Here is a 70,240-nt window from a genome sequence, read left to right on the forward strand (position 1 = left end):
AATGTCATTAATAAACATTATCGTCATTTATCATGTGATCGTGTCTCTACTTTTATCAGTACACTGTATTTTCTGAACTCAAGGTGACGTCCTCCTCCTCCGGCAACATGATCTTGAATAATGTTTTGATCCGTTCCAGATTTATGAAGCTTCCTCCCACAGTCCAAAGACCTCACAGGTGGTTAACTGAAGATTGTAAATTCTCAACAGGTGTGAAAGTGAGTGTGAATGGTTGTTTGATGATGGATGCTCTTCAGCTCAGGTGTGTCTGATCCTCAAAGATGCAGAGATACCTGGAAAACCGATCCTATCACATGGGAATCATTTCTGCTCCACGTAAGCTCTAGATCGTCTCTTTATTTATGGATAAAACGGGTTTGACCTGTTCAACGGGGCTGAACAGGCAACTTGCAGCTAAATCAGCGCTCAGGATAACAACCCATGAAATATAAAAACTTCTCTAAAGGACAAATACAATGTGACAGGAAGTGTATGTGCTGTTCTTTGTTTAAATACACCTGATTTCTCTCTGAGTCATGAAGTAGAAATTTCACACACACCCACAGGGTGAAGAATCAGATTTGATTGTGTTGGTAATTGGAGAGCCGTTCAGTGTGACTCCATGGCACAACATGGCTGATTGTGTTTGAATAGTCGCTGATTGATTGTGGCCCCGCTGCTGCCAAACCGTGTGCGCTGTGTCCAAATAGCAGAAAATACAAAAAACCCAAAGTCCGAAAATTGATTCCAAGAAAAATGAAGTGAAACACTTACTCTGGTGACGCAGAACATTTTTAAAGGTGGATTCGATGATAAAGTATCAGGAGGCTGAGCACGATAAAGAAACAACACAATCACCAACTCCACCGGTTGTTTGAATCAATGTGTTTGTTTTTGATAAAGATTCGGAACCACACTGACTGCATTTATATCAGATCATGTCGAGATCTGTTTTCATTTCCCTCAAACTGTTTCTGTCTCTATGATGAACCCAAACTTTTTAAAAGCTTCTTCAGCACTTCGTCATAACTCTGGTCTCTTTAACAGATGTCTCTTTTAATTTTACAACCACAAAGTTCAGAGGACGCTAACGAGACACTGAATATAAAGCTCTTGATCGCCCCCCCCCCCCCTGGTGGCTGGGTGCAGTACGGATCATAAACCCTGTCCCCTCAAATTACAAGTCGCCTAGCAACAGAGCTTTAATTTGTTATTTAACATGTTTACTGTTATCTTAGCTGTTATGAGTTGAAGCCTGATTTAAATGTGTTGCATCAGATATTTTGGTCTTGTCGCCATTATCTCCTCATCCCCTTGGTGCAATGAATCCTGGGATATGTCGGCCAGACAAGGGTCCACGCCCTCGATATAGTTGCACCACTGTGACACAGTCAGTCTTCAGATGCAGCCTTCGAAAGGAGGCGACCCCTGAATTGGGACACAGCCTTTGACGATGACACAGCCAAAACCTTTTTTTAGCTTTTGAAGCTTTTACGTCGTATATATTATTTGCACAGGGTGATATTTAAAACCTCAGGGTTCTTTTAAAGCAAGAAAGTAATGACAGTTGTTCTGAACTAAGTGGAGGGCTTTTTCCCACAGGTCGAGTCCAGGCGGTGGGGGGGTGGTGACAAGTCTAGGTTGGTCTATGGACCCAGAGCGGGATTCCTGAGGAGCTGATTGGACGGGACGTGGAGCTGAGTCACATTTCGGGGTAAAAACGGGCGACAGAGAAGTGGAGTGTGTCCAGGAAGCAGTGAAACGACAGCTGAGTGCAGTGAGGGGTCATTTTTAAAAGTTTGATGGCAACAGTATGATGATTGAATCAGATGAGGTAGAGAAGAGGGAACAGCAGAAACGGATCCTCCGTTTGCATGAATATGTTAAGAGCGTGCACGTGGAAAAGAATCTTTCTGAGCTTTTTAGCTTCGAGAGAAATCCATTTTGAAGCCCGAGCATGAGACTGACTCACAAGTGACGCAGGCAGAGCAGTTGCAAGGATGAAGGTCGCAGGTTTGAATCCGGCGCCACGCTGGCCCTGTACAGATACTGACATGGCCACAGGAGCTGGGGAACTCCTCCGCTGCAGTTGGTGTTAAGTGCATGAATAAAAATCAGGTAGCTGATGAAAAAACAGCGTGCGAGCTCCATAAAGCTGCTTCCCAAAAGCATTAAGGTGAAGAAACCCAGAAAAGGCATCATTTATTCAGCTAATAGACCTGCAGGGAGAGGAGGGAAAGTCACAAACCATATGTCTCAGTCGTGGTAACAGCAACACAAACCCCTTCATTCCAATAAAGGACGTTCTCACTCATGTTTTTCTTTCTTCAGAACAAACAGGCGCGTGCATAGTTTCTGAAGAGCTCCCCTGCGGAATGAGATCGGTTTCTCTGCTGTTATGGGAAAAAACATCTCATGTCTCCGATCGTGATGATTTGTATGTTTTATTCTAAAGGGATCATTCAACATTTTTATGTGCACTTTGGGCCCAGAAACGTCAGAATCGCGGATGAAAAGCAGATGAAAGTCTGAGCAGATTTTCCAACCTCCCGCAAAACTAATCCTATTTTTACCACATTACCTGAGAACGTCTCTTCTCGCCCCGGATCTGCACTTTGCTGTAAATGTCGCTTAAGAGCAAATGCCTTTCTGCGACATTTCAGGAGGGCGATTACACCTGGTAAAACAATTTAAAGCCTTGAAGGATCATTGAGCGTCAAATGATTCTGGGCCTGGGAGTTCATATTTCCATGCTTAGTGGGGTTTTTTTGAACAGCCAGTCGTTCCAGTGCTCCACCGCAACGCTCATCCTACTTTGAACTGAAAGACGATACGGTTTGAGTGACCTTGGCGTGCCGTGGTTTTTTTTGACTCGTGGCAGAGCTGTGTCGCGTCCAAGTCGATGTCTGCTGCCATCCTCGAGTAGGAGTGGGAAAACGAGATGCCCAGGAATCCACACACACACACACACACACACTCACACACACACACACACACACACCAGCCAGGCCTTCTTCACTCCACTACCAAGACATTAAGATGACAGCGGCACCAACATCACTGCAGCGTTGAAAATGTACAGGAGGTGAAACATGAGGAACTGAGGTCTGGTGATTAGCAGGAGTCTCACAGCCCCACCTTGTGTTCAGAGGCAGGAAGTGTGATACATGCACACATGCGCACACACACACACACACACACACACACACACACACACACGCACGAATCTAAAGTAAAGAATAGTAATAATCTATACAAAAGAATAAACAGAAATATAAGGTGAAAACAGACGTCAGAATTTTTGCACATACTGATATTTTATTTATTTTAGTAAATCGCACTCGATTCAACTCAATTAACAAGTCGAGTGGCAAGTTCCCCTGGTGTGGAAGAGATAACTGAGGACGACACCACTTTGCTCCAGACTGAAAGATCTCAGTAATTATTGAGGATTAGAGGACGGAACCTGCTCGTTGAGATGATCCTCTGACCTCAACTGAACTCCAGCACCAGCAGGTGCTTCACATTTATTATCTCTCCTCAGTCACAGTGACCGCCATGAAATTTGGCTCAGAAAGTCATGTGTGTTTGTTTGTCAGCAGGAGAACACAAGAAACGACAGAACGGATTTCCACAAACCTTGGTGGAAGGATGGACCATGGACCAAGAAAGACACAGATTAGGACAAAGGAGCAGATTCAACTTTAACTCTCTTTAACTTTGTGATATTCTTCTTTATATCCATCAGACTCCCTGGGTTATAAAACATAGAGGGGAATTAATATCTATGAGTTTGAATCATTGGATTGAATGTAAGTTGATTATTGGTAGAGGTAGAGTGACCAGATGTATTTCACCACATCCACATTGCACACTTCTGTAAGGTCCAACCCACAATAGACAGTTTTAAAAGACTTATTTTATTCCACGCGTTCTTCTTCTTTGCCTACATTACCCACAATGCAACTGCCCACAAGTGTTAGTGGTGGCTAATGTAGCCTCAAGCTACACAGATGAGGAGCAGACCGCAGAGGCCTGGTAAGCAAACTTCAGACCCCGCCTCCCGGTTTGTTGTGTGTTTGTCTGACATGTAGTTTTAAAAGTGATCAGACTTTGTGCAGCTTCAGAGACTTTACACAGAACATCCAGACTGTAAACACACAGTGGAGTCTAAAAATCAATGGAGCTCCTCTTTAACATTGTCAAGCATGTGAGACCACAGCCTCTCAGAGCTGCTCACATATTGACAGACGCTGTGTTAGTGACCAAAAGTTATACTATAATTATATATATATTATATAAATATATTTACATCGACTAATCATCATAAATGTCTCATTATTATTATTTTGTTTAAAGAGAGATTTGTTGCTCCTGAGTGAAGGTTGTGCTTTTAAACACATTTTTAAAATCTGATCAATCACGTGTTATTCCTCCTCACTGTGCTCACACGATGCATACCAACTAATATCGCTATTGATAAAAACTTATATTGCAATAGTTATTGGTAGTTTTATTGCCCAGCGCTGCACCGTGTCTTGTTTTTTGTCTTGTTTTTTTTTTTTTTTTACTGCCCTTTTACTGAAGAAGATCATGTCCCTGGTTTTTAAATGTGCCATTAAACAGAAAACATTCAGTTTTAAAGCTCACAGGCTGGAAGTGAAATCCCACGCTGCTGCTAGAGCAGAGGTGGAGCTCATAGTGAAGCAGCAGTGTGACAGATGAATTGTGCTCTTGGCCTGAAACACATCACAGCGAGCTGAGTGACGTGGAACAGATTCACTTTTTAAAGGGATAGCGTGAATAGAGTGATTCTGTTCGTTGGTGTCTGTGTTTTTTTTTCCTCTTGTTCGGACCCAGATTTTTTGACTTGAGCCTGTTTTTCCAACTTCTTACGTTTTACTCCCAAGTGACTCATCTTGGCACTTATCAGAAATTACATGTTTTATTTGGCCTAACATCAGCACAAAGTCAATTGTGCATGATTCGATCATTCATGCACATTATTACAGATGGATTTCATTTTCTCTCCTTGTGCGTTTCCTCTGTCCACCCCCTCTTTCTCTCTCTCTCTCTCTCTCTCTCTCATGGCAACATCTGTGTCAAATCTAGAGAACACAATGTCACCTCACTCAAACTCAATTAACACTCATCCATCCAATCCGCAGGCAGGTCCGATAACACGGATCTGCCACGGGACCTGCGGCCGATTGCTTTTGGATCGGAGCAGAGGTGACTGGGGGGGGAGACGAGAAAACATGGAGGACCAGGTTTTGGATTGTTCCAGGGGTTAAACTTTATCCACAGGATTTCCATCACAAAAGCCTCCTCAGCAGCGAGCAGACGTGACCTTGGGGCCGGCCAGGGGGGAAAAAACGAGGAAGTGAATTCACTGAAGCGTCCCCCATTCACGTGTAGGCCTAATAGGCCGGTGTCTATCACACCAAGTGCCCGACCCTCACCCCACCTCCCCTTCCTCTTACACTGGCCAAACTCCCTTTATTATGCTGATCTAATGACTGTGGAGGGTAATCCAAAGGACCTTCATTAGAATGAGGGTGGCGTGTTACGCGCTCAGCCTGATCCGAGCTGACACCGGGTGCCATACCTGCCAACTTGGGTGAGCTTTAAAAGGCAGCGGCAGTGGGAGCAGAACCTTTTCTCTTTCTATTATTTATCAATATTTTGATCTCACAGTGGGAAACGCCTCTGTCGCCCCCTGAGATGCCAACGGTGATCGCAACACCGCAGACAAAACGAAGCAGTAGCACAGAGGAAACATGTACGGGAAATATAGCACGTCACAAGTGATGCAGCCAAGATGAGACTGCGGTTTCCATACATATTAAGACCATGCTTCTCTGTCAACCCCCCCACGAGTTATTAACATGCATTGCATCGCACATAGTGAAATGGGATTGAGTCATCTTGAGGGTATAACTTGATGAGGTGGAGGACAGAGGCCTTCTGCTGCAAAAATAATCAATGTTCCATGATAGATTTTTATTTTGGATTAATTAAAACGTCGTCATGCAAACAACGACCTCCTGTGTAGAGCTGGGGGTTTGAATGCAGGACGTCAGAGGGTTGATGTGTTGAGTTTGACCTGACGTGAAATCCAGAGCAGTTTGTGTAAGTAGTAAATTACACCTTGTTTTCACATCACAGACACAAAACACCTTTCGCATCCTTCAACCTGTTGTTGCCACGCTGTCAGACCTCGTGGCAAATCCCCAGCTTGTAAATATCACAGTTGAAATAAACATCCTTGCGCCGATAAATCTCTATGCAAACAAAACAAGAGTCGCGCGGTGCAACCGCAGAGACTTTATGTGTTTTATTGATCTCTAAAGAATCATCCCACAGGGACTCCAGACTTTGAAGCATATTGGATGATTGTGATTTACTATTTTCCTTTCTTTATCCTTATTTAAATAAATTATTTTTAACTGACATTTCGCTAAAGGGGGGCGTTAATTTCACGTTGAGCGCTGGTTTGGAGCCAGTTATTGAATAATTTATTCCTCGTAGTTTACGACTGAGCTTCCCCTCAGGCGTTCCAACAGATCTCGCTGGATTGACTCTGGAGAAGGGAGAAGAAAAGAACAGCGCTTCCTGTGAGCCATTACCTCTGAGTATGTGGTTATTAATCCAGACAATAAAGGCTTTAGCTCTCAGAATGGATGTTGTACATTTACAGTGTGGGCTGTTAGCTTCAGAGAGAGACTTACAACTGCTGTGCAGGAAAATGGTCTGGAAACAGTGAGCGCTAACAGTGGTAACTATATATCTTATTTACCGGTGGTGCAGAAAATATTATAGATCTTGTCACAGTGGTGGAAAGTAACTAAATACAATTACTCTAACAGTCAAAGTAAATATTTATCCTTCACTTCTTTGATTGAATTACTTTTTTTTACCACATACTTAGATTAAAAATGATCCATAATAAGTGAAAGTTGTTTTTATTAACATTATTGTATAAGTATTATTAGCAAAAGGAACTGAAACTGTTCATTATTCAGAAAATAATATAAATGTGAGAGTTATATTATACAATATCATACAATTATTACTTTATTATTAAAGCCGTGCAACTAACATTGTCCAGTTTTAGGAGATAGTACCACTGAGCTCATGTCCATGCCACTACAACAGCAAAATGAAATATGTCTTTGTCTGAATTGAAGTAGAGTGGAAGTCTAAAGTAAAGGGAAGTTGAACTTCATTTAAAATGTGATCACTTCCACATTTACCAAACTGAGTGATAAACAAACTGAGTCACATTCCAACTCTGTCATCAACACATCAAAGTCTGACAAATACATTTAGAAAATACTGAAATAACATTCTCCATAATATAATGTCTTCGTATTGTTTACATTGTGCTCCTATTACCAGAAATCAGCTGTCATAAGAGAAGTCACATTCCTCTGGTTTATTTTTTCTGTCTTGTAACCTTAACTACATCATCTCATCTCATCAACATTTAAAATACTTCAACTTCCTCCGGCCTCGGCGCAGAGCAGGGCCCCTGGAACCAGGCCCTAATCTGGATTGGCAGTCATATGGTTGCAGTTATCCTGCTTTAGCTGTTTTGTATTACGCATAATAAGGGCCATCAAATGCCGGTAAATGCAAGATACCACTGGTAGACCCTCCTCTGAGAACCTTTCACATGTGACAGTTTAACAATTACATGTAAATCAGAGGAGGGAGGAATGTAAAAAGTTGAAACAAATGTTTTTGGACCAGATCAGATGAAAGTTTAACGATCGCTTCGGGGGGAAATTCATGCTGTTACAGGCGCGAGGCTGAGCATCAAAGATAAACTCAAAACAACAAGTAAACACCACTTAAGTACACGAGACCAGATGAATAAATGAAGGGGGCAGATTGGAAGTAGCTGCAGAAGTGTGTGTTTTTAGCATTTCACAGTTTTCTGGCTTGAAGTCTGTTTTGGTTTTGAGTAACTCATTGATTTCCCATAGTAATGTATTTGCATAATGTGCATATTTAGTACCCAAGACCATTTGCCTCATCCAAAGTCTATACTTCTAAACATTTATTAACTGCATTTCAAACTAGTCACAAATTAGAGCACGTACCTCTGCCAAAGCCCAACATTCGCTTCAAATTCAATCAATAAATTCACACACTCACAGATATCAGTTCAGTAAATATACCAGATTTTACAAAGATCCAAGAATTACACCCTCGAAACATAAAGGGGCCAATTATACGTCTGACATCCATGATTCAATAATGTGCACGTTACATGTTTACTGCTCTATAGCTTTGAGTAAAGCCACACATCATTGGATATATGTTGAAAACCGTTCCTTGTTCAAGCACATTGTGTTCTTCAAAAACTTTCTTAACAAATTGTCGTATCTACTGTTTGTTGCCAATCAGATTTCAGCCCAGCCCCTTCTGTCTTGACCCACACTCTGTCCTCCCACCAACTTTTTTTTTGTGGAAATCTGTTCAGCAGTTTTTGCATAATCCTGCTGACGATTCATCAAACAACCAAACGGATAGAGGCCAAAACATAAACTGCTTGACAGAGGTGATTATTCAATTTTAGAAATGGGATCGCTAGAAACCTACAAAAAGATTCTTTCATAAATACGGCAACTTTTACAACACATATCCGTATCATTTAATATTCAACGTGAATATTTTTATTTTATTAAAACAAACTCGTGTTTCACTTTTAGGCCACTGTCACTATGAAGGTAGCACCTCGCAGCTGTAATTTAATAATGGGAGATGTGTCAGGTAATTCAGCAGTAAACTGAAGCATGAGGGTGTGTTTGGATTTCTGAAGAGTGTAATTAAACACACACACCCTGCACACAGTTGATTTAACTCTTTATTCAAACCTGTTAACTGGGTCCATTCTCTTTCCCTTTTTTTTATGATTTAATCATTTGGCAAAGTGTTTATCTGACCTGGTGTTGGAGTCGCAGCAGAATCTCTGCACCACTGAACGGTTTGTTCTTGGTTGAACGGATGGAAGTGTGTGTACTCAGTGAGATTACTTTTACTCTTTAGTTTGGGCCATGTCCCATCTGCTAACATGGAGGAGGCGTTGTTTGTGACCTATTACTGAAAGTAGCCACTTGGCGGCGATCCAGGTTGGTGCAGCATGCAGACGGCAGAACATCACGTTAGACGCAAAACAACAAAAACAACAAAAAGAAAATAAATATCTCGCAGACGAGAGTTTGTGGTGATAAGCGCCGACACCGGTGATCACGTGATCTCCGCATCGGAGTGAATTCGTCACTTCCTGCTCCACATCTCGCCCGAATAACGCGCAGGATTAGTTGCTGGTGTGAACGCGTGCGTCTGTGCAGAGAACTCTGGGTAAACTCTGGAGCCAGTTCTCCAGACTTTACCCAGAGGTCTTTGTCTGAAAGCGGTTTAGTCGGTGGAAAGTCCGTAGAAACCGCCGAGCGTCTCACTCGGAAGTTTTAAGTTCACACATGCACGTCTCCTGGTGAGAGTTCAGAGGACGTCTGAAAGCAGGGGATGATATTTGGGATGGGGCCCCTAGCCCATGCAAAGGGGGCTGGGGGGGGATTGGGACCCGGCATCTCCCAGCTACGCCCCTGCCAACACCGTAAGTAACAGTGTTATTGTCCGTGCGCGTTTTAATTGTAATTGGCTCATTAAGTCATTATCTCTCCGGTCTCGCGCGGGCCACTTCTCTCTCTCTCTCTCTCTTTCTCTCTCTCTCTCTCTCTCTCTCTCTCTCCCCGCGTGTGCACAGTGAGCGAGTGCGTTGTTGTCGGGGGCGCGCAGGGAGGCGGGCCCGCGCTGCCTCGGTTTTCTCTCTGTGATCCTCTGGTTAAACAGCGAGGACGCGGGAGCGAGCGACACGGCCGTGCGAGGACACTACTTTCTGTCGGTGCCGCGGGATCACGACGCGGAATCGCAGCATCGACGAACCAGCCGCCAGGGACCAGCCCCGACGACCCGCCGCGCCTCGGAGATCCGCGAAAAGTAAGTGAATGTCCCGAGGAAAGTGGCGTTTTCCTGCGGAGAGAGAGGAGGGAGGAAGAGAGGAGGAGGAGGAGGGGGGGAGGAGGAGGGGGGGAGGAGGAGGTGGTGGATGTGTGGGACGAGCCTCCCTTTGTGCCGAGGCAGGGTCACCGCTCCTCCGCCGCACAATGTGGACGCTCCAGACACCGACGAGGATCCATCCGCTCGGTCTCCCCGGTCGCCGCTGCTCCGGCCCCGGCTGCACCGTCCTCCATCAACCACCCCCCCCCTCTACCGCCGCCGCCGCCGGGACAGAAACGCCTTCTCCTCTGCGTATTTTCACTCAGTTCAGGCCTCTTCTGGTTCCCCTCCGTCTTCCCATCTTCTTAAACACCCCACAGCGGCACCCGACTTTCCGCCTCCTTCACCCCCCCACTCCCCCCCGGCCTCGTAACGTTAGCTAGCTCCCCGCGGTGTTTACCGTCGCCTCCCTCGGTTCCCCTCATTGTGTTTGTCTTGCCCACTGGCGTTGACCTCCCCGGTTCCACGGAGCCTCGCGGTGATGTCCGAGCGGAACACAACCGACTGTAACTTGTGTCTGTGGATATCTTGACATGGGGGTGAAAGGGGGTGGAGGGGGGGGGGGTCAGCTCACACGGTTCTCGAACCGGGTTCAGTCGTCGATGTCCGCATCATCACCGTGAAACGCCCCCCACGGGAAAGGCCAGCTGTCCGCTACTTCATCAACTTCTCACCCGATCCAAACCTTCACTTTATGTTCAGACAACAATCACATCTGCTCTTTGTTGTCTGCTCTGGATTCATGGTTTTAAAAAAACAACAACCTGTAACATGTTCTGGTCTTGTATTGATGGTTGTTGTTTTCTGGGGAAACAACCCTGCAGGGTCACAACTTTGACCCACAATCACATCAAATCCTTTTCTGATGTTTACAGACTGTCTTTGTAAATGCAAACCAGTAAAGCCACTCAAGTAAAGTCTCACAAACCATGACAGCTCATGGTTTGTGAGACCCACTGGTCAAAAAACCCATTAACATCTGGCTTCTGTCTGTAATGGGAATGGTTACAGGCGGCCTTCACTCCGGGGTCAAATGACTCGGCTGTAGACGCAAGTTTTTATCAGTAGTGATGGACACGAGACACCTGGGTGTCTCATTTGGCATCAAACATGAAGCACGGAGAAAGGTAAAATCCTCTACTGGAAAAAGAGTCAATAGCCTTTTATATACTTATTCATATACTTGTTTATTTTTTGTGTAAAAGATTTTATAATTCATCTGACGCATCTCAAGAGTAAAATCTTTCTTTAGCTCCTTTTCCACTGACACCAACAAACATCTGGCTTTTGTCTGCAGTCTGCATTCACTCCCGGGTTTCTGCAGCAGACCAAACAGGTTGTTATCGGTTCAGAGTCGATGGAAATGAAGAAACGTGCTAATTTGGCAAAGAGCTTCTCAGTTTTCGGTGCCGTCGAATAAATGTAATAGAAAACTTTTACTGGCAATGAGGAAGAAGCGAATCGTCTTTTGAAGCAGATTGATTTCAAACCCACTCCTACTAATTTTGTTGTAAAAGAGTTTTTTTTTTAAAAAACTTCTTTTCATCAGCACACACCCCCTCCATCCCACCCCCTTTTCTGCGGCGATGACGACTTTGATCTGACATCGTATTTACTTGCCGTTCGCTTTCCCAGGGCCCACGATGTCCAGCGAAGTGCAGAGACCGGATGACAGCCCCAGCACCAGCGGGGGAAGCTCGGATATCGAACAAAGGGAGTCGGTACCAGAGCAGGAGCGAGAGCAAGCACAGCCCAAAAAGAAGGAGACCAAGATCTCGAGTAAAACCGCTGCTAAACTTTCAACTAGTGCCAAGAGGTAAAAAAAACAAAGCCTGAATCTGGAGAGAAGCGTTTACACAGGAGTTGTTTGTTAAAGTAAAGGCCTCTCCCCTTGTGCCTTGGGGCTGTGAAGTTATATTAAAAAAGACTATAGGCCTGCAGACATTGTCATTTCAAACATTCACACTCTTCAGTGGGACAGTAAACCCACAGGCTGGAGGTAACTCACACAGCTCGGGCACTGGACTGTCATTTAAAAGAGATATTCCTCATTCCAGCCTTTTTGTTTGAACAGGTTTGCCTCATGCTCTGCAGCACTCCCTCTCTCTCTCTTCCTCCTTCGCCAACAACACCACCACCAACACTTTCCTCAAACCAGTCTTAGCACTTGTTCCCAAAAAAGACAGGCAATGACAGAATTATGCAACCAGTTGAGCGAAGGGTTGACTGAGGCTGCAGAGTCTTTTTATAACGACCACTGATGTTGTGAACATCTCCCGTTTTTTTTGTACGTCTGAGCTTCTCTTAAAAGCAGCCTCGTCGAGTCCCTTCAGCACAACGGGCTGCAACACGGAGAGGCTCAGCGGTTTTGTCTGAAGTGCCGTGTTTATGTGAATGTGAGTTTCGTGGCAGCGTTTTTTTTTGGACTCATCCGCCCTTCACAGTCTGAATCATCATTCTGCATTGTTACCTGCTGCAAATAATCAGAGCTCATGTTTTAGGTTGCTTTCAGTCAGGCAGACGTTGCAACATGAACTCTTCCTTGACACAATTTTTATTCCAAATAAGCTAAAATCCTGTTTTTTTTATTTTCACAATATCTGCCTTTCATATGGACACCACACTCAAATCATGAAACCCACTCATGCTACTAGCGGTGCACATGGTTCAGGATCAGATAAAACATTTCCTCCTCACATAGAAAAACTTGCACTTTCAGTTTTTATCCTCTGTCTATTTCCCTTTTCTAAACAAAGATTTTAACTCTGAAAATCGGTCTCTTGCAGGATTCAGAAAGAGCTTGCAGAAATCACACTAGACCCCCCTCCAAACTGCAGGTAAGGAGGAGTTATCTTTTCAAACCTTTTCTCAAATAACTCACAGGCCCGTGTGTGTGCAGATGCTGAGGCTGTCGGCAGAAATGTGGCTCCATTTCAAGGTTTCTTGTTTGTGTGTGTTTTTTGTTTGAGATGGTAATCTCAGGTGAATTAGAGCGAACGTAGCCCATTGTGGCGCAGCTGTTTCTGCATAATGCACACTGCAACCACTTGTTGAAAACGCAGCCCGTCAGATCACAGTATTCTGGTCGCACTGAAATGGTGGAAAATGAGAGGTAGTGTTACTTTAACAACCTTTTTTGATTCTCGCGTGGTTCCCCCCTCGCTCTCCTGGGGATTTACCGCAGACAATGGTTATTGTCTGCTACTGCCGCAGCCCCTTTTGAGGAAGAGATATGGTCGCGAGCGAGTGGCGTACCCCGTGTGCATCAGTCTCTCTTGGCTTTTATTAACTTAAATAACACAAACCATTGACCAAGGCTCTGTTTATTACAGCACATTAATTACTCTCTGAATCAGCACTCCGCTGCAAATTTAGAAGGAAGATTGAAGCCGATCTTGTGCACGATTGAGGACGCTTGTGGGAGATGCTGATGTTTACTGACCGTTTTGGTTTTGACCATATTCGCTCATCGGCACCTGCTTAAAATGATTAAGGAAAAACGTCTTTGTACGTCTCATCTGGTGATTTGGAATCACTACACCCTAGACAGCCTTGTTTATTGCATAAATTAATCACCCCTGCTGGGTCTCATCAGAACCCCACCATCATTAACGATAAACATTGAGCTAACCTTTTCATTCCAGCTCGCAGCCCAGTTTTGTTATTGTACTGGAGGCTAAAAGAGATGTTGTTTTCCTCGAGGACTCTAATCTATTTCAACCCCCCTCCACCACCCATACCCCCCACATACCTCCCCCCCACCAAAAAAAAAAAAAAACTAGGTTGGCTCACATGAAGGATTTAGCTGGAGGACACGAGTAAGTCATTTGAAAGTAAAATAATCGCTAGCGGAAATTTCACAGTCATCTTCTTAGTGGGGAACTAGTTGCCTGGGAAACAATTAAGCTTCTTCAAGATAATCCTTTTCAGTGTGTGTGTGTGTGTGTGTTCCTTTTTTATGCTGCAAAATGATATCAAAATCTAATAATGCGTTTTCTGTGAAGCACCCAAACAGATTAGCCGTCTGCTAACAATGAAGAAAGAGCGAGAGGGGAGGGGTGGGGGGGGGTTCAGATGCATCAGCCACCAAATTTCTCATGCAAAAACGATCACGGCACCATTTACATTCTCGCATGAACGAGCGCGCACCGCAGGGCCAGTGTCGTCATTTGTATGCCACACGCTTCTTGCTCTCGGCCAGGTTAGCCGGAAAGGTTATTCATTTCATCCCCGGCAACAAATGCAGTCACAGGCTGTTGGCCCCCCTTCAGGAGGCCAGCAGAGAGTTGTGTTAAAGAGATTCACTCCGTTATGTTCAGCAAACGCGGCGCTGAGAGGCCAGTTGATGTATGTCATCCAGACTGTCTCTTTGGCCGAGGAGCGCTCTCAGACTGCCTCGCCACTTTGTCCCGGTCGGAGAGAATTTGCCGTCCTCATCACATAGTTTAAAATCTGCAGTCTCCTTCGTATCACCTACAGTCTCCTCAGCCGAGCCTCAGGGGCTGTGGAGGGAGTTCATGCTTTCTCTCTGTAAAATGGAGAACGCTGCTCTTTGTCTTTCCATGTGGATTTGTGAGAAGAGGCAGAATTGACCCTTTAACGCCTCACAAGTGTTGTGAGCCTAATTTAGCGGAACGTCTGTGGCGGGAGGGCCCACATCCATCTAAGGTTACTGTGTCATAACCCTCAGCTCAAAGCACAGACTGTTGGTGCGATAACCCTTTTGTGTAGATTAATCTATACTGGGTTTCTGTGAAATTCAAGTAGTTTAAAGAATCAATTTTCATACAGTGTGTTTTACAGTGTTTTATACTTTTACTGCTCCGTCACTACTTGGAAAACAGAAGCAGAGTATTTGAATCTGTCTCCTGCTTTATCTCACTCTCAGCTTTGTGACAGCTCGCTTGTCACCTTGGCAGTTGTCATACATTAAACCAACAGGAACATGCTGAAGCCCAAGAGGATTTGACATGGCAATTATTCTCACTGTCATACCCTTCAAGTCATGTGCAGGCATCTCGTGCACATATTGATGCAAATGAAGCAGCTTCTGAAGGGAGCGCTGTTTTTCTGCCTGTACGTTGCACAGATATTGCAATGATCTCGCTGGGAAACAACATTTGATTGGATGCAGTAAAAAGGGGAAACATGAAAGGTTTTGGAGTATCACTAGATTCTGTATAATCATCGTCTGTCTGTGGAGCGGTGATGTGTTTCTGCATTGATGAGGATGAAAACCCCACATGGTCTTTTAATTTAAATAAGAACATTGTCTCCTTTTTTGATTTGTGCACCAACCAACAACGTTAATAAGAAGAAGCTGTAGTTTGACTTTCTGCCATTTTGGCTGCAACTTCTGAGTATTTTCACTCTCAGGGTTTGTCTGACTATTTTATAAATGAATCAGTTAATTGATAAATGAAATGAAATGTTGTGAAATGGTTTGCTGGTGGTTACTGTGTGTTGATGTACAGGTTTTATTACTGACGGTCCAAAACCTTAAGATATTGAGCTGAAAAAAATTACATCATATTTGAGAAGCCAGAACCAGCAAATGTTTAAAATTCCTAAAAGATGAAATTATAAATTTTCCATCCAATCGCTGCAGCTCTACAAAAGTTACATATATTAATTATGCACAAATCATCTGATTATTTCTTAATTAATACATTTATCTATTTGACTATAAAATGCCTAAAGCATGAGGTGATGTTTTTGTCCGTCCAAAACTGTCTGAGACCATAGGACCTGTTTGTAAACTGAAAATATAATTAGCTAGTATCACACTGACTCACATCCCATCTTTGCAATGTATTCCTCCTCTACTCGATTTATTCCTGTCATTGAAATATTCCTTTCCGCTTCTCAGTTTATATTTCAATACTCATTATATTTCCCTGCCACTGAATCAAAACCGATTGTTTTAAGCAGTTTTAGTTTTTTGTTGTGAGTCGTTATATTTCCTCGTAATGTTCGATCGGCCTACAGCAACATTTCGAGCAGTAATCCAAATAAAGACGCCTTGACGTTATTCAAATATCACCCACCGCTGATGTGCTTTGCAATCCTCAACCACTGTGCAGTTCGGTGGCTTTTCTTTTCACAGATGGACAAACAACATAACAACAACAACATAATGGTACACGTCAGGGTTTGTTGTCAACCCAAGTGAATCCAGAGCTGCCATTGTTCACTGATGTTCAGCGATCACAGCAGAATTATCTACAGCAGAAGAGGCACAGACGCCAGTTTCTCCTCCTGAGGCAGCTCAGACTGTTGTTTAAATGTAATGCAGCCGCAGCCCAGGGTGCATTTTGAGTAACAAGTTCACCCCTTTTCTCTGTCAGGTTGTCACAAGTCATTCTGGGAAATGTAAGAAACCGCTAACTGAAGTAGATGTAGATAAGGCTGAGGCAATCTGTTATCATAGAATATCTCCTGTAGTGATCTCAGCCTCACAAACTGAAAGTACTTTACCAGTGTTTGAATATGCAGACTCGTGTACTGCGGCGGTACAAGTCATTTTAGAACCTCAGTGTCGTTTGTCATATAGGAAATTCAATGTCTGTGGATTTGTTTTTCTACACATATGAAGATGTCACTGACGACTGGCATCAGCTGATCAGATGTCAAACCTCTTGAAGCACAGCTTTATTTCACGGCTGGTCTTTGGAACAAATTGCCTCCTAAGGTCTCTGAATTTTCCCAGCGTGTTGCAATGCCTCCACGCTGCCCAAAACCGAGCCGTCACTCCCTGATGATATCATGCAAGGGAAACGGTCTTTTCCCGAGACACATACACACGCATGCACACACAGCTGGTCACTCCATCACATGCTCGCTGGCTTCAAGCATTGACATGAATATGTAACTCCATCATCATCATCCAGCCTCACCAGGAACGGAGGCTCCCTTCATTCTAGCTTCTGACCTCTAATTCTCTTCTCGCTGATGGGATCATCTTCACGTCGGTGATGGCTGCATAGTTTTGTACTGAGCCTCTGGGAGATTATGTGCAAGTGACACACCCAGCATCATTTTTCACAGCGTTACCATTAAGCACGGCGGGGAGGTTTATCAATATTCATGAGGAGGCGTGGGGACGGGGCAGGAGGAAAGGAGGGATTAACTGGAGGAATACCTCCCGGGTATTTGAATTGATCACTGTACTGTACGTGGCGTCTTCAGTGGATTGTCATTGGTCAGATCTTTGGGGTGTGATGTCAATTTGAAGCGAGTGAAAACAATTTGACCCTGAACATTGAAGGAGTGAAAGGAAACGACTTAAAACCTCAGGTAGTTTATTTGCCAACATGCACTGTGCATGTACATTGTAGGTAAATCAAAACGCTCTCGCATGGACCACGAGGCAGAGAGAAATATGCTATCTGGAAAACCCGTCTTCCCTGAAGATGAATAAAGATGTCTCAGTCTCGTACTGGAGCAGAAGGATGTTACAGCATACAGATGGATGGTGCCAGACTGGGTTGTGGTGATTTGTTATGGCCACCATTCTCCTTGTGCACCTATGAAACATCTGCTGAAAATAATTTTCTTCCCCGGCAAACCAATCTGCCCTCATTATTTTTTTCTCCTCTCACAAAGTTTTGAGTGGAAAAGAAATAAAGTCGCCCCGTAGAGCGAGAGCAGCATATGCTCTCACTCTGACAGCGGCCTGAGTTTAATTTATCCTTAATGTTTTCCACTGCGGCACTTGTTTGACAGCGAACACGGCCTGCCTTGATTCATGTGTGTCATTGAATTCTCAATGTCCTCATTTGTGAGGTAGTTTTCTGGCAAACATTTGTCCACAATGTTATTAATGGGTTTGTGGGGAAGCCGAGCATGAAGCGCAGCGTGTGGACATTTTGTGTTGGGGTGCTGCCTCTTCAGAACCTGTTCCTCTGAAGCTGTTCAGCTCATTGACAAGGACTGAATGATAATGTGAACACAAACACAAGAATCTTCTGGCAAGAGAACAAATACAGTAACTCAAAAGTAAACAATTGCTCTGAGATCCCATTACCCTTGTGACTGGGATCTTAAAACCTAATGGATTTGCCTGTGGAGTCACAAATCATGCTGTTGCTCCTGCCAAGAAGATTTAAAGTGTCTTGATAATATATTTGCGGTCTGGGGTGCGAAATGTTAACACTCTTAATATTCTGTTAAATGGTAAAATGAATAATAACTAGTGAAAACGAATGCCCTTTTCCTCTCTGCTGATTTTTTTTTTTTAACCCGCAGCTTAAAACCCTTGTTCTGTTTCTCTACCTGCTAAACCTCAGGGCTAATTCGGTGTCATGGGAATAGACCAGCAGAGTATGAGGCTCCACAGCAGATCTGGCAGCTCAGCTTGTTCTGATCACTGACCTTTTGGTAATAAGTCCAATCCCTCGGCCACTTGGGCCAAATGGCTGCCCAGAGTGCTTTTGTGGAAGGAGCAGGGAGGCTGAAGAGACTGTCTCTAATTATGGCTGAATACATGTTTGGTGAAAGGCTCTGAAATTAAAAATATTAACATTGTACTTCTGACTAATTTAGTTCTTAAATTGCAAGAGGCTGCAGATTTTGTCTTGGAGGCAAATCTGTTTTTTCGCCTGCGAAGCTGATTTACATGTCAGCACAAACTCTTAACTTATTTTATTCAAGCAAAGCAAATGTTTGTAATTACCCTTCAACAGACACACACACACAGACTTTTACTTTTATGAGTTAATATTTAGGACAGTGTGTCGTAAATGCTTACTTTGTGCACTTGTGGCCTGTGTTTTATAATGAGATGGTTTAGTTTGAGGGTCATCAATAGACGTACTATTTTATTATTACTATTAGTTGTTGTGTCATCCTTCACCCTGGGTACACAGCAAGGCTTTGTGGGCTAAGTGATATTTTTACGACTCATGATGTTGTGCTGTTTCCTTTATGCAGTGCCTGTGTATTATGGTAATGATATATGCTCTGCATTATTCATTTTTTGCCACAGGCAAACATTTGCACTGCATCAGACTCTGTCTGCATGCAGCAGCAGCAGCTCAGATGCGGAGAAGAAAAATGCTTACCGCACCAAAAATCTCTGTTGTACCGCAGAAGAATCTCGTCGAATTAAAGACGAAGGCTGCGGATAATAAACAGAGCCCCTTTTTATAGCTTTGTTAACGTGACTTTAAAGCCCCCGGTGAGGACAAACATCCTGAATGAAAGGCCAGTGATTCAAACCTCTCTTTTCGAAGTATACTTCCTCAGTTCAATACCGACTGCTGTTTGGATTGATTGAGCCCAGCAGCACACGAGGTCGCCTTCCTGTGAGAATAATATTGTGTTATTCCCTTCGACTTGGAAAGCATGCAGCCACCTACTCAACCGTTTCCCCTGTCGCTGGATGAACCGTCCGGTCAGTAATTGCAGTATTCATTGTACAGATGAACAATAAAAGGCTTGATTAAAAAACAAACCATGTCATTTGAGACAATAAAGACGAGAGAACAGAGGAAGGAGGTGTCCCCTCGTCTGTTGAGCTGCACAGTAATTGGTCTTGGAGCTCTTTCACGGTCGGGGGGTAAAGAAGATTGCTTCATTAAAGTTCCTCTTCTGATAACCGCAGCAGCCACACTGATAAAAAAAAAAAAAAAAAGAGGATCTTAACTGAATGACGGTGCCATCAGGGAAAAAGCACCTGTGGGGAATGAAGTGGAATCGCGAATAATGCAGATAATGGCTTTATTTGTGCTCTGCGGTATTCACACACTCCAAAACATTCAGATTCACATTCAATTATCGGTTTACTTCACTGTTTTATTTATCAGGCCCTCGAGCAGCTTTTGGCTCAGACGGCTTTTTACCTGCTTATTGTGTGACAGGCTGCATTAGAGACATGCTGCCTCTGTGTGCACTGATACTGTTGAAGTGTTCCACCGTGAACAATGTTCAGTGATTATGATTGAATGTTTTGCTTTCTGCCGTTTATAACAAAGTGATATTTTAAATGTAACCTAATCTGCTGAGTATTAAAGGTTCAGTCTCTCTAGACTGTTTCTCACCAGCTGTGGTCAGCTTGGATTCATGCTGGTTACAATGCATTCCCCACCAGTTTGTATGGTGGTTGATAAAAGAATCCATAGGAACTTTTCATCCCCCTGCTGTCGCCACTGTCCGTTGCTCGAGCCTACTTGGAATATATTACGCTCGGTTTGTTCCTAACAGTCATATTTTCACCCAGAAATAACTCGATACATGACTCATAACTTGCCAAATCTTTAAAAGTGAATGAAGGCTTCCTTTAGTTTTCTGAGGAAAAAGGTAGAAGAACATCACACATCATTTTTCTTTGTACTTTCCTTTAAAAGGCCTGAAATGTCTCTTTATAATCAACACCAGGAGAACCTCTCACGTGGCTGTGGGTTGCACGTGTTAGTTTTATATAACTCAACTACAAATAATGACTTGAAAAATTGAACATCGCCTGCGTGTTCTTTTAATCGAGGATGATGAAACCTACACTGAATTGGCTCTCCTGAATGTGTTCTCAGTGCTTAGGACAGCCTGGCACAACCGCAGCGAGTGAGAGGGAGGCAGGACTTGTCTTTGAAACCTTCCCAGTGAACTTTAGAGCTGTTTCTCTCACAGTGCTTCGCTACCACACAGTCATTTAAGCACAATGTTTGTTCCTGTTGTTTCCCTGCAACTGTGGTCTCACATTCTTCAGTTGTGGTTGCTTTCAGTGTGTATTTTGATGTTGGAATTCCTTTCTGTCCTTTAAAGAACACATATTCTGCTCTTGTTCAGTTTCATAGTTTTAATTTGTGTTATTACTTGAAGGTTTGCACGTTCTAATGTTCCTCGTACTGTCCAATCGCTGCAGCTCCTCTTTTCAGCCTCTGTCTGAAACACTTGGTTTTAGCTCTTGTGTCTTTAAGATCCCTTCCCGCTTGAGCCCAGTCTGCTCTGATTGGCCAGCTGGTCCACTCTGTTGTGATTGGTCAACCACGAGGAAATGTCGGCCGCTGCTCTCGCTTTACCTTGCTTTGTTAGGGGGCGTGTCAGACTACCAGTTAGCCGTGGATTATTCAAATGTAAGGCATTGTGATGTCTGTTCGCTAGCGTCAGTGTTCTCTGTGTGGAGAGGAGCTCCGTTTATGAGTTCAGACTTTTTAACTTTGCAGAACTTTTACGTGAGCAAAAAAACTATGTAACACACCAGAGAAAAGAAAAACTGAATAAGACCTCGTCTGTCTCCTTTAAACCTGCTCTGCGTGTCCCTGAATGAATGGATTTTGAGGATAGTTTGACATGTTTCTTATAAAGGAACTGGGAAAACATCTTTTTAAACCCTTTTAAATGTGATTAAAGAAGATAAACTTACCCAACCTTATGAATTCGCCTGTGAGAGGCACAGGGCCAATCTCACAACTTCATCTCTTTCATCAACTTGACCTGAGCCCGAGTGTCTGTGGGAATTGGCTCTAGGTGACAATAACCATGAGATAGGTTGGTGATTTTGTGGAGATTAGCTCAGCTGTCATGCTGCAAGATAAAGATTATCTTTTGGTATTGGCACCAATCTACAGATTGCCCTGTCTATGAAATAAGGCAATGTGATTAAATGGACTGAGGACACCCTCCTCTATACTGCATTGTATCATGGGAAGGAAAGGTCATTCAATATATATGGAAATCATTACTGCTGTCTGTGATTGCAAGGCACAGCTTATATAGTTTTCAGGAACTGAGAATGAAAGGTAGAAATGACGAAGTCGGTCTGCGGTACAGTGTCGTCTTTATATTCCGTGAAAAAACTGTTTTCTTAATCCTCCTCTGAAAACGGTCTCAGTGGAGTCTCTGGGTTTCAGTGCGTCCAATCTCTCTCAGCCTTGTGCTCAGTGATGAGGGCTTTTTGTTGAGGTGAAGAAACAAGGTCAGCGTGAGATGCAATTACCCACTCCCTCACAGGCACCAAAAACATGACTTTATGACTGAATCGTGCAGGCGGTTCAAGCTGTCGTACAGCTGTTATTTCTATTAAGAATAACAAACTTCACAAGGAGGAATAAACCGAACAGAGAGGAGGCATTGTGGATCTGTGGCTGTGCACTATTTTGGAGCTCGGTTGTGGAGGAAGTGGCCCAGCTGTAAGAGTGGGTTTCGACATGAGTGTAATGTCGGAGGACAGGGCAATGGCAAGATTCTCACGGACACCCGCTCACTAATGTATCCCCGACCCCTGAAACAACTGACCCAAATACTCAGTGAATCAAGACGTTTGGCTGACAGAGCACTGCAGATGTAGTGTTGCTTACACAGAGGTTGTTATTATTGCAGCTTACAACAAAGCAGATAAGGAGCGGTGTTACAGCAGTTAACGTCATGTGTTTGTGCAGGGGAGATCTGTGCGCTTGAACAGATGAGTGACCTGGAAATATTTATCTGGGTGTCGTTAGTTCTTCTTAACACCCTCATTGACCTAATATTGACTTAGTAACACTGGGTTTTAGAAAAATACAAAGGAGCTTGCAGCCATGCACGAAAAGACTGAACCTTAACATGAAATGAGCCTGTTGATTTAAATTAGGGCAGTATGATCTTTTCACAGACATAGTGTCAGTGTCTATATTTGCAGATTACAAAACAAAACAATGCAGAAAAGATGCATTCATGTTTACATTTTACATAAAAAGGCTATTTTCTTAATCCAGGTTCCATATATTTGGTTATATCAGTATCAGGTCTCTGGTGTCGACTTGCATTTGCAAAGCTGGAGAGCAAAATATTCTGCAGAGCTATTTAACCAGGGTTGAGGAAACATAAGCCATTAAATCCTGACATTAAACATGCATTAATTAAAGCCTGGTGAACGTGATCTCGTGCACACATTCACTGACACTGCAAAACTACAGATGACTCGCTGCAGCTCAACGCCAGCTCCTCACCATGGTCACACCGCTCACCTCTCTCAAAAATTAATGGCCGAGTGAGAGACTGTCGGATCCTGAATGAGCTGGCCCTCAACCAGCTGCAACAAAGCACCACGGGAACGCCCAAGCCAGTGGGGGGAGGAGGTCTCCAAGCAACAGCCAGTGGTGGCATGCACATTCAGCTATTGACTTAGCCTTTATTCGGAGCCCTTGTGCGGTTGTCAGATCCCCTACAGCAATCTCTCTGCTGAGCGAGGACCTCTGCCATGCCTGCTCATCTCTATCTTTCCCTCATGTCTCAAGTTATTATCCCTGCTACAAACTCATCAGCCTCAAAGAAAGTGAGCATCTGCCTCTGTTTGAGATGTTTGAAAATGGAAGCGCCGGCTCTCTCTCTCTGTCACTATGGTGTCAGGGAAGCTTTTGAATAGTCGAGCGATAATGCAAGTGTTACCTTGAGGTGTGGGTTGCACATGAAATGTGCGAAATGTAAGCACAGGTTTCACACAGGAAAGATTGCCTTGAGCAAGGAAAATAAGCCGTCTATATGGCTCAGTCAGCAGTGGGAGTAATAATGGAGTTCAAGAGTGGTCAGGTTCAGTCATCAGCCACATCTATCAATCTAATGATCAATCAGTCAGACTCACACCACCTAATTACAAGCCAAGAAATGGCTCGTAATCAAAAGCCACATCGACTCATGAGTAGAGGCAGGTTATACACAAAATGAATGAGTTTGTCTGACATGTCATTTGACCACAGCTGAAGGCAAAAGTGTTTATGGTTCTGTTGAACAGCCTCATTCAAGGATGGAGTGGAAACGCCTGCTGTCAAACAGAGGGATGACTATTTAAATGTGGGGATTACAGTGTGCGCTTGCCAACTGTTCTTCCTTAACGTCATGTTTCTCTCTTTTGTTGGTTAAAAAAAAAACAAAAGTAACGGCGTGAACGGAATTTTATTAAAGCATATGATTGGCCGCTGAAGCGAGATATTTAACGATGCCATAATTACACAAATTTAGCGGTTAGACAAAGAACCCTTGTGACTGTTTGTCAGCAGAGAATATCTCCAGTTAAGGGCAGCCTCTCGATACGGTCATTTAACGGGGTAGAGCTTTGGCAGCTGGCTCATCTTGTGCCAGAACTCATCCACTTTCTGTTAAACCATTGCATGGAAGTGTCCTATTTACCTTCTGTTAAACAACACAACAGGCAAATGTGGGAGCCGCTGAACTTGAGCAGCGGTTCATAATGTGGCTCTCCCTCACTTGATATTGTTATGACAGGCTTAAAAGCACAAGCTTCTGATGTCAACATCTGTCTGTGCGGGCTTCAAAATCCTTCTGCCAAAACAAACAATACCAATGCCGTTAATACTCTATAATACAGATATAACTTACTTGTATGTTTAATGAGAACATTATCTTTCAACCCCTTGTCTGACATCTGTGTCCTTTTGTAGAAGACGTCTCCATTTGTATGTTTGGAAGTTATCAATTACTGCGGTGTGACTTTAAGTATTACATTTAAAGAAATGAATGGCCAAGTACATGTCACGATGCCCAGCATTGTCCTTCTGTGTGCTTTGTCATTTCATTTTAAAAATGTCTTTGTGCCCGAGACAACAGAAGTCCAGATTTGCATGCATGCATTCTGAAGTAATTCCCAGGAGAAGAAGTAATCATAATTAGCTAATTAAAGAAGGCTTAAGAGAGGGCCAGGGAGAAAGAGTAGCAGAGTAGATTAGTGGAAATTTGCATGTGTTGATACTGAAAATGGAAGAAAATGTATGATGTTTATTTTCTATTTTTGGAGGATGATCTGTTGTCGAGGGCGTGCTCGGAACCAGATGCTGCTTTCTAACAGTTTGTTGTTTGAGGGTGTCTCACAGTCGCTTTCAGAAACTCTCCGTCTCATTGTCGGTTTATCTCTTGGTAAAAGTGAGCAGTGATATCCCAGCCTTGAGTGAAAACAAACCCTGCGTTGCTGCAGTTCACACACACTTGTAAGCACATCTGCCAGCAGCTAAGGGTTGGTGTTGAACACAATCCCTGGTAATTACATGAAATCGGAGGGATTGTTCATTGTCTCGAGCATTGTGATCTGGACATTGTCCCCGTCTCTTCCTGGCTCCGTGCCAACTCAGGGTCTTACCACAAACAACAGTTGGGGGAGGGAACCCTTAATATGGAAATGGCATTAATTACTGGGCCTATACAACAGATGTGACCTTCAGCCTCCGCTCGGCATAAATACTCATCATCAACAACAAAAAAACACGGGCTCAAATAATATTTGCAGTGTTTGCAATTTCTTTTATGCAGATGACGTTTTCTTATTATGAAAAGCTTTATTTTACGAGAATATATGACAGGATTATTTGGGATTTTGAAGTGGAACAATTAAGTAGGAAGTCGTAATTGCATAGATTTGTCAAACAAAACGATAGTGACCATTTGTCAGCAGAGAATTTCTTAAGTCAAGGACGGCCCTTTGTTCCTTTAAGGGGCAGTTTGAGCAGTGGGATCATATCGTGCCAGAAAAAAAAAAATTCTGGCTCAAGTACAAACTCTTTTTATGCAGAAGGTTTTTTTACAACTGGTTTTACAGTTACACTCTTGCACTGGTTCACCGGTGCCTGACAGTGTGTCAGAAATGCTTTAGTAACTCAACTCCCTGTTGCAGATAATCAAATTTTCCAATCACACATTTGAAAAATAATCTAAATCCACCTAAAATAGCCTCGGACCAGAAACCCCTCAAACCTCCACGGCTTCAGCGCTCCCCAAATCTCCATCATTAACTTGTCAGAAACCAGCATTTACCACCTCAGCGGCTGATTTCCCCCAAATCTCGTGTCAGCCATCGGGCAGCGCCAGACTGTAGACTGTAGATTCCAGTGAGTTCTGCTGTTTAACATATTAACACATGTTGTTTTCATTTCCTAGTGCTGGCCCCAAAGGAGACAACATCTATGAGTGGAGGTCGACCATCCTGGGACCCCCAGGCTCCGTGTACGAAGGAGGTGTCTTCTTCCTGGACATCGCCTTCACGCCAGACTACCCCTTCAAACCCCCCAAGGTCAGTAGATGCTACTGTCATTTAATTTTTTACTCAGATTGGCCTGTAGAGATACACACAGTCACAATAGGTTTGTTTTGTGCAGGATAACGAGCAGTTCTGTTTATGACCTTTCGGACTGCCAAGGAGATGCAGAGCAACATTAGCGTTCATTGTGGGTCGTGTTTCTCATCACATGATTAATTATGAGTCTAATATTTACTCTTTCCAGAAAAATATGCGGCTGTTGAGCTGCTCAAGGCTCCGCAACGCTCCCCTGCTTTCTCTCTGAAAATCACTACCAGCTTCAGTTGAAACATTTTTATGTTCTCTGTGTTTGCTGTTTAAAAGGAACAACGCACATGAATAACATGCATCACGTACCGATAGCCGTCAATAGATAAAGTCATCTGCAAATACGATGGTGTCTGCGGCTGTCGCAGAACTATGGGTAGTAAACACGTCTGACTGAAATGATTCACTGTTGTTTGCTTGATCAGACTCTAATGTTCAGGATGTGTTCAAAAAGTTTCAGTGGGGTGGAGTTTGATTCAAAACACCAGGATAATCCTCATCCCATCAGAATTGTGGATTTAGATGGATTACAGGATCAAAATGTGAGAAAGAATCGGTGAAATAATACAACATCTGTATCATGTAGTGTGATTACATGTATTTAGATTTTGCTCTTGATTTGTGTCACTGTGATTAAGGAGAGTAAGTTTGCCCACAGTAAAGTAAAAGAAAAGAAATACAAAAGTAGTATATTTCTCTCTGTGTATTTATTACCGTGACACAGTCATCAGGCTTGAACCCGTCCATCCCTCTGAGAGAAGCCTGGAGGTTGCAGGAGCTTCGACGGGCTCGTAAACGTCATCGCAGAGGGGTTTCGTCGCCTGCTGCCGATGTTGTGCAGGACAACACAAACAAGTTTTATGCTGCACTCTCCCTGTGCTTCCTCTTGAAAGTAGTTAAGGCATGCAAAGCACCTCAGCTACACATCTTGTTTTTCAATGAGCAGCACTGGAGCGCGTCTGCTCAAGGTGTGTTTGCTGCAGGGAAACGGTCGAATGAGGAGAATGAGAAAGTTAGAATTGTTCTGTGTCTTCAAAGAAAAACACTTAGAGAAGCCTCGTACTGGGTTCACCTGCTCTTCACATGTCGCCAGAAGCCTTCATTGCGACGTGTCGTCATCAAGAGCACTGCTTGTCCCGATTTAGTGATTCTGAAAAGTCTGTGTTATGAAGTCCAGTGTTGCTTTGAAAAACTGGTAAGATGGATTACTAGATCCTGGATAGTAAAACGTAGAAGTTCAAATCTGAAACCGTCTCATTTAGATTTTATCACTCGGACAACTGGGCACAGGTTTCCACCAAAAAACGTACTGAGCTTTCAGTGTTTTCGTTTATAAGCACATCGACACCAGCATCGACCGAAAACTCTCAAACCTTCTTGTCTTTCCAAGTTGACATCTTCGTCAGAGTCTCCAATGTTCATGGCTCCTCTGTTTCATTCTGAGATATTTGTGTTCAGATATTTTTTCATGCTGTATTCTCACCAGGACATTTGCGGTTTATTTTCCTAGGGGACTCGAAGGAAAAGTTTTTTAACATTTGCATTCTTACACACAGCCAAATGTCTGGACATCAGAGGAAAACAAAACTTTAAAAACCATCAGTGTATCGTTAAAGAATGTGATAAGGAAAAACTCATCACAGACATGTTGAGTTATTCACCACAAAATAGCCTATAATAGGAAATAAGAATACATTTTTAAATTGTTGCCTTTTTTTTCCCAAATCCTTTTGCCTTCCTGTGACCCAGTTCTGAATAGATTAATGAGCAGAGGCTGTGACCTTTGTGCATGTTGATGAGAAACATGAGGAATCAATTGAAAGTAAGTGTGATACTAAGATAATAGAGCTTTAAATGTCCCCCCGGTGTCATGGCTGTTGAGTTAGTCCTGCCGTTTAGTTTGTTCAAGGCTCTGTCTGCGCGGTTCTTCTCGTTTTGTTCCGTCTCCTCTCGAAATCTGGGTCGTGCTGCATCCTGACCCGTTCAGTGCTCGACTCCTTTTCTTGTTGGACGTGCTGCGTTGTCTGCAGAGTACTCCAGCGATGTTGAGTGGATGTCATTATTGAACACACAGACTGTCGGGGCCAATCTCCCTTTAGTTTGCAGTGCACCCAATTACCCTTTCACTTGGCCTTCATTTTCTCCCCCCTCCTCTTTCTCTCTCCCTCGCTCTCTGTTATGCACACCCCTCCTGGTGCTCGCTGCCCTCTCCTCTCCCTCGTTCTCCCTCTTTGTGCTGTGTAACCACCAGCTCTGTGTTTGACAGCAGACTCAAACAAATCCACAGGCCCTGGCCCAGCTTTCTGTAGCCAGAGGGGCTTGAGTGTTTCCGCCCCCTTCAATACCTCCTACCCCTCTGACACACTATGATCTGCAGCCAAACCCCCCCCCCCCCCCCACACACACACACTCACCAGACTCCTCGGCCTGTAGCTGCCATGCACTCCCTCGCTATAGAAACGCTCCAGTGAAGCTGGGTTGCTGAATGCACTTGGGAATTCGGAATCCAGAACCTGACTTGCTTTTAAAATCTCCCAAAAGAAAAACAAAAAGGCCTCTCGCTCGGCCTGACAAGTTCGCCAGGTGGATGTGTTTCTGCTCCTGAAGCAGGGCCAGCAGAGGAGCACTGTGTCTGCAGAGGGTGGTGGAGGGGAAGGTTATTTATAACATCCTGCTCCTGTGTAATTTTTTTGGGGGGGAAGGCCAAGGCTCATTAGAGGTTTCCTCTGGAGGGTCAGGGTCACGAGGGCCAGATGTTGGTGATTGGCGCAAACAGAGGTGTCAAGTGTCAGGACCAAACAGATGTCAAGCTCAAATCCAGGCCATGGCGGACCGCATAAACACCCCTGTGGCGGGATGTTGATTGCTTGTTGAGGGTATTTTGAGAAGAGAACAGATCCAGGTAACATGCCACAGGTCACATTTTGAGGCTATAACCACACAGCAGTGTTTACTGTGACAAGTGGAGGAATTCATTTACCACGACAACAAAACCTTTATTGTTGTGGTGCCTCATGCCGCCCTCTGTTGGTTGATCTAGATTCAGTGAAGTGTCACAGGAATTGGTTCAGGAGGTGTTAGTCTTCCCCTCGTGTTTATGGAGTGTGTTAAATCCATCAAAACCGAGAACATGTATTGATTGATTGATTGATTGATAATCCCTTATTGTTTATTCAATGTGTGAAGTTTGTCTTGCAGCTTCATGTACAAAATAAAATACATTCAAGACAAGAAAAAGACATGGGAGTCAAATAAAGCCAAAAAATATTGTCTCTGTTTTTTTATTAAAACACCAAACTGTATAATTCACTGAATGCAATAAAATACCGAAACCTTCAGACATATATTTCTGAGAAATATTGAAAGTCCCCTCGGTGGAGAAATCCAAACATTGTACTGGTCCTGATGCTGATCCATCAGTGTTAAAGTGAATAAAGGAGACGGGAGAAAAAGGCTCACTGCAGCTTTTAACTGTCGTCCGTGTCTCGCCTATAATTACTCCCAGGTATAACAAGCCTCTCAACCTGGCAGACTGTGCAGGAAATTCTTTTCCTCGAAGGCCTAAAAACTCATCTCCTGGAGTCATCCGGAGTCACATTTTATCCCGTCCATATTTTTTTATCTCATCTATTGTTAACGCCCTCTGATCACAGGTCGTTTAAAAACCTCGTCTTAACTCTGCACATCTCTTTTTATTCTGTGGTCATACGCATGTAACAGCAATCATCTCCATCAAGCAGGGATTCAGACTGAATCTCATTATTATTAGTTTCTTAAAATGCTGTTAAAAGTTTATCTGAAAAATAATGAATCTGCACCAAAGATTTGGAACAAACTCCTTATGTTTAAGATGTTTTTATTTCATTCAACCATGTCTTTGCTTTACTCTGTTCATAACAAGGTTTAAGATGTTATTGTTTAAGCATAATTTGGTTTTTAAGCTAAGTTTGGTTTGGATAATCAAACCAAACAGTGAAGATCTTACACATATAGTAGTAAATCTGTCCTCCAGCTATTTTTTGTTGGTCTCGTCCCTGTTAAAAGGATCTTTGTGTAATTTTGTAATACTTGTTAAACCCCGAGTGCATGGGTTTTAGTTAGTATGTTGCTGAGATTGTTTCCACCGCCGGTGTCACAGAATGCCAATTCTGCGTTCTTGTTATTTATTCAGTGAGTAAGAACATTTTTGTCTTCATCTGATCTGCATTTTGTCCGCCCGCGTGTGTGCAGGTGACATTTCGTACGAGGATCTATCACTGCAACATCAACAGTCAGGGGGTGATCTGTCTGGACATCCTGAAGGACAACTGGAGTCCCGCCCTCACCATCTCCAAGGTGCTGCTGTCCATCTGCTCCCTGCTCACAGACTGTAACCCAGGTGAGACCCTCATCCACTCATGAGTGCTAATATGACACTGTAGTATAAAGTAGATCTGTGACTCAGCAGCAGCTGCGGTTTACATCAAAAGGTCTTTTCTTTCTCTGCTTTAAATGTAATTTGTTTTCACACTCAAGCCCTCAAGTTGTCAAATTTCGGTCCATAACTGTTGAACAATGTTTTAAATAAGCAATGACCAATTCCAGCTCTCGTTGTTTCCCGAGGCCGAGGAACGCTGACACATCTCTCTCACAGTTTAGGGCTCGAAGTTATAAATAATAAAACCACAGGAGGATTCTTGAATAAAAAAAACTAGTATTATCATTTAGGATTGTGTCGAAATAACAAAACAATTATTAATTTATTTTCTTAGCTTTAGAACAAATTGTCACATCAGTCCCACATCGTAAAGCAGTGGAGGGAATTCAGGCAGGAAAGAACAAGAAAACTCTATGTGGCTTGGGTCAGTACTCCATCTTTAAAACTGCAAAATGGCCATTTTGTGCTGCGTTACTCGTGGTATTTTAGGTTCAATATTATATATATGAGTATAAAGGAGGTCGGCCAAGAACAGAGCATTAACCTATAGTCATTTTACGCGCCACTTCAACTCTCCCCCTCAATCGCTCTCCAGTCGTTGGCTGCTCCTCAGGGGATTTCTTTGCTTCTAATATGATAAACTGGCCATTGATTCAGCTGAATTTGAGAGCATGTAATCAAGTCCACTGAAGGTCACCATAATAAAATGAAAGCTACATCTGTCCCCCGGGCGAAGACTCTTTAAAGTGTGGAGCATACAGTCGATCAGCGGCATCACAGTGAATCTGGTGGATGGTTTAATCATCCGAGTTGAGAAAGTGCGGTTGATAAACCGGGAGGGAGCCCGTGTCCGGTTTAATTCTGGTCCAGCGGCTTTTAGGAAATGCTTGAAGCTGCAAAAGATAATTTTGTGGGTGATAAATGTGAGATTTAAGAAACTGTCAAAAGAGGAAAATACACAACATTTGTCCCAACACGGAGCTGCAGATTTACCTTTCACACATGATTCTAGGAAATGTCTCGAGAAATGGCTCCATGTATTTTCAGGAGTTTGCTTCTCAGATTGAAGAAGAGAGCAACAGGAGACTGTTGCTTTCACAGCAGAAAGAGACCGTAACATTCAGGCCAGGGACGGCGCCAGTGTAGATCAGCAGGAGGCGGGACATGACGTCTATGTTCTGCTGTGTAATTCACAAATGTTTGTTTTACAGCACGTTGACATTTTTATGAGCGTTTGCTTTGTTTGCTCTCCCTTTTTACTCAAACATGTTACTTCAGTAAAAAAACGGACAAATAGACAAAACTGCACAACATTCACTTATCTTCTCAAGTACGTACGTGGTTTTAAATGTACTTACAGTATTAAAAGTGAAAGTATTGGCCAAGTGTAGCCTATTCTACTACATCATTATGGCTGCAGGAACCGGGGTCTAGTGTCACCTGCCTGATATAACAGGATCATGGAAACAATTCCCTTGTCGTTAATGACTACTCTTAAAAAAAAAAAGTGTTTTAAATGTTAACATGTTAAACTCTTGTAAAACTGCACTGGAGTAGAATTCTGATGAATACAATACAAATGACTGAGTCCTGTACAATAACGTGAACAGTAACGTGAACAGTAACTTGTGGGTGTTGGAGTGTTTTCTTGTTGTTTACACATCTAATACTTGAACAAGCTTTAACTCTTGGCAGCTTCCAATGGATCGAACAAGGATTTGATCATTGACTGAACTCACATCAGCTCACACGTTCTCTCTCTCTTTGTGCCTTTCAGCCGACCCTCTGGTGGGAAGCATCGCCACACAGTACCTGACCAACAGAACAGAGCATGACAGAATAGCCAAACAATGGACGAAGAGATACGCCACATAGAGTCCCTGCCACCGACCGACCTCCCACCTCCTCCTTTACCTCCCTCACCCGTCAGTGTACCTCTCTCTACCTCTTTCTCTCTCTCTCTCACCCTTAGTCTGTCAAAGCACACTCACTAAGTGCAACAGTAAAACCCGCCCTCCTCCCCCCCCCCCCCCCCCCCCCAAACATTTTATCTACCTTTTCTGTGTAAAAAAACAAAAAAAAACAAACAAACAAAAAAAAATCAAACAACAACAAACAAAAAAAAAAAGTCCTCTGTTCCTCGTTGACTTGAAAGCTTCTTTTTTATACAAAGAGTAGATCGGGATTTTTATTTTCCAATATCTGAATGTTGGAAGTATTGTATTGGAGAAAAAAAAAAAACAGAATATTATAATTATCATACGCTTCGTCCTCCAGCTCTACAGTATGTATTCTCATTTTCTTAGTGGCACCTGGAACAAACATGCAGAAGATATGCTTTTACTTTGTTTTCCTTGTTTTCTCTGTATTTGTCATCCACATGTTATCTGCATGGAACAGGAAGGTTTGCGTCAATGGATCCTTCATGCTTTTTAACCTCCTCTGATTTTGTTTGTACTGTATGTATTTTTTCAAAGGCTTTTGAGGCAGACCACAAAAGTATAGGTCTGCCTGTGAAAGAGGCAGGACTTGTATATTTACTGGCTACCCGCCACCTCTGCGATTGCAGAGTGGTTTGTTGTGCACTTGTATTACTGAAGCACCCAATAAAACACACTGTGGTTGGCTTGTGAGAAAACACTCGCTCGGCTCCTGTCTGCGATTTGTGTACAGCTACGTTCCTCAATTATTAACACCTCCTCAGTGATCCTCCGTTGTCTCAGTCGCACCTCACGACTGCTTTTATGTCTCACACACACATGATTGTAAAACTTTACAGCTGGAAACATCATCTCAAATACACACAATGCTTCTTATCTGCTGGCAAAACATCATGTTTGATACTGTGTTATCGCCAAGCCTTCCTCGAGCAGCGTGGTAAGAACCACCTGAAATGACAGAAAGCATCTTTGAGAAATGCTTTACATACAGATGTTTCGGACTCACGTCTGGGAGCTGTCATGTCGTCCATCTTTAAAGAGTTAGAGTCTGTGGTGATGACAATGTGTGCACGTCAGCATTTGGCCCTGACAAAAATACCTAATCTATGACATGGGTTGCCATGAAATCTTTGGACAAGCATTCATGATTCACACATGATTCACACACAATGAATCTTTCTGACGTTTCCACTTCTCTTCTGAAATAACTCGACATCCATTGGAGCCTTTGGGTCAAATTTTTGGTTCAGAAAAAGTAAGACTCCTGTTCTTGTTAAATATTTATTGAGAAGCAACATCAGATAAACACAAGGACAGGAATCTTGGGTTTGGAGATAAGAGCTGCACTAAAGTGCCTTGATGCATTACACTATGTCTTGCACAATACCTGCACATACTGTTTGTACATATGCACACACACACCTACAGATTTCAACTCCTTCCGACATTTCAGACTAAATTTTAACATGTTCTGCCTCTGCCCTTTGTTCTGAATAAATCGCATTCAACTGAGGAAGTACTGAATGTCTTTGGGATAACACAGTGTGCGGGTTCCTTCAGGGAACAGTGAGCAGTTATTTTCGCTGCCTTGTTTCGCTGACTCTGATAAATGAAGCAAAGAATCATCATTTAGAAGAGAAACCAGGAATATTCAAACCTTCAATATTAGATTTAATCGTAAGTGCCACGTCGCAATGCACACCCGACAGTTTGCCTCGTTGATGATATGCACAAAGTGACTCATTAAAGAAAAATGACAAAATATGTAAATGTGTAATTCAGTGTAATGGCTTTAGAATTTTCTTTTAATATACATTTAGCTAAAAATCAGTGTTGGGGAAAATGTAGTGTTATCTTTTAGTTTCTCACTTGGAATAAAGAATATTAAATATTTCACAAGGTTTTTTAAAGACGTATAGTCAGATAATTAGAAACACAAACAAAGCTGCAGTAGTAGGACGCATCGAGACAGATTTCCCTGATCATGCTTGGACATATTGTATTATAAATGGCCGGTAATGTGCATAAATAATAAGACGCGTGCGAGCCTGCTGGAGAGCCAGCTGCAGGACGTCTGCCAAACTGGCTGCAGCCACCACACCTGCAGTGATGGATGCTGGGATAATAACAGCAGATGTACAGTAAACTTGGCAAAGATTAGATGGAGGGATTACGTTGATGTGTTGCAGTTATACAGTGTGTCTCAATAAACTAGACTTAAATCTACTGTATGTCAAGCTGCTCTGCTATGACTCCCTAATGTGTCTGGCCTTTACGCGAGAGATTACAGGGATATAGATTTCATCATTTAATGCCACTGTGAATCATGGCTTTGTAAGCGTAATCATTTTACAGCTTCGGCGAAGTTAAGAAACTTGATGGGAAAAGAATGAAAGAAAGACTTTAGAGCTGCGTTTAAGACGAGGACGTGCTTCTGTCAAAATATTGACACAGCAGTGTTCAGTCTAACAAGATTACCCTGTTAACCTTTTCAGCTCGTGTATCCACGAGCAGGTAACTGTGCATAATGTTCTTCACGCCTCATTTAATCACTGCAAGGCCACGTTTCCACCTTCTTATTTACTACTCGTTCCATTTGATGCAGTCCAGATAAGCTGAAATGTAGAGTCTTTAATTTAAAAGATGTAAAATCACCCACATCAACAAGCTCTTATCTGATTCATATAACATGTTTATGTTTCGTGTCTCTGGTGCTACAACGGTAACTGGTTAGTTATGAGTCATTCCGACTTGTTACCACAAGCCTGTGGTCAGTTTTAGAGGTTTTTCAGTTTCCATCGATGGTCAATGATGCAGCAGCTTAGTCATCGCTGAAGTTGTATTAAATTCAATTTCCTGAATATCGTAAACAACACATCACACATTTCCGGTCTGTAAAAGATACTCCAATAAATGTATGAATGACTTGAAGAATCAAGTGCCATAAGGTTTTGTCTGTGGGCGTTAAAATGTTAGATATCATTAAATTACTATACATTTTAGCAGCTTTCTACTCTTGTAATTGGTGTAATATAGGACTGCAACTTTTAATTTTAATTGTGTATTAATGTGCTTGGTATTTATTACCTGACCGTAAATAGACACACAAAATAATAATTAACATCAAAATGACTGAGACAGTTGTCAGAATGAATTTTGTGTATGAATTAATCACAGCATGGTTGAACAAAGCATCATATGCGATGTTTTATAGACATAAATCTGAATCTGCAATGAAATTAAAGTCATCAGACGAATAGAGCAAGTTTTAAAATTGTATTCAGATTCACCCTTTTATTGCTTTTACCTGTTTTTTTCAACCTCTTCTCTTTACATCTCTTTTATTTTGAGTTTAAACTGATTTGATTTAGTCTCTGTGTTCCTGTGCAGCACCTTGAGTCCCCCGCTGTGAATGACGCGTGCTCTACAAACTAAACTGCCTCTGAAATACAGTAAAACTCACATTTATAAATATAAAAATGAATGAATATATATATATATATATATATATATATATACACATGCAAAGCACAAGTGTTAAATGGACTTTTCACCAATAATCCTGTTTAAATCGTGAAGTAAAAATAGTTTTGCATTCTGTTGTTTGTAATTTTACAGAGATTAGATATTAGAGGAAATAAGTCAAAACTCACGAGCTCCCGCAGCAACGTGACGCATCGTGACTACAGAAGCTTTAATTCGACGCAACGTCGTTAAAACAAATGAAATGAAACTAGCGTTGGTTCTGCATTAACCGGAGCAGGACCCGGTTATTATCTCCAGACGAGGGACCGGCGCTGCTCAGCCGCTGCAGCCGCGGGAGGCTACTTCCGTTCCGCAGAGGGCGACAGGCAGCAGCCAGCGAGACTGTGGCGGAGGTCCAGACACAATAGACGGGGTAAGTTGGACCGGAGAGCGGGGCGAGCGGCGTTTCGCGGTGTGGCCGCGGCGGACGGGTGGCCCCGGTGGCCCCGGGTGTTTCCAGCCGAGCAGCTCGGTTCGTTTGTGGGTTTTAAAAAGACGAGAAAACAAACGAGACGGCGCTTAGTTGGTGGCACGGAAAACGGGCTCCGGCTATGTAGTGGCGCGGAGTGTTTCCCCGGCCGTTGTGTGTGTGTGTGTGTGTGTGTGCGCGCGCGTGTGAGCGTGTGTGTGTGACGGGTTTAATGTTTCCTCGTCGCCCTCAGATTAAAAATGTCTCCTCTCGCTTTTTTATTTTTATTTTTTAAAAACACACACTACCGCCGCACCGAGTCCCGCGACGAGGACAACCGACGGCTGCGGTTCATTCCAGCCCGTCGTCGGCCCCACTTGATGGGGATGCTTAGCAAGCAGGTTCCCCCAGCTGCGCTACTCCAAGAAGTAGCCGCATCCCTGAAGTCGTCGGGCCCGTGTGTTGAGAAAGGAGGGAGGAGGAGGAGGGGGGGTTGGTTAGCATCGTGTACCCGGGGGCTCCTCCGCCATGATGAAGCCAAAACTAACCCTGGGTCTTTTTTTCATTATCAGGGTTTTAATTTAAAACATGGCAGCGTTAGCTTCGGCTGTGCGGGGGTTAACTGAGCTCTTAGCTAGCTCGTCGGCTAAAGGCTGCTTGTTCACCGTCACGCAAACGTTAGCTTAGAACGGCTTCGTTAGCCCCCCCCCTCCTCCTCCTCCTCCTCTCTTATAGTTAATTTACCAGAGTACATGTATACGAAGACTTCAAGTACAAATATACTACTGTCAGTGTATTCATGTACTCGAGGTACCCAGCAGATATGTGGTATCACAAGAACACTTTCATTTAAAGTGATTAATTCACCTCAGTCATCAAGTTCAACCTGAAATATAAAACCTGAGGATGACAGAGGACAGGTTCAGGTTGGAGAACATGGTGTAAACAAAACTTTCATGTTTGGGTTGAACTATCCCTTTAAACTTTAAACACCTCTCAGAAAATACCTGGGTTCCTGTTTACCGACCAAAGTTTGACAGACGATGATAAACCTTCAGGGAAGAGGCAGCGTAGAGTTACCTCACAGCGTGACTTTATTGACGTTAACTTATTTTGTCGTCCTTTTTCCAGCGTTGAACCATAATTCCCTCATAATGAAGTCGTGGATTTTGAGCATGACAAACATCAGTGTGATTCAATTTGGTGCATGTCCTCTCCACTGACATGGAGGAGGCAGGGTTGAGGACCTGGGCTTTATGCTCTAGCTGCAGTTTTAGGGAGCTGTCATTAATCTGTGGTCTGTGATCCAACCATTGTTCGATTGAATAAACCCAAAAATAAGCGTGCGTGACGGAGAAGTTTGCCCCAGCTTCACCCTCATTCAACCTCCGAACATTACAGTGTCCTCTGGCGATCTCCGTAACGACAATATGAAAACACAGACACAGAACAAACTCTAGTGTGCACCGAGAAGATTTTTGGAATTTAAAGTGATCTGTGGGAAGAGTGGGTGTAAATTCCTACATCAAGAATAGAAAGCCTGCGATATCCACCACAGGAGGGGGGGGGGGGGGGTTCGTCAGTACCGACTCAGTAGGACGCCCAGAATTGTACATGGCAAAATGAATGTTTGATGCTATTTATATTTTTAACTTCATACAGTAAAGAGTCAGAGCGAATTAACATTTAAAGGAAGATTTGACGTCTCTTTGCTGCAGCTGATGTTGCAGGTGTTTATGAAAACATGAGAATGAATTTGTATGAGCAGTGAAAGCAACATATCGGAGGGCAGGTGAGCGTCTCCTTCTTTCTGCTGTACAGTGACGTAGTCAGCTGATTTCTGCCCTGTTGATTTCTTCCTCAGGTTCCGGCTCTTCTTTAATCCAAACCGGTATGTCGGATGAGGATTCCCGTGCCAGCACCAGCTCTTCCTCATCACCACCTTCCTCCAGCCAAACCAGACAGAGGGACACGCCTTGTAAGAAGAAACGGGAGAGCAAAGCCAGCATGAGCAAGACCTCCAAGCTGCTTTCCACCAGCGCCAAAAGGTAAAACAAATGAAACCGCAGATTGTGTAATGCTTGTTAAATCATTTATTATTCCAGTGTAGCTCACAGTCAGTCCCCTGATATTGTTCTCATCTCGTGACTGTCTGGTAATAATTTGGCGTTTCTCTTGGGCAGAGCGGCACATGACATTAAGCTACTTTTAACAATAGTAAAAGCAAACACACATGCATTTTTAATCTGATTTTGTTGCCGCTAGAAATCAGATTTCTGAGCATTTAATAATACATTTCAGAGAGTTTTCCAGCACCTTGCATCATCTTTCAGGAGTCATACAGGGACACATCTGAGTACAGAGGAGGAGCCCGTGCCAACTTGCACATAGAAAGCAGCGTTTATGGACCATAACGTACACAGTCACAAGATATGTTGTGTTTACAGTAAATGACACAAGGCTTCCCCTTTTCTCTTCTGGAAAAAAAAGACAGAATTCTTCTGCACAATCATTTAGTGAGTTTCACTACCATTTTTTAGACAGTGACACAGATGAAAAATGTTCACAGACCAACTGATTCATTTCTAAATAAAGCTCTGAAGTTTCTTTTTCTTCATCCTATGTAATTTTTTTATGATTCTCCAGAGGCTGATTATGATTTGTTTTTTCTGTACAGGATTCAGAAAGAGCTGGCTGACATTACACTGGACCCTCCACCAAACTGCAGGTGACTTTCACTCTCTGTTTTTCTCTGCCAAGTACTTTGGACACCGGCCTTTACTACTCTCTGTGATAAGCCTTCATTTTGTAAAACATCCGGTTGTATCTACACATTATTTGATAACTGGGTGTGGAGATGTTTTTACCTCAAAATAGTTTGACTTAGAAAGGACCAGCTGTAAATGTGGATCCAGCTCTGATGCCTGGTCTGTTACGTCATTAGACTATTTTTCACACGTGTTCATATAAACTGACAAGTGAATAAAGTCTCTATTTAATACATTAGGAACTTCAAAACCATCCTGTTCAAATACAGTAGAATCTGAAAAAACATGTGGGCAGGACATTTTTCCACAGTGAAAACTATCATGTCATTAGTGTCCTTTTGTACTTTTCAGTGGCTCCAATGTTTAACTGAAATTAGATTAGATGATAGTATCAACCACTTTAATATGGGCCGTGCTGCTTTACCAGTTGTCACGTAACTACACATTATTCTTCAGTTTTTAGGTGCAGATGTTCATGCACCAGAATTATATCAAGCGCTCCTCACATATGAAGTAGAAATAGTTCAGTAACAGTTTGCCTTGACTAAAACTAAAACATGTTTTGTGGACTGGTTCAGGATTGATGTGCAATGGAAGCACTTATGCACTTTGTATTGACGGGACCACAATATTCATTCTTCTCATCAATTCAGTGCAAGTGAACAATCAGAGCTGTAATAGCATCTACCTATGTTTTTTAAAAACAATAAGGACAAGGTAAGGGTTATGCTTTCGTTTGGAGAAAGGCAGAAAATTAAGCAGCACCTTCTCAATCAAAAGGTCATAGTAGTTATGTTTTCTGCACTAGTGCAACGGTTTGTTGTTTTCTGCTTATTTGGTAATAAACAGAATATTTAGATGTTCATGACAAATCAATCATCAATCTCTTAATCTGTTTTTTGGGAAATTGTAAAGAGAACGTCTCACTAGTTTCTGACAAAATCAAGTAATTGGGAACCTAATCAGATAATTAAATATCTGCTGGCCTGTATTCATATGGTGTTTAACACACAGAGTTAAGTATTAAGTGTGTTTGACCTTTCTGCAGCTCTGCGTCAGTGTTGTGTGTATGACTTACCTTTAAACTGGATGGTCTGGACTCAAAGCTCTCTCCTGCAGTGGCCAGAGGCAAATCACTGAAGCTCTCACTGCTTCAGGCTGGTGTTCTGCAGCAGAGTTGACCTCTGACATCCCACAGGAGAAAAAAAAAAAAAAGGAGTCTCTCTCATCAGGGCGCAGTAGATCAAACAAGCAACCTCAGGCCACAGAGCAACTACACAAGTGAACACGCCTGGATGTTTTCTGCTGAATGGAAGACAAAGGAAGTGGTGTTTTAATTCACAGCCGAGGAACCACACTGTTCCTCCTCTGACTTTATTCAGTTACTGCTGCTGCTTTTCTCTACATTATTTCTCATGTAGAAAAAAAACAAAACTGCTTTTCGTGCTAATTCTCGGTGGGAAAACTGTCGCCAGGCAGAAGCGGTTGAATTGCATCGTGTTCTCTCTACCTAGCGCCCCACAGGCAGCCAGCCTACATTTGAAAGTGGGTCTGTTTATAAAATCAAGCTGTTAGTTTGCTGCAGGGAAGAACCTGAAACAAACTGATTCTTAAGTTTACCACACAGCAAAACAAAAGTTTTTAAAATGTGTGTTTCAGGAGTTACTTGCTGTTTCACCGTTGAAAACATCTCGGTGCAGAAATAATAATGTCCGTCTGTGTCTGGAACTGTTTCAACCTCAGGAAAATACTTTTAATAGCTCTCTCTGATGTTCATCAAACAACATTCATCCCCTATGATATCACAATTAAATGATCCTGTTCCAGACGCTGTCACCCTCTGATGTCTGATGGTAAATGCAGATAAAGTTTTCATTTGTCACATTTCCAGTCGTATCTTTCATCGCACCGTTAATTAGCCCAAGCTGAGCTCTCAGGATTGATTTCCTGTGCCGTAGTTGGAACAGAAACTCTGCCAAAGATCTGTGTTAACGTTGATCAAAAATGCGCAGCAGTGAGCAACATCTACCCCACCCCCACCCCCTAGAGTTTTGGATCAATACTATTATATCTTGTACTCATGACCCCCCCCCCACCCCAAGGGGGTTCAAGACCACATGTACTGCATGTGAGAGGGGTAAAGGCCCGGGCAGCTTTGAGGGAAAATCAATACAGATTACAGATCATGACACACAGACACATCGCTGGGGATTCGCTTTGAACTGAAGCATCTTCTGAATGATGCACGAGGGAAAATCAACTTTCACCGCTCCACATTTAAAAGAAAAATATACTGAAGTTGTTTTAACCGCCAAAGTCAGTCAGTGGAAATTTGCTTGCTTCTTTATTTTCTATCCAAATTATAATTTTTCTAATGCTAATCCAGCCAAAACATTCACTTGGACCTTGGGATGAAAAAGGTATTCGTTTGTTTTTCATAACTCAGGAATGAACGTGTTGATTATGGTTAATTTCCAGACAAATGTGTAATTGGAGAAAAGTTTATGAGGTGATGTTCAAAAATATTCTGGAGCTCCTCCAGAAATCAATCAGCCTTCAACTTGGTCAAGACACAGCAGCAAGTGTTCTTACAGTGTGAGCTCATCACATTCATTCTCACCTCGTTTCACTGGTTAACTGTGGTTTTTAGAATCAATTTAAACATTTGAATCCTTGTTTTTAAATCTGGCCGTACCTCCACATCCCTTACAGCCCTGCTCATACACTACGATCTGCGAGAGCTGTAAATCTCTGTACCCAGGGCAGGACTGCAGAAAGGACTTTCACTGTCTACACCTGTGGAATAACTTTCCTTCGTCAATCACACACTACCTCAGTGTTCTTTTATAAAAACGCAATTTACTTTCTGTGTTTTAGTTCTGAAGCACTTTGTAAACCTGTTTTTATTGATAATTTAAGGGAGGAGATCATGACCATATTTCTTGCAACATGACCTTTTGGAAATGTTTCTTTCGGCATCTCCTCCTGCTGCTGAATGAAAAGTGTTACTTTTAGTGGTATTTCCCTGAAATGACACGTCAGGCTGAACGGAAGTCGTATTTATAGACACTTTAGTTTAACTCCTGCTGAAGAAAGAAACACACTCACACTCCAGTAAGCACATGAGTACATGGATGACTGTTGTACTGTAGTACTCACTCTGGTACTCGCTGCATCGATTTGGCCGTTGATGTCGATTCAACCAGCAGAAGACGACACCAAACAGATTCTATGAAATCTCACTCAGGGTACGCTGTGGCAGATGAATTTAAAATGCAGTAGATTCAGCAGGGAACAATAATAATCCCGATGTTCACGTCACCCAGTGGTTGAATGTTTGTTCTCTACTCTCTGCAGTGCTGGCCCAAAAGGAGACAACATCTATGAGTGGAGGTCGACCATCCTGGGACCACCGGGCTCCGTGTACGAGGGAGGCGTCTTCTTCCTGGACATCGCCTTCACTCCTGACTACCCCTTCAAACCCCCCAAGGTACTGAAACTGACGCCACGTCTTTCAGCCTTTAACCTACCTACGCAAACAAATCAATTGTGAAGTGTCTGTTGAATCCAGTGACACATTCGTGAGTTTGACGGTTTACCTCACACCAGACACACACACACATGAGTGAAACCCTAATGGTAAGAACATTGGTTCAGGCTCATTCCACTGGAATCATGAAATAAATGTAATAAAGCAAAAATATTAGTCTGATAACCATAAAAACAGACCATGTGGAAAATAAAAGGAGGCATAACAATATTTATTGTTTTGTGGCTTTTTATTCTGCTGCTTGTTTTGTGCTGACACAAACTCTCAGCTCATGTTCCATGTCTGCTGTCGTGTTTGTGAGAATGGAAAGTTTGGTTTAGTGTGGAAACCACACCAGGAAATAACCTTGTGAAGTGAAAGGAGGAGAGATGAGATTTAGAAACGCTCACACGAGACACCTTTTTTCAAAGCACAGGTTTTTCCGGCCACTTGTTTGTTTCAAATAATTGAGGTGTCACTGTTGCATCGGTGGCACGATACAAGTTTGACAAGATGGGGTTTCCTGGCATGTTGAAGTTCCTCTGTTGAGCCACCAGAGGGCTTGTTTTCCTCCAGAAGACAAAGGGAATGAAATCATTGACTGTTTAAAGCTGAAGATACAAAGTTCTACAAAGTTACTGAGTCCACACTTACTTCCTAATGTAAAACAAACTTTTTACATTTAAATTCAACATTAAAAACTCTTCTTTAGCGTCATCATCCGTACACATGACGTTTACACACGGTTCTCATTGTTGCAGGTGACATTTCGTACGAGGATCTATCACTGCAACATCAACAGTCAGGGGGTGATCTGTCTGGACATCCTGAAGGACAACTGGAGCCCTGCCCTCACCATCTCCAAGGTGCTGCTGTCCATCTGCTCCCTGCTCACAGACTGTAACCCAGGTGAGACCGCAACACAAAGATGCACACGTCAGCAGGAGTGGACTTTCAGTCATTCTGCAAACTTTGGTTTAGACTAATTAGGTGTTGATTGTTCTGGGTGTAATATCTAAGTTACCAGTTTGTGTTCCGCAGAAATTCAGACTCAGTCATTTTGTTGCTACTTTTGACACACATATTAATATAAATAAATTTAGATGTTCTCAGTTTCAGGGATTTGATATGAATCAGCTTTGTTTACAAATGGCACCCAATCAGCATTTCCAGGATTTTATAAAAGAAAGGAAATCCTAAATTTACGTTGGTACATTTTATCGCTGTGAACAACTTGACAGGAAATCCAACGTCATCTGGACGTCCTGTTGTAGGTTTTATAAATTGTACTCGGCTCACATGAATGAAAGCTACGAAGGACTTTTCACATGTCGTGAGCCATTTGGGCCCATTTTCATCTGAGTGCTGCTGTAATTACAGTGTCTATGATTCTGCTCAAGTATGAATAGTTTTACTCAATAATGTAAAAATCCATAAAAGACAAACTGAAACTGCTGAGTTATTGAACCGGTGCTGAAATATCCCCAGCACCTTGTCAGTTTGAAAGCTGCTTTTTATAAAGTTATTATTAGAAACTAAGTGTCCAACAAAACCAGAAATGTCAGATGAGGAAAGTTCAAATTCACGAGACACATTTATTTGACCTCAAGGGTTTTTAGTTTTTTCTAATTTGACGTCATGTGGAAAAATGAACTGATTTTTATTGAATTCTTTTTCCGTTCAGCTGATCCCCTGGTGGGAAGCATTGCCACCCAGTACACGACTAACAGAGCGGAACATGACCGAACAGCCAAACAGTGGACAAAGCGATACGCCACATAAACCCACAGAGGACGGCGGTGGCGGGTGGAGGGGTGGTCTGTGTTGGGGGGGTTATTTCTATCTCAGATTTTTAGTACTTTATTGTCTGGTATATTTTTTGCTTCCTGATTAAGTTATCTCCGCAAATATGGTAATAAAGGAACACAATGGAAAGGAAGACTTGTGTGTTTCTTTTTTTTTTTTTTCATTGTTAATTAAAGGGTGGATTCTAAATTTAAACGCTTTGTGGTCACGTCAGCTGTAAACGCTAAATGTCATACTGGGAACACGAAACCACGTTTTCCAATTGATGACTATTCTGATGTTTTTGATGTGTTGTTGTCCCCTGAATATGATAATGAGTATATTTAAAACACTTACACATTAGAGGTTGACAAAAGTTAAATCTTGCAAAGGTTAAGAAAGTTTAAATGTGTACATGGATCTGTCCCCTTTATCGAATCCGCTCCAAAAGTTATCAGGTTCCTTCTTGGCTCATACTCGATCGTTGATACCTGTCATCGGCCCGTCGAGTCCGGACAGACCCAACAACGCGGGCCGAGTTCAGACGGAACCTTTGAAACGATGTTTGGTTCAGGTTCGGGTTCGTTGATGTTATTAATTCATTCAATATTTGTCTTTTATTAAAGCACCAACACAATAAAAGAACACGTGATGAAACATTTTATTTGTGTCACCAGGTTTACTGCACAACCACATCTGTGAAGTTTGACCGGTTCAGACCAGATTCTTTTTAAACACGATCAGATAAACCTTCACAGAGCCCGGCTGCCTTTGTCTCTCGAAATAATTCTCACATATAAATAGTTTCAATTCATCATCACGGATCCGCATCCAACTTGGTCCATGCACCATCCTCCCACTAAATGTCATAGAAACCAACAAACAAAAACCCAGACAGGCTGAAAACATGATCCCGTTGGTGGAAGAAACAAAACAAACTCTTAGAAAACATGTGACATGCTGCAAACCCTCATTTCAGCCAAACTCTGAGTGATTGTAATATTCATCATCTGGGATATTCAGGCGTCACCCACTAGAAACATCAGATCTGTGTTTCAGTGTTGAGCTCTTTAAATACTTCTGCAGTCATGGCTGACGTGGTCCTGATGATCTTTTGTCCTGCAAAGACTCAACGATCCCTCAGAGGCCTGAACTCCGGCCGCTCGGCTGAGTCTGGGAAACAAACACTCTGGGTAAATGTTAGTAGGACACTAAAGGAATTCTCTTTATTTACTTCACTAATCTCCTCACAAATCTGCCTCTGTCATAAAAGAACAAGTTAATATTTCACCGATCTCCACTGATCAAAACACAGCTGGTGTTGCACACGTGTGGCGGTTCATCCCAGACTCGATATATCACATTTCTGAGGTCAGCAGGTTTTCCATGTGAATCATTCACGTTCAGATCAGTCGCTCACACGGCAGCTCTGTCGTTCAATCAGGGAGATTTACGAGACAGAGAAGAGTAAACATGTTTTTCCTTGGGAGGAAGTCGCCAAAATAAAAGGTGGAGTACATCACGCTCTAATAACCTCTCGGCAGATCGATGGGACATGAGCCAAACGATGGATTGAGAACATTTTTTTATTATTTTTATTTACACAATGGAGTAACCAATAACCATTTAAAAACAAATGCCCAGCAGGTATTTACCGGATCTCGGTGTGGAAACAGAATCAGTCATGTTTAGAGGACTGATTGAAATGAGTTTGGCCTCAGCGAACGTTTCCACTGTCCTGAGTCCAGTTACTACTCTGACCCTGGAGTTGTCCTGGTCCAAACTGTGACGACAAACAAACTGTTGTTTCAGCAAATTATTTATCAATTCAAGGTTTTGACATTTGAGATCCACACGTGAACATGAAGATCAGAATATCATCTTTTATTCCCTGGTTTTAAATTCTCAACAACTTGCACAACCATTTTTCATGTGTCAAATATCGGAGCACGTGATTCGAAGCGTGTCGCGTGCTGCAGAGGTGTCACCTTTTAATTTGATTGTCTAACCGTGAAATAGGTGTGGATGTCTGCCCGTGGTTGGTTTGGTTTGTTGGAAAGGTTAAAGCAACGTGAGGAGCAGAGAGAGATGTCTACGAACAAGAGGGAAAGACCCGTCGACCCAATATCGTCTGAATTTCACCTCCTGAAGAGGAAACTAACACGAAACGAAAGAGGTCACGAGATAAGGCTTAGCAAAATATGAATGCGTAGGTTTGATGCAAAAGAGTGTTTTGCATTAAATATGAAACTTTGCATCTTCACAAATATCTGTTCCTTTTTTTTTTTTATGTTCAACTCTTAACTGGCCTCATGTTCATCCTGTGAAGACAGAACAGGAGCTCGGTTTTGTCTGTTTCTGAAAGAGTTGACTTTATTTGTTTTATTTTTCTTCCAGTAAAACGTGTGTCGAACGTGACACGGAGCTACGAGCCAGCCCCCCCCCCCCCCGTCATCAACTGTGGGCATCAGATATATCTCTAAATGACACGGAGCTGGCATGAGTGCCAAGAACATAGTGTTCTTACCACATAAGATCTGCCCCTTATCCTAAAAATAGGTCAGATGGAAGGAAGATAGGTAGTTAGGGAAGTAGATAAGCCCACACGTCCAAACAAGGGAAAAGTTTTTCTAACCTGATGTTTAAATCAATATATTTCAGAAAATAAGAAGCATTTCGCTGATATAAATAAATATTTCAATTATTACAAATACAATTTCCATCCTATTACAGTATGAAGTACTCCATAAAAATGTTTATATTTTAAAACACCTTTCTTATTGAATCCTTATTGGTTTTTTTCCCCTGAACTTCACTGTTGTCCCATTTGACTGAGGAGGTTCTGGGGATTTCCATGGTTCTCGAGAAAATGACAATATGAAATTTCACTTAACTCGGAATTGTACGAAGAGGACTTGTTTTATCTGTAGATTATTGTTCAGCATCTTCGCTGCGAGTCTGGTGTTTCCACGGAGGCGTCATCGAGAGCTAGAATGAAGTCAGCCAATGGAGTCAGCTCGAGAGGGTCTGACGGGAAGAGAATCGTGGTGAGCTGATGTCTGCAGCCAAAGATACTCCAGTTAATCAAGGCCTATCATCGGCATTGTGTATTAACCCGCCCAAATCAACTGATGCAACTGACTCTGTTGTTATATCACTTCTCTCTTGTTTGACACGTGTATTAACTGACACAGGGAAGTCGTTGTGGGCAGTACGTGGAGGTACAGTGGGACGTCCACTAACCAGAAGGTCTGTGGTTCAGTCCCTGGCTCCTCTTGCTAACACTGAACTCCCAGATGGTCCCGGAGAACTGTGTCCTGTGATATTGAGAGATTTGCACAGTTGGGTTGTTTTGTTGAGGTCTCCTGTGAACCTGAGGTCGTGGACACATGCATCTATTCACATGTAGTACATGTATTTAAACATACACACATGCTCCCACTGCACGTATACATATATTTACACATGTAGTGTATATGCAAACACACGTTTTATATTTTATGAAAGAGAAAAACAACTGAGTCTGATTTATATTGAACTCAGAGTGTGATTCATCATCTCCAATCTAATGGGTTAATGTAATTTATAGTATTTAATGGATGATCTATATCATATAAGACAATTATAGACATTATACATAGATAACTGGTGGATTTGATCTTTAAAGGTCCAGTGAGTGAGATTTAGGTGAAAGGTTCCATGGGCAGAAATGAAATATAATCCTAAAAAAATAATCCTGGTGATGTTTTCACTCGTGTGTTTCATCTAAATTGTACTACTTGATGCTTTCTTTACCCTAGAGTGGGCCCTTTATATTGAAATACTTAATACTACTCCTCTCTACGGAGGCCGCCATGCTTTTTTGTTTTTTTTACAGTAGCCCAGACTGGACAAACTAAACAGGGTTTGAGTTTTTATGACAACTGAAGGTTTCCACAGGTTCTCCTTCATGTTTGGAAGCAGAGGGGGAGGGGGAGATGAGGGGCGTTCAGCTGCAACACGACACTTCACCACTAGATGTCACTAAACTCTTCACACTGTCCCTGTAAAGAGATAGTTCACTGGAAAATGAGAATTAACTCATTATCGACTCACCGCTTCGCCTATGGAGGAGCTGGGTGACGTGTTTGAGATTTGGTGTAAATGACCCTGTTCCAAGTCATTTCATGTTTTTCTTCTCTTGTTTTTTTTTTTTTTTCCATTTCCATTTGTTTGTTTACCTCTGATACTCCAGAAGTGTTTTACACTTCACCCACTCGAGTAGATAAGAGTGAACGATCCCTTTAAGATTTAAAATCTTTCCCAAGTGTTTTTAGTTTTTTTTAAGTGTGAAGCAGTTTTTCCTTAAACACTGTTGTCGTTCATGTCATGAGTGGAGTACACGGTTTGTGTAGTATTTGCTGTGAAGTAGAATGTAAGTGTTGATTGAAGTGCAGGAGAGACGCAGCCTGTTGTTTATGGACTCAAACCTGAATGACTCCATGTTCCTCCAGCACAACGTGTGTGTGCATGTGTCTGTGTTTGCGTGTGTGTCTGTGATGCATGTGTGCAGGCTGCATGTCTGTGCTGCTGCTCCACGCTTCACGTTGTGCGATGCAACGTGACCTGCTCCGTTCGCCGTCCCACTGTTACGCGTCAGGCCGCTTGGCCCCGCCCCCCCCCGGGGTCTGAAAGTGTGTCACTGGGTTAAAGTGGCTCCATCGGCCCGGCCAGAGGGGCGTGGCCGACAAATGGGTCACATGGGCGAGCCCCACTACTGAGAACATTCAGTTCTCTCGACTCAAACCCACAGACACGCTCACAGACACTCACTGACACACACACACACACACTGGGAGGGGGAGTTCCTCGTCGACGTCCTGTTCTCGCTCAGAAAGTAAACGCCGCTGGATGAGACGCAGCTCCGGTGACTCTCACATCTGGACCTGCAGCTCCTCCTCGGACATCGCCTCCTCCGGTGTGAGCTCCTCACCTGCGTCTTTCTTCGCTCCTCCGCTCCTCCGCTCCTCCTCGTCGTTGTCTTTACGCACCAGTGGCACAAGACCCGGTCCGGAGTCCACAGCCTTGAGTCATCCCCTCCGTCGGAGATGCCTGAGGACGTCGGGACAGCGAAGCCTGGTAAGAGAGGACTGGTGTGTCGTTTAAAGGTCTCTGCAGGGACACGGTGGTAGTTCGGGTTCTGTCTGCGTGCACCGTGCAGGGACTCGAACCGCAGGGGTGGACATGTTGATGTCTTCATTCATACTCGAGGTTCCAGCTTTTATTGATTAGATGTAACATTCATGGGACAGGATGTCCCCCTGAGACATGTATGTCTCATAAAGTGCAGTCATGTTTTACTGTTTAATCGATTTGCTTGTGAATGAAACTGATCCAGAACAGGGACACTTGTTTCTCTCGCTGATCATTTATAACACTCAGGATGTTCACTGAAGTTATTTATGTCTCATAGTTATAAATTCAAACATACATGAGTGGTTTGATTCCACCGGATGCTCAATAATAATAACAATTAAACGTCGTTTTATTCAAACTGCGGGTTTTTTTCAAATGAATGACCACAGTTGGGAGCTGATCCAGAACATAAACAGATATTTGTTCTGAGCGTTTCCAGCTCAATCATGTGTCAGGACGTGAGTTCACGGATCATGTTCCATCGGGGAGTTCGGTGCAGCGGGGTGAAGACGCGGGTGTCGCCCTGTTCCTGCGCGTAAAAATCGGGGTTAACGCGGTGCCAGCGCTTCGCGGCGCTTCAGATTTGACACAACAACAGTGTTCCACTTCCCGCTCACATGGACACCGTAGTCTAGCCATGTGCCCTTTGTGTACACGCTTTCTGGAACACTCTCGCGATTGGCCGAGGGGCGTTCCATTGTGGCGCACACGTTTCTGTGAGAGTCGCCCGCGATTGGCCGGCGCGCAGCCCGTGACGCACAGCCTTGCATAATCCGGTGTGTGCTGCGCGCGAGGCTGGACTGCAGGGTACACGTGAGACGGAGGGAAAGAGCAGCAGCTGACCTAGATTTGTTTTTCTCCTCCCTCCCTCCTCACCCCCCCCCCCCCCCCTCCTCCCTCCCTCCTCCTCTTTGCGCCTCGCTTTCACAGAAGTACATGACAGGTCCACGTGTGGGTGGGCCGTGAAAGAGAACAGTCATGGTTGGGGTTAGGTAATCGTCTGTTCTGACTTTGAAGAAAAACACTTCACACTTTTTTTTTTATTTATTACACAAATATTCCACACACACTAAAAAAAAAAAAAAAAAAAAACAGATGATCAACTTTTCTGATTAAATGTTTATGGTTTGATTCTTTATGAGGAAATTAACTTTGAGTATTTCTGGGTTTTTTAAAGGAACCACAGTTCATTCGTCAGCTTCGTTAGATTCTGCATCACACCTTTAAGAAGGGTGCAACTAATAAAATCTATTATTTATACGTCTGCCTGCTTCATTCCTGTTAATCTGTTAATCGGGTTGTTTTTTTTTTTTAAATGTAAATTTCCCAGAGTCCAACTTCAAAATTCAAATGACCCTCAGTTCGAATCTTGAAGATATTCAAACTGGAGAAGCTTCAACAGGACAATACCTCATCAAATCATATATATATATATCTATATATATAGAGAGAGAGAGAGAGTTATAAATGACTGACACACTAATGTTTATCGTAACCAACCAGTGACGTTTAAAAAAATATCTTCAACATTCCTTCGTTTTGGAACGTGGCTCCAGGCTCTTTCTCTTCTAGCTGTGGCTCCGCCAAACTTTAAATTCCACATTCCTGAGACACAAAGGTCACCACTTGTTTTCTGGCCCAACGCGTCGTTATACAACCCGGCTGTGGATGTTTTTGTTCCTACAACTGCTGCGGTGCCCCAGTGCTTCAGTGACCCTGGTCGTCAAGTCAGCGCAGTGCACTCCCATAACATAGAGACCCAGCATGTTATGTAACAGTGTTATTCAATCAGAGGCGATGAAGCAGCTCAGTCAGAGAATAAACCAACCAGGAGACACTCCTGTGCAGCCTGGGTGTGTCGGAGGTACTGTACCTGTGCTGCCAGGAGTTTGTGTGTTTCTTCGATTGTTGTTGCACTGATGACATTTCTTAGAAACAGGTTTTCATGGAAACAGGAAGTCATGTCTCGAGACGGCACATTTTGCAACGTGCGCTTGTTGTAATGCTGTGGATTGTTTTCATACCAGAGCATCAGCAGCAGGATGAGACTAAATATCCACAGTATCAGTGTTAAATGCAATTTGAGCTGCAGACACCAACCACGCTGTAAGAACCTCTTTCTAGTAATTCATCCACTTTAACACGTCATCTCTTTCTTCTCCACAGGGGGCGTGATTGCCTACATTTCCTCCGGCTCCTCCTCCAGCCAGGAGTCCTTCATGAGCACCAGCCCGAGCCGCGGCTACATGTCGACGTCGCCTCCTCTGTCCCGCCCCTCGCTGCCCAGCAGGGCCGTGGGCATGGTCGTGGATATCGCTCCACCGGCCAAGAGCGGCAACCTGCGCGGCCACGGCACGGAGAAGGCCGGGCGCTCCTCCACGTCCGCCAAGAGCAGCATCACCAGTAAGTGCAGTTATTGAAACAACTAAACCAGCGAGCAACACATTTTTGTGATCTGGTGCACGTGAATCACTGCTCTCTGTTCTCTGCAGAAATCAACGGCATGGTGCTGTTGTGCAAAGTGTGCGGCGATGTGGCCTCGGGGTTCCACTACGGCGTGCACGCCTGTGAGGGTTGCAAGGTGAGACATGTTCCGGGAATGCAGCGTTTTGCGTCCCTGCGGGTTCAATTCATACTGTCACTGTGAGGGTTGGAGCTCAGACGACTCATGCTGTCTGTGTTGTGGTTCCTCAGGGCTTCTTCAGGAGAAGCATCCAGCAGAACATCCAGTACAAGAAGTGTCTGAAGATGGAGAACTGCACCATCATGAGGATCAACAGGAACCGCTGCCAGCAGTGTCGCTTCAAGAAGTGTCTGTCTGTCGGCATGTCCCGAGATGGTGAGCAATTTAGTTTACCTTCAGTCTGTGTGTTTTATTCTTACTCAGTTAAATCCAAAAGCAAACATCAGCTGCCGATTTACTCATAAGCCTCTTTTGTGGTGTCATTTTTTTTTTTTTCAGCCGTGCGATTTGGCCGCATCCCAAAGAGGGAAAAGCAGCGGATGCTGCTGGAGATGCAGAACGCCATGAACAACATGATGAGCAACAACAGCCAGCTGCACAGCATGCTGCACGGCCACCAGAGCCCCACACTGCCCATGGAGGCCATGACCAGCGACGCCAGCTCTTCGGCCTCCTCTTCCTCCTCTTCTGCTTCTGACTCCCCGTCGTGCTCCAACCCCTCGTCGCCGCAGTGCCCACAGGACTCGGAGTCCGTGGTGTCTATGGACACCAACTCCAGCTCCGCCTCCTCCTGCGCATCGGACAGTGGTGAGGACGAGGCCGTCGTCACGACCAGCAGGCAGCACCAGCACGCCTTAGAGTTCAGCCAGCAGAGGTCGCCGAGGCAAGGTCAGGTCTCGTCCTCGGCCGTCACCGTTGCCCTGGAGACCAGGTGCGAAAGCCGCTTGGAGGAGCAGCAGCAGCAGGAGAGCTGGAACTCGTGGAACAACAACGCAGAGATGGGAGGTTTCCAGCACAGCTCGTACAGTAACAGCCAACACGTCACCAACGCTGCTTTCAGGGACGAGAGGGGCGTTTACCAGCAGCTGCCCCAGCAGCTGCCCCAGCAGCAGCGCAACAGCGCCCCTAGCTGCGAACCCTCAGAAGACGGCCAAAGACAGAATGAATTTCACACTCAAAATGCCTCAAGTGGTTACAATGGACCAACCAGCTGCGTGAATAACAGAGCACACCTGGTGAGTAATTCATGTTTCACACGGTTAGATCTTGAAAGGCGCCCGAACACGCTCCCTGACTCACCCTCTGCTCCCGTGTTCCTCCAGGTCTGTCCCATGAACACCTCGCCCTACGTGGACCCCCACAAGCCAAGCCAGGAGATCTGGGAGGAGTTCTCCATGAGCTTCACCCCGGCCGTGCGGGAGGTGGTCGAGTTCGCCAAGAAGATCCCAGACTTCCGTGACCTTCCCGAGCGCGACCAAGTCAGCCTGCTGAAGGCTGGAACCTTCGAGGTAAATGGTCAAACAGGCGAAAACATGAACACCTCATGTTGTTTTGTGCTGAAGTCCAACACGATGGGTTCTAACGTGTAGAATACAGGACCCAGTGTGGCCGACAGTCCGCTGGGCGCTGACTAACATTTGCTCTGATAACATTTAAAATGAAAGAACTCTCTGTGGGTTTTGATGGAGACCGTCCAGCTTCTGCTCCTGAGGCTGTGACACCTTTTTTAATTCAATTATTTCAAAACAGTTATAATTGGCAACAAGTGTGACTTTTTCTACAAATTCAAATACATAAAAACAATTTTCTCATCTACAAAGATTCGTTGAGACGTCAAACATAAAACAAAAGAAGCATGAAAGTTGTAACTCGGTTGTTTTTAGACCATCTGCACAAGTCAAACCAAAAACCTAAAATCCCCCTTCCCTCCTCGTCTCGACTCTCAGGTGCTGATGGTCCGATTCGCGTCTCTGTTCAACGTGGTCGAGCGGACCGTAACCTTCCTGAGCGGCAAGCGCTACAGCCTCGACACGCTGCGCTCACTTGGTGCCGGCGAGCTCCTCAACTCCATGTGCGAGTTCAGCGAGAAGCTGGCGGCGCTGCGGCTCGACGCCGACGAAATGAGTCTCTTCACCGCCGTGGTGCTCGTCTCAGCCGGTAAGAACGCTTCACTGGTGATACACAGATTAATGTGACTTCTGCAGCAGATTCAAGCAATTTAGGATTTAGTCTAAGAGTAAATGATCTGTAGTGTTAATGAATGTGTGTTTGTCCTCGTCAGATCGCTCAGGGATCCAGGACCTGATCGCGTTGGAGGCCCTGCAGGACAAACTGATCCGGGCTCTTCGAAACCTGGTGATTCAGAACCACGGCGAGGAGGCGGCCACCACGTTCACCAAACTGCTACTCAAGCTTCCCGAGCTGCGTTCACTCAACAACATGCACTCAGAGGAACTGCTCTCCTTCAAGGTGCACCCTTGAAATCTTCCGGATGGGGACGAACCCATGTCCTCCACCTCCTCCACACAACTCCACCTCCACCAGGACCTGCCTCTTTCCGCCACCCCCCCCCCCCCCGCCCTCTGTACTCGACCAACCCAGTTGCGTGTTTGTTTCTAGAATGTATTGAAAATTATTTTATATTCTATTTTTGTTAAGTCGACCACGTAGGGTCTGAAGAGAGAGGAGTTTAAAAAAAACGTACTGTATTTATAGGAGGTAGCTCACGCTTGTGGCACACGAACACACGCAAGTGCACGTGTGTCAGAGGTGCTTAGTTGCGCAAAGCTGGAGCCACTCTTCTACTTTCAAGTGACAGAAGATTACTTCATTGGCTTTAAGAAAAGACAGAACAGAAGCTGATTAGTGCGTCATTTGTTTTTATTTTGAGAATTTACGTTTCCTCCAGAAGCCATTTAATTCCAAAGTGTATTCTCTGATGAGCGGGTGAATGTGAGAAACAATATTCGCTCACCGCATGTTTGTTTGGTCCAATATATTTTGACTGATACATGTCAGCAAGAAAGGCAAGCTATCAGACGACGTATCGAAGAATGTGTGACGATCGCTGCTAATGCATGGCTGTACTTAATGCGAGCAATTTACAACCCACCTGGATCCTCTCCCTCAGAAAGCATTCATTGTTTCCGTGTGTACAGTGTTGTTGTTGTTTTTTTTTTTGTTTTTTTTACGTGTTCACGTCAAACTGCCTGTTCACTGCCTGGTGATAACTGGGGGAGTCGGTGACGCCACTTTTTCAGCGACGCTACATTTGCACAAGCTCCGACGCAGAAACCCAAGTAACACAAAAACCCACCAGACAGTGTGACGCAGCCTCGTGTAAAGCTCTGTGTACATTTTTTTCCCCCCCGATGTCTGGTTTTCATGACACTTTTTTATTTCGGGATCAGACTTTGTGTGCGTTCAGCATAGCACTGAATTTGACACTTGTTTTTGTTGTCATCCATTTTGTTGAAATATCTGTTTCTTCTACCGGCAACTCTGCCACATGTAAATATCTATATAAATATATATATAAATATCTGATGAACATAGAATATAAAAATGATATAGTATGAATAAATTCAAGTGAGGATTACTCCGTGTACTTTGTGTTTTTATTAGAAGTGAATGAATTTATTGGAAGCGTCATTAAAACAGCTCGATCCTTGGGGAAGGTAGCAGTAATCACAGTCCTCCACTGTGTGGCGCTGTTTCCTTACAGCAGTTTGACTTGCACTGAGAACATTAAAATGAACTTATATTAGCGATGGAGTTCAGAGCCTACAGATCAGTGATCAGCCTGCAGAGCAACTTCAGCAGCTTAGAATGAGTTTATAACTATGAACTTTATGAATTTAACACTTTTCAAAAGTGCAGTTACAAAGTTTACTTGATATAAATAAGGAGCGGACGAGAGCGGACTGAGCTGAAGGTTTTAAATCCTCACACTTTGTTTATATGAGCTCAGATGATGATGGATCATGATCATTTTATTCATTTATTCTCTCTTTATTAAAACCAGTGTCTGAAAGTGTGAATGTCCAGTCAGAGTAAGTTACCCTCCACATCTGCGGCCTCTCGTCCCACAGTGTGTTTTAAATGAGTTCGCTCTCTGTGCTCTGAAGTCAGTGCCTTTATCCTCACGAGTTAAAATACTGATGTTTACGAGTAATTCTCACCATGTTCGTCTCAGTTCCACGTGTTAACATCAAGAGGCAAAGGACAAAGTGCAGCTCAGGCTAATGGGAATGTTGTTGAATATAAATATATCATTTTGTCGACATTAGAAGCAAAATGAAAGCGATTCTCTCTTTGTTTCATGGAAATCTGTTCAGTTGTAAATCTGTAAAACAAACGTGTACGAGGATCGAGTTAAAAATCAGGACCAACTTAAAAAATATTCACATTTATCACAAATTAATCGTGATGTTGGTTATTTAACAGGTTATTGATCTTTCATGATGAGTTAATTAGTCAAACCTTAATTGTTCTTGTTCTGTAGCTTAACATTTTAAATTAGCAGAGGGAAAGAAACACTTGTTCAGGTTCTCTCTTGGCTGATGTTTCTTCCTTCCACCAAGTTTAGTGCGAATTCATTCTGACTGAAAAACACATCCTGTCTGTCTGTATGAAGACTCCCACTCGTTTCCAGTTTGACTCGTTGGTACCAGACGGAGGCGAAGAGCTTTTCTTTCTTCCTCCCTTCTCTCCATTTGTCTTCCACCTGATCGGTCCAGTCACTGGTTTCTCCTCTGACCGAGCCGACCAATCAGCATCCATTAATAGATTGAGCACACCTGAGGGGCGACTCTTCGTCACTCCTCTTCCTCTCTGCCTGAGCTGTGAGAAGACGTTGACAGCAGTTAAATAGAGCTGCATGTTGTCAGGTAGGACTCTTTATAATTTCATACTGAGGAAATAACGTCTGGAGACACTGGGTCAGTTAGTTAGTGTGAGTTCAGGTAATAAAAGATAAGACATCAAACTTGAAATAATTAAAAAAGATAAATCACCTTAAATTTAATTCAATCAACGTGCACCGAAGAGGAACCCCTCATGGACATCAGTCCTCTTAATGCTCCTGGTTTATTGTTTTCATCAAGATCCATGAATTCATCTAAAAATTCCCACACCCACATGGTAATCCCTTCAGGTGATTTTTTGTTGTTGTTGTAATCTAACTTTTAAAACAACCAACAAACAGACGGACAGGAGTGAGAACCAGCTCCTTGGTCTTCGTACTGATCTCAAACGAAATCACACATTTTCAAGCCGAATGTAAAAAGTGAACAGCTGAAAAGACGAATCTGAAGAGAGGAGAAAAACATTTCTCCAACAGCCCTGAAGAATCCAACCTGTCATCGAGCATCAAGGTAAACTATAAAAATATATCATACACTGGTTTGATGTGGGGGGGTCCCCTAGGTCCCTTTTGCCTGGGCCCCGCAAAGTCCCTTGAAACACCCCTGTTATTCCTCTGTTGGTGATTTTGAATCGAGTTCGTGAACAAAACAGTGAAATAAAAGAAAAAGTTTTCTCTTCATCATGGACACGAAGATGAAGATGTTTGGATGTTAACGACCGGACTCACCTTTTACCAAGTGGCGCTTTGCATATGAAAATGGTTTCAAGCTCGATATAGTTTTCAAGGGCGTCAGAGCAGATGTTTCGGTGTTTGTCGTCTATAAAAACTCAGCGGCCGGATTCTACACCGGAGAACATCTTTATTCTCGCAGAGGATCAGTCGCACGGTCGGCCGAGGAACTGCAGGAGAAAATAAAACCAGGTGAGAAATGTTTTCTTTTGTTCTCATGTTCCGTCAGTGTTTTTATGGCTCAAACAAAATAGTTGTTTAAAATGTTTCTTTAAAGTTGCTTTAAATTGTTAAAACCCGGGAAGGAAGTTGTTCAAAAGTTCTTCTTTCTTTTTATTTGCAGTAAAATCAGAGATGGCTTTTTATGTGACTCTGTTTCTCCTCTTCTTGGGTGAGACACACACACACACACACACACACACACACACACACACACACACACAATTAATTCAACCTCAGCTCTATGTATTGCAATCGTTGATCTTCCTGTGTCTCTGGTGTTAATTGCTTATTTGATGCGATGGATTGAAACTAGATTGGTGATTGGTCGAGTGTGTTTATCGGCGGGACATCGGTACCCATCCGCTAACGAGGTTAGCGAGGTTAGCGAGGTTTGTGGTTTATGCCAGGGAACTGATTGTTTGTCGTCATGACGATGGTGCCAGTTAGTGCTCTGTGCATCAAATTAAAATTTCAGCTTAACATGAGTTTTTAGACTTTTATCTTCGCAGAGACGTTCACAGCAACATGAGGAAAAACTGAATTCATGTGTAAAATAATTCACTGAATACTAACGATACGTCCATTATCGACCCCCAGGATGCATCCTCTGCTCTTGCTCTCAGTTCCCGCAGCGTCAGTACCGCTACGTGCACCTGGCGATGAACTGGACCAGTGCTCAGAATTACTGCAGAGAGCATCACACCGACCTGGCGACCTTCGAGAGCGCGGATGATTTACAGAGGCTGAAAGCAGATTTTTCCTATGAATGGGCGTGGCTGGGACTGAGGGACGACCCCAGATCCTGGCGGGAAACTCTGGGCAGTGACACCAACTCCTGGAGATGGTCAGCGACCAATGAAACCAGCAGAACCGGTTATCGGCCCTGGAACCAAGGTGAACCGAATGCTGGTGGTGGATTGGAGATGTGCGTGTGGATGAGAGCAGATGGAAAATGGAACGATGCTAGATGTCTTGAAAAGAGTCATTTTATTTGTTACAGTGGTAAGTAAACGTTTGAGCTCATACACTTCCTCTGTATTATCAACTGAATTAACCTGTCGGATAAAACAGCAGAAAATCTCCACTTCTCTGTTCGGTCTATTGCAGTGACGAACCAAAAGGAGCACAAATATCACTACATCGAACTTTTGAAAACTTGGTTTTCTGCTCGGGACTTCTGCAGAGAACGCTACACAGACCTGGCCATGATCGAGAACAATGCGGAGCACCACCAGGTGTTCTCTGTGAAACCAGCCGGGATCACGGCTTGGATTGGTCTCTACCGAGAGCCGTGGACGTGGTCCGACATGTCTCAAAGCTCCTTTAGAAACTGGAAGAGGACATGTCCTAATAACTACCTGGGCAACCAGTTCTGTGTGGGGGAGAATCGTCTACATGAGTGGAATGACTTACCCTGTGAGGAGAAGTACAGTTTCATCTGTCATCAAGGTAAAGGGGTCAATGACTCAATCAAACGTTGCAGCGTGTGTCTCTCTTTGTGTCGTAGGTGCGTTTATAGATTTATTGTACTTTTCAGATCCAAAATGGACGACGACGGTGGTGAAGGTGAAGTTCCAGACTGATGCGGACATGACTGATCCAGCTGTTAATGCCCAGATCCTCCAGCAGGTACAACTCTCTTGTAAGATGCAAAATGACCTCAGGGAAGGTAAATGACAGGAAACTGGCCCCTTCCTTTGTCCCTCAGCTCGGTGCCCTGCTCACGAGTCAGACTCAGGCTCCCCTCAGCGTGCGGTGGAAGACTGAGCCCAGGAAAACAACAGACAACCTCACTGACAGATCTCGACCCGGTCCCATCGTCCACCTGTGAAGGAGTCACAGACCTTTGAGGACTCGCAATCTCTCTGACCCCTTAATTCACACTTGGGGAACGTTATGAGAATATGCCAAAGAGAATTACCCACAGTTCATAGCTTTATATCATAGAATGAGCAACCGATATCTACATCGTATAGCTCCGTGCTGATTTTAGAATTTGCGTAGCTACTTGTCCTGTTCCTTCATTATTTAAAACTCTCGTCCACTCTGTAAAAAGAGTCTGAGCCTGAAAAACGTAGTATTGTTCAAGGCTCACACTCGATCACTGATCAGCTCATTTCAAGTATAAAGCCAAATCCACACCACAATGTTTTCAAACTATATTTTTTATCTTGTAATATAAGTGAAGCAACAGGGAGATGATTCATTTCAATTCAAGTGCTGCTAAAGTCAAGACGCTAAATTGAAATCGTTGCAAAACACCAACACAGCAGTGACGATAAAAACTAAGAAGTTGTTTGTGATTTCTTACGAGACAAAGTGTAACAGAGGTCGGGCCAAGGTCGTCGGTGAGCAGTTGTGAAGATCTCAGTCAAATCACTGGAGTTAACCTCCGGCCACCAAATGAGACGCGTCCGATACGAGTAAATCAGACGTTTGAATTAAATTCAAATGGTCTCACAGTTCCTCCGTGAGAAACCAAATCCCACCGGGAAAATTTGCCTTTGACTTTGATCTGAGCTGGGAGGTGATTGAACCTCCTGATGATTTGCGTCTCTCAAACTGAGATACTTTGTCGACAGTGGAAAAATAACAAACAGAGGGTTTTCTGTTGCGTTAAAATGAATTATAATGTGATAAAACATAAGAAACCCAGGTCTTCCTGTCAGAGGTTTAGTTGTGAGGCATCGTGACATTATCCAGATCTGAGAGCGGCTTTTGCAATTAATACACACTAGTTTATTTAATTTTATTTTCCTTGAATTAATATGTAACTTCAAGTACTTAATACTCGTGTAGAAAGTATAAGATGGGATTTAAATATATTTTATGTAGAGAATAGGTGTTGTTCAGTTTAATATATACATATATATTTAGATGACCGCAATAACAGGATGTGGATAGTTATATATATTCTGTCATCAGTTTGGTAAAGTTAAAGCAGCCGTTAATTCCGAACTCTTGATCAGGACAACGGAGATTTAAAATGGCTGCCACGTGTCCTAAGTATGTGATCGGCCCCAGATGCTCCTAATTCAACTCTCATGGGAACCGTTCATCAATCAACAGGAAGGTTCTTGTTTTCCAGACGTTTAATAGTCCAGGTCGGACTCTTTAGAAAATCAAATACGGCTTCAAAGAGGCGTTTTAAACCTGTTCAGCCGCCGTCGTCCTGCTGCCACTGCTGTGACAGTGAGAGTACAGAGATATATTGCACTAATAAATAACCTCAATGGTGCCAGGCTCCAGCTGAAGGTTTACAACTGGTTGTAAAGAATCAAAAGGAAGCCCGAGGATCGTTTGGTCATTTTGTTCCAATTTACCATTTGGTGCGACGCCATATTCATACAAATGCAGAGGAAACGAGTTTCACAGTTTTCAGGAAGCAAAGATGTTTGTTTGTGATCACGACGACAACCATTGAATCGAAACATGTTTAATAGTTTGCAAAAAGAAAAGGAATTAATACAATTCTACATTTTTTTAAATTCTTTATCTGAATATTTGGTTTCACTTTGTGCAAAGCGAAGACCTGGAGACACGGCGTCCATCTCTATGCACAGTCTACAGTTGGTATTGAGTTAATACATCCTCACAGTTCTGCTGATTCTCAATAAAAACTATATATATATATATATATATATATATATAAATCTATCTATCCACAAGAAGTCTTGAATGTCTGATCGCACCACAGAATGAAGACAAATGACTGAATGAATATTGGAAAGGGTGAATGAATGAATGATGGGGAGCAGGAACAAAATGTGAGCCATGCAAAGTGGGGCAGAGGGAAGAGGAGGAAGATGAGAGGAGGATGGATGAAGGAGGAGAAAGGAGGACAGGGTGAGCAGGGAGGGAGGCGGAGCAGCAGCAGCAGCAGCAGGCTGCAGGAATGTTTCACATGCTTGTCCTCTCCGTGACCTCGGCTCCCTGGAGTGTGGGAGATACTGGGAGTAATTAGCCTCCTTTAACATTGGAGCTGTGCTGCCCTTACGCCTCAATGGGGTTACAGCAGTGGCATTGAAGGAGATCAAGTGTATTTCTTTTATTTTCAAACAAAACCTCTTTCACGTTCTTCTTCTGCACCGCCTGTCTGCAGCACTCCTCCACTGCGTGTTCAGATGATGCATTAAAACCCTTTTTCTATATATAGATATATTTTCTTTTTGCAAATTGTTTTGCAGTCGTTTCCAGCTGATGAATGTTGTGGATTAGATTCATTATTTGGAAGTGGAGCAGGTTTCCTTGCCCCTCACCCACCAGCCCGTCTTGCAGCTGACCCACTTTGTCTTCCAGTAGATTTAATCACGCCTCCTCCTAACTGCAAATATTTCTCACTTAAAGTCAGGCATCGAGAATTGAAGTGGACGTGAATGAAGAGAAACTGAGCCTGAAAGTATTGATTCTGTGAAAGGCCACACGGTTTCAATCACGAAATGCCAATACTGGAACATTAGCGTTATCTGCTTTGCTCTGACGCCCTCTACTCAAAACACACACTCCAGTGTCCAAACCCTCAACCCTGAATGTTCCCCAGAGCACTGATGATAATGTTAATCCAACATCCATCAAGTGTTTTAACAAGGTTTTGGAATCATTTGAACATCACCAGTGGAAACAATTCCCAAGTCTGAATTTCAGATAGAAACGTCTACGGACCGTGATGATGTGAAACTTTTCTTTGGAGCCGCTGGAGTAATGAAAACAGAATATGTTGGAGCACCGTTGTTAAAAATATCAGATTTGATATCAGACCAGACATTTTCTGGAGAGATTAAAAGACACAGAATAAAATGTGAAATATTTAAATTCTAAAAACAAACATTAAGGTGTGCTACTTGCAGATAAATAAATTATTCAACTCATCAATAAATAAAATTGCTGGTTTGTCTTAAATGTTTAAAGTTTGATGTCACATATTAAAGGTTTATAACTTTACACTGAACATCACATAAATTATGTCATTTGATTAAATCTCTGAAATACACATTTTCCAGAAATTCTAAATATCACTGTTAACCAATGGGATTCTCTTTACTTTACTCAAAGCATCCAATGGCACTGCATTTGTTCAAAGTACGTAAATAGAATATAAGTAACTCTTATCTTCTTATTTTTTAATTTAACTTGTGTTACCAGTTAATTCTGTAAAAAAAACTAACTTCTGCAAGAAAACAACTCATGAAACTTATAGTTTTAAAATCAGTTATCGGTTAACGCATCTCAATATAACTTAAATTTGGAGTAAATCAGTAAAAAAATTAACTCGTGTGTCACCAACTGTGGAACTTTTCGTTAAACCATCTCACGGTGGTTTTGTTTCAGTGTATCTGAAGTCTGCACCAGAATCATTTCCTAAAAACAAAACCGAACTTTTAGTGTTGAGGTGGATCAGAGCTGCTGCTGATGTCAGTCCTGAGCTGGGTCATGTGAAGGTCACCAGCGGAGGAGGTTCACGCAGAGTTCAGGCGCATACATTAGGTAACAGCGCCGCTCCCTGTGACATAACCGCGCTGAAAGCAGGTGGAGGCGTCCCGGCAACAAAGACAGAGATAACGAGGGAGGAGGAAAAAAAAGTCCTGGGTCCAACTTTGTTCTTCGAAACAGATGTGGATGCGTCAAACCGCTGGATTCTGCTGCGCGTCCACATGCCGACACTGGTGCGTGTGTGGATCATCGGGATGAGCGCACACGCCCCCTGAGCGCGCAGCTCGCTCACGTTTTATCGATAGAAACTGTGTTTGCGTCAAAAGTGAAGCAGGAGATCGAGCTGCGGAGGATTCCTCATGCGGACTGAAGCCCGGGCAACATGTTCGATTATGTGGAGTTTCAGTCCTTCGCCTCCGGAGACATCATGGACTTCTACTGCTCATCCAGCCCCGTGTGCGCACTGCAGGACCGGGACCAGGACCAGGACCGGGACCGGGACCGGGACCAGGACCGGGACCAGGACCGGGACCTGGCAGCCTTCTTCCCCGAGCTGATCGAGTCGGACTGGCAGCAGCACCGGTGCTCACAGTGTAGGTGGAAAATAGAAACAGATGTTTTTGCTTAACACGTTTTATAAAACCTGATTCAAATATGTGACCAGCATGAAGGCAAACAACATTTAATCATATCTTACACTATTGTACTAACAGTGTGAGGCCCAAACCAGAAGGAGAAACTACACACTGTCAACATATCAGTGCAGGACATCATCCACACCTAAGTGTAGTGTTTCCTCCTGTAGTTTGTTTTCACAGTAAAAGTCTGGTTGTGTTGTAAAGTATCAGACTGAGCCTCAGGAATAACACCGAGGTCCAAGGGGACACGTCTATGTTCTGGAGATAAGACTGAAGTTTTGCAGGATAAACTCATTCTGTTGTGTCTTGTCCACATCCTGGTCAATAATCAGTAAATCAATATTCATTTGAGAGGCAACATTCCTGCAGGTTCAGTGAAAATCAGATATGATTGACAGGTTGATCACGAGAACAGAACAAATGTAAACAGTAAAACAATCTGAGATTAAAAAAAAAAAAAAGTGATGCAATAAAACCAACAGCAGAGATAAAGAGACGGAGATTAGAGCAAATAGAAGAGATAAGATGGAGTAAAACATCTTAAAGCATTGATAGAAAATGAATTATGGCCATAAATGATATGTTTTAAAACTTTCAGCTGTTTGATATGTTGAAAAACAACAAGTGAAAAATATTCAAATCCATTCGAAACTTTCCTGGAAACCAAAGAAAGGACTTAAAATGACGATGTAATGCAATTAATTCATAGTTGAAACGTGAGCGTCTCTGTTCAAACTTCAGATTTGTTCAGTTAATCGTGTTTGTTTGAAAACATTTGCACATCTGGATGATGAAACTCTAAAACATCTCATTTTAGTTTGAAATTTAAAGTTTCCCTTCTAATCACATCCGAGTTTAACCTCCCACCTGAGTTACAACACTCTTAACTTTAGTTTTAAGTTGATATAAATGCTCATTAATATATTTGTCCACAATTATAATGAACATCCACAAGTGGAATCTGCTGTATGAACAGATAATGAATGTCAATGCAGTAAAACACAGTTGTAATGACTTAAATTAGTGTTTTAAAAACATTTGAAATGGCCTCGTGGCTGAATGTCGCTTCATTAAAGTTTGTTATAACCTCTTCACTAAAGACAAGATGGAGTCAGCGACATTAAAGTGTTAACTTCTCCTGCGAGGCGGTTTTCACGCTGACTCTGCTGCTGCAGGATCTTCATGTTTCACTCGGAGAAAGTGAAGCAGGAGGAAGCAGTGCAGCGTCCCGGGCGAGTCAGAGCGGTGGCGCTCTGTGTTTTGGGACGGGACGGTCAGTTTGAGGTCACCGCGGGTTCACCGGACGGTCACTAGCTCAGGAGGTCAAGAGGAGAGCCAGACACTTCCAGAGGATGTTCTCAGTAAAAGTACAATAAACATAAAAAATAGACCATTAAGAGTATTTGGAAAAGTACAGACGCAATTACAGGTAAAGTATTACAAGTAAAATAAGTATTTATTCAAACAAATGGGCCTATAAGTTATATGATATAATGAATAGTGTGGTTATACACAACTCTATTTTTACTTTAACATGTTTGAAATTAGTTTTATGAAATATTGGAACGTTATACAGAGATTTGACCCCAGTGGTTTTCTCTTTGTTTGTTTTTTTTATGTGTGATTGGTTTTATGTACGACAGCTGTAGAGTGAATGTACTGAGGTCAAAAACAACATGCACAGATGAAATGTGCTGAACTAAAAAGATAAAGTAGTAAAGTAAAGTTCCTCAAGAATGTAAAATAACTTTTAAACAAGAAGAGATAAAACCAAGTGGAGATTGTCAACAAACCTTTATTTATAAATTCAGATGTTTCAGAACAAAATGCCACAAAAACACATCAATTATAATTAGTGGATTCAAAATAAAATAGTGAGAAACTTCAAGCCGAAATAACCAGATTACAGCAAATATGAAATATGAGCAAAATGAAATCAAGGAAAGGAAAAGAAAAGCTAGAGAAGGTCGTGTCTGAGAATGAGAGAATGTTTTGTTAATTTACACTCATTTAAAAACATTGAGCAGCTTATTGCATCTCTTAATAAACTTAATAATAAACCCCCCCACCCCCTCCCCCCTCCCGTCCCTCGACAGATTCACTTCCACCGCCCCACCACAGACACTTTCTGTTCCTCCTCCCTCCCTCTCGCTCCCTCTCATCACTCACCCGGGGCTTGTGGCATGCTCCTGCATTGTTTGGTGTTGGGAGAGCGCTCGGCCTGATGGGGGAGTCCACGTTTGACCCCCCGATTCCAGGTTCAACCAGGGGCCGCGGGTTCAAGGGGACGGAGATGAACAATTTCTCTCTTTTTTCAAAATGGCTCTCTTTGTTTCACGCCAGTGTCGGCGGAGGTGATCAGAGAGGCGGCGGGGAGGCCGAGCGAGCGGATCTCAGCTCAGGAGTGGGTTTTGAGTGGGAGTGTTGCCTGCTGGGATTGATGGAGGGAAGTTTTACATTTAGCCGGATAAAGAAAGAAGGTTAGAGTTAAACTGTGCTGCAGCGGCAGACTTTACATAGAAGAGGGGAATTCAAAACAGAACATTGAGTAAATTAAATTAAGAAAAAACGGATCTGTGATGCTTCAAGGAAACTAAAGACTGAGACTTCTTTTCTTTGGACGCTCACACTAGTTTCTCCGGCTACATCCACACGACTACGTTTTAAAATGTCCACACTAAAACACTGAAGTTTGGAAATCTTACTCTTACCTGCTCACCTGCAGCGTAGACGATCTGCTTCCTGTTTACACCGGCTCACCTCTCTCATGCATTTCTTTAGACGTCTCGGTTTTCCAGTCGTCTTCCCCTCGAGCGTCGCAGTTGTGTCACTTTCTGTGCCTGTGAACCACCAGTGTTGTGAGGTGTGATGTTGTGTGTCTGCAGCAGTGGGCAGTCAGAGCTCCAGCTCCAGCTCGGACGACCTCTTCGCCAGCCCCACCTCCCCGCCTCCACCCCCTCGGACCTACAAGCCCTGCTTCGTGTGTCAGGACAAGTCCTCCGGGTACCACTATGGAGTCAGCGCCTGCGAGGGCTGCAAGGTAACATGTCTGCTTCACCAAACACACGGGGGGGGGGGGGGGGGGGGGGGGTTGGAAACCTGTGTCATGCTGTAAAAACAAAAGAACACACGCTTCAGGGTAAATGAAGTCATCAGTTTAACCACACGTGTGAGCAACATGTGTTCGTCAGTGTTCCAGTAACTTTCTACTGTACAACTTGAACACAGGACGTTTTCCACACAACCTTTAATTTCCTCTTGTAAATAACCTGATTTATTCAGTTCGGCTAAGATTTGTCAAATTTTCTTTTTTGCTGATTAAATTCATGTTTTCATCTCTCGAGTATTTGCAGAAACTGATCGGACTCTGCTGTGACTCCCACTTTTAATTTACAAGAAATCAAAATTTAAGTTTTTAGTGTTTTCTCATGCTGTAATCAAATGTAAAGAATGTTTACCGTAAATGATGTTGTAGATTTCTGACATTGACTAACAGCATCTATTAGGTGGATTCACTCACTATTGTGCAGCCAATCATTGTTCCCACATAATCAATCCATTCCGCTAGCGCCACCAGCAGGTCAAAAATGTCAGTTTTCTCGTTCAATAATCAAAATATTTATGAATTAAACATTTTTAGGCGTTACACGTGAATACAGGATGTTTTTATTATTAATTATTCTCAAGACTTCTTGGAACTTAAATCATTAACGTGCTCTCCTTCCTCCCGCAGGGCTTCTTCCGCCGCAGCGTGCAGAAAAACATGGTGTACACGTGTCACCGCGACCGAAACTGCATCATCAACAAGATCACCAGGAACCGCTGCCAGTACTGTCGGCTGCAGAGGTGCTTCGCCGCGGGGATGTCGAGGGAGTGTAAGTGTCCGATCCGCTCTGATGTGAGACTCTGCTGATGATCACGTGGCGTCTTTAGAAAATTAGATGTTCGCTCTGGAGGGAACTAGAACGACCCTCGTTATCTCCGCCAAGGCTCAACTGTCCCCAAATTCCCACACTCATAGATATCAGTCCCGTGTGGTCAGGATAATGATAATAACATTTATGACGTTCATAAAAAAACAGATGACAGAAAATAATAATAAAGATAACAGCAGTAGAGTATATATCACATTCCTTTGAGTATAGTTCTTAGAGCCAGAGTGAAAAAGCAAAACAACTTTGTTTGAGTGAAGAAAATCTGCTTTGTTTTCAGTTTTGTGTTTTTGAAGGAGAGAGAGACAGGAAACAGGATGAGAGATATTCAGTTAATGGTTCGACCGGCCGGGAATCGAACTGTGTGGCTGATTAGTCGCCCTGACAATTGACCTTGTAGCTAATGCAGTTGATTTTTAAAAGGTTTAAAAGTTTAAATTACCTCAGAAATGAGCCCAAATTCACCACATCATGTGATAAATCCCAGCAAATATCTGAGTTCAGAGGTTACGTCTTGTTTTGAATCTCTTCGTCATCCGTCACATTCTCAAAATAACTTTCCATCCTGAAAAAGTCTCTTCTCATTTCGCTGAAAACATTTCTGATGTAAGAACCTCATGATAAAAATGTTGTAATGTCTGTGTCTTCAGACCAATAAGCTGTTTGAGGACGTTTCTCTCTGCTCTGGGCGTTTCCTCACACACCCTCTTATCAGGTTATTGGAGCTGAATGCAGCTGGACAAAAGAAAGACGTCGGTCAGAGCTGAATAAATTCACTCGGCCCTGTTTTTAGGTTACGAAGGAAAAGAATGAAAGAAAAAATGATTTATATTCTTTAAAACAGAAACAGGACGGGATTCTTTTCAGATGTGGTGGAAAACAAAGTTTTTTTAACTCTTGGTAAAAGTAACAATTCTACTGTGTAGAAATATATCATAGGTCAAAGTATAGAATTATTTTCAGTGAATATAAAACTTGGAAAAGTATTATGAGTTAAATTTACTTAAAAGTGAAAGAAATAATTCTTCCTGATTAACAAAACATCAGTGTGACTAAAATAACAACAACGTACTTTATTGTCCCATCTGCTAACGTGGAGGAGGCAGGGTTTATGACCTGTACTGCAGCCAGCCAGCAGGGGGCGATTGAGATGCTTTGGCTGGACTTTTTGTGAGCTTTAACGCCGTCCATCTTTAAATGCACAGTCTGTTGTGTCTCTGAATGTGAGCCGTCCTCTCCATGTGCCGGCCCTGTGATTGGCTGACGACCTGTCCTGGGCGTGACCTGCCTCTCGCCCGCCCAGCTGTAATTGACAGGATGAGTGTTCCAGATTATGGTGGAAGCTCTGACCACTGTGATCACAACGTGCAGGACAGACTCACAGTTTGATCTCACACTTAAACTTCAACATTCGTGTTAATCTCTGTTTTCTGTGAATTCTTCATCACGTGTCTTCGCTCTCTGGAGACTTTCTGCAGTTTCCTGCTCACAGTTGCACATTTCAAACTCCTTCCCTGGACTTGAGCTGCCTCAGCTCCGCTGCAGCTCCCCCGACTGCGCACGAGAAACACGGTGTTCAAACCCAAAAAGTGCAGTGACCCAGATAACAGGGCTGGTGTTACGCAGAGGGAGCCGGTGGCGGTGATAGGGCGGCAGCGGAGGATCCACCCAAACACATGTTCCTGTGTTGCTCCTCCACGTTCAGACACACACACACTCACATTACGTAAATACAGTACATCACATGGAGCAGACGGATGCCATGTAACGCTTCCTGGCTGCTGCTGCTGCTGCTGCGGTCGCTCTGCAATATGAGCTGACTCGAGTGTTTACACAAGGAGGCCTGGAATTAGGGCATCCACGCGGAGGAGGAGGAGGAGGAGGAGGAGGAGGAGACTAGGAGTGAGGAAGGCAGAGACTGAGGTGTTGCATAATCCTGAGCTCCCTCGACATGTGCGATGCTGCCTGAACCAAGTCAGTGGAACGCATTGTAATGTGATGACACTGTTACCGAAGCGATTATGAAAGGCTAACCTGGTTCAGGCTGCACATGCTCCAGGCAGCAGATGATTCACTCAGATCAGCTGTTTCATTTATAGTCAGTTAATTTTCTATCAAACACAGAGTTACAGTGAAACCTGCTTTTACAAGCTGAGCCTCAGTAACAAACGCTTAAGCAACACTATGTTGTTACGTGTGTCGTCTGACGGAGTTGTTTCACTTCGGGGGGAAACACTTGAGCGGAATAAAAGACTAAAAGCATCATATGAAATTAAATTAATTCAACCTTT

At 43.2% G+C, this 70,240-nt stretch overlaps 5 protein-coding genes and 1 long non-coding RNA gene across 9 annotated transcripts in view; 5 read left to right on the top strand and 1 right to left on the bottom strand.

Moving 5' to 3' along the window:
- Positions 1–9,789: 9,789 nt before the first annotated feature.
- On the top strand, positions 9,790–33,179 carry LOC109639769 (ubiquitin-conjugating enzyme E2 E2). The gene is made up of 6 exons (XM_069537699.1): positions 9,790–10,011; positions 11,707–11,887; positions 12,858–12,908; positions 25,933–26,065; positions 30,350–30,497; positions 32,314–33,179. The coding sequence occupies exons 2-6, from the start codon at positions 11,715–11,717 to the stop codon at positions 32,409–32,411; spliced, it is 603 nt and encodes a 200-aa protein (XP_069393800.1). The 5' UTR covers positions 9,790–10,011; positions 11,707–11,714; the 3' UTR covers positions 32,412–33,179.
- LOC138413563 (uncharacterized) lies at positions 30,822–32,348 on the bottom strand. Its single transcript, XR_011245932.1, has 3 exons — positions 32,276–32,348; positions 31,530–31,717; positions 30,822–31,429 (listed from the first exon to the last, which is right to left on the bottom strand). It is a non-coding gene; the product is annotated as an uncharacterized lncRNA (long non-coding RNA).
- Positions 33,180–36,065: 2,886 nt separating the features above from the next.
- LOC109639796 (ubiquitin-conjugating enzyme E2 E1) lies at positions 36,066–44,646 on the top strand. Of its 2 annotated transcripts, none has more exons than XM_020103449.2 (6): positions 36,066–36,374; positions 38,275–38,458; positions 39,088–39,138; positions 42,536–42,668; positions 43,469–43,616; positions 44,392–44,646. In XM_020103449.2, exons 2-6 carry the CDS (start codon positions 38,304–38,306, stop codon positions 44,487–44,489), a joined length of 585 nt encoding a protein of 194 aa, XP_019959008.1. In that variant the 5' UTR covers positions 36,066–36,374; positions 38,275–38,303; the 3' UTR covers positions 44,490–44,646. The 2 variants fall into 2 exon arrangements, with proteins under 2 accessions (XP_019959008.1, XP_069393801.1); XM_069537700.1 differs by having other exon boundaries at positions 36,345–36,473.
- A 4,327-nt stretch (positions 44,647–48,973) lies between these two features.
- nr1d2a (nuclear receptor subfamily 1, group D, member 2a) lies at positions 48,974–55,729 on the top strand. The gene is made up of 8 exons (XM_020103427.2): positions 48,974–49,610; positions 51,834–52,070; positions 52,160–52,248; positions 52,362–52,506; positions 52,630–53,366; positions 53,454–53,639; positions 54,078–54,288; positions 54,413–55,729. The coding sequence occupies exons 1-8, from the start codon at positions 49,580–49,582 to the stop codon at positions 54,610–54,612; spliced, it is 1,836 nt and encodes a 611-aa protein (XP_019958986.2). The 5' UTR covers positions 48,974–49,579; the 3' UTR covers positions 54,613–55,729.
- A 1,222-nt stretch (positions 55,730–56,951) lies between these two features.
- Positions 56,952–59,922, top strand: LOC138404798 (macrophage mannose receptor 1-like). 3 transcript variants are annotated; one of them, XM_020103433.2, is made up of 7 exons: positions 56,952–57,020; positions 57,830–57,919; positions 58,071–58,118; positions 58,547–58,951; positions 59,057–59,398; positions 59,487–59,578; positions 59,658–59,922. In XM_020103433.2, the coding sequence occupies exons 1-7, from the start codon at positions 57,011–57,013 to the stop codon at positions 59,778–59,780; spliced, it is 1,110 nt and encodes a 369-aa protein (XP_019958992.2). In that variant the 5' UTR covers positions 56,952–57,010; the 3' UTR covers positions 59,781–59,922. The 3 variants fall into 3 exon arrangements, with proteins under 3 accessions (XP_019958992.2, XP_069393799.1, XP_069393798.1); XM_069537697.1 differs by lacking the exon at positions 56,952–57,020 and adding an exon at positions 57,365–57,506; XM_069537698.1 differs by lacking the exons at positions 56,952–57,020; positions 57,830–57,919; positions 58,071–58,118 and adding an exon at positions 57,364–57,506 and having other exon boundaries at positions 58,573–58,951.
- A 3,698-nt stretch (positions 59,923–63,620) lies between these two features.
- LOC109639786 (retinoic acid receptor beta) overlaps positions 63,621–70,240 on the top strand; it is a 10,057-nt gene continuing 3,437 nt past the window's right edge. Inside the window, exons 1-3 of the mRNA XM_020103428.2 lie at positions 63,621–63,972; positions 66,903–67,057; positions 67,751–67,892. Coding sequence (XP_019958987.2) covers positions 63,762–63,972; positions 66,903–67,057; positions 67,751–67,892 — 508 coding nt within the window. The 5' untranslated portion in view covers positions 63,621–63,761. The remainder of the gene's footprint in view (positions 63,973–66,902; positions 67,058–67,750; positions 67,893–70,240) is intronic.

Source organism: Paralichthys olivaceus, chromosome 13 (genome assembly GCF_024713975.1).
Source record: "Paralichthys olivaceus isolate ysfri-2021 chromosome 13, ASM2471397v2, whole genome shotgun sequence".
Lineage (NCBI taxonomy): Eukaryota > Metazoa > Chordata > Actinopteri > Pleuronectiformes > Paralichthyidae > Paralichthys > Paralichthys olivaceus.

Bases quoted from the DNA above. Each gene is read 5' to 3' on its own strand.
- LOC138404798 (XM_020103433.2), top strand. The intron at 58,952-59,056 runs GTAAGTAAACGT...GGTCTATTGCAG, and splicing joins TCATTTTATTTGTTACAGTG to TGACGAACCAAAAGGAGCAC. The intron at 59,399-59,486 runs GTAAAGGGGTCA...TGTACTTTTCAG, and splicing joins CAGTTTCATCTGTCATCAAG to ATCCAAAATGGACGACGACG.
- LOC109639769 (XM_069537699.1), top strand. From the start codon at position 11,715: ATGTCCAGCGAAGTGCAGAGACCGGATGACAGCCCCAGCACCAGCGGG. The intron at 12,909-25,932 runs GTAAGGAGGAGT...TTCATTTCCTAG, and splicing joins GACCCCCCTCCAAACTGCAG to TGCTGGCCCCAAAGGAGACA. The intron at 30,498-32,313 runs GTGAGACCCTCA...TGTGCCTTTCAG, and splicing joins GCTCACAGACTGTAACCCAG to CCGACCCTCTGGTGGGAAGC.
- nr1d2a (XM_020103427.2), top strand. From the start codon at position 49,580: ATGCCTGAGGACGTCGGGACAGCGAAGCCTG. The intron at 53,640-54,077 runs GTAAATGGTCAA...CTCGACTCTCAG, and splicing joins TGAAGGCTGGAACCTTCGAG to GTGCTGATGGTCCGATTCGC. The intron at 54,289-54,412 runs GTAAGAACGCTT...TGTCCTCGTCAG, and splicing joins CGTGGTGCTCGTCTCAGCCG to ATCGCTCAGGGATCCAGGAC.
- LOC109639796 (XM_020103449.2), top strand. From the start codon at position 38,304: ATGTCGGATGAGGATTCCCGTGCCAGCACCAGCTCTTCCTCATCACCA. The intron at 42,669-43,468 runs GTACTGAAACTG...TCATTGTTGCAG, and splicing joins ACCCCTTCAAACCCCCCAAG to GTGACATTTCGTACGAGGAT. The intron at 43,617-44,391 runs GTGAGACCGCAA...TTTTCCGTTCAG, and splicing joins GCTCACAGACTGTAACCCAG to CTGATCCCCTGGTGGGAAGC.